This window comes from Lolium rigidum, chromosome 2 (genome assembly GCF_022539505.1).
Source record: "Lolium rigidum isolate FL_2022 chromosome 2, APGP_CSIRO_Lrig_0.1, whole genome shotgun sequence".
NCBI lineage: Eukaryota > Viridiplantae > Streptophyta > Magnoliopsida > Poales > Poaceae > Lolium > Lolium rigidum.
In genome coordinates, this window is record NC_061509.1 from 220652830 (window position 1) to 220713777 (window position 60948).

Consider the following 60948-nt stretch of genomic DNA (forward strand, 5'->3'; position numbering starts at 1 on the left):
AAAATATTAAACCTACAATTTTAGGAATTTCTTTGAATCTGACTGTCCAGAGAACAAGATCTGTAAGCCATAAATCGTAGAAAAATCCTAAAAATATGAGGCCACTTGCATTTGAAAGGTAATTAAACAGAGATTCACACACAACTGGATTGGGGTTCAAATTATTTCTGAAACTCTCATAAATGGATTTACAAGTTTACTGCATGTTTTCACCATTTGCTTTACCTCTGGAGTTATAGAACAGATAAAGTTTTGAAACTTGTTTGAGATGATTAAGAAAACATTTAGTAATCCTACAGAAGTGGAATCACTCAATTAGGTTCAAAAATGGATTTTTGATGAATTAAAAGCTAACAGCCATGCCTGCAGAACATACAGAACAAGTTTAATTCATCACAAATCATACACAAATCATAAAAATATGAGGTCTGCTGCATCTGAAAGGTATTGAATAGGTGGTTCTTACCCAGTTGGTTTCATTCAAAAATTCGTCTCCAAGCTCCTGGTTTAATTCGACAAAGTCAGATCTGACCAGATCTTGATCTGTGAACCATTTCAGTTTCAAGAGGTCAATCGAAGTGAAACCACCGCCAAAATGAAGGTATTGGAGAGGGCTTTCACCCAGAGTTGAGTTTTCTCAAAAAGGTTTTGTAAAACGGGAGAAATCTAACAAACAGTGATTCTGTATGTTTTCAGAACTTTATTTACCACGGACAATCCGTAACGAATTTGAGGATGAGACCAACGCCAAGTTGTAGATCTTTTCCGTATCTATCTGTGGAACTTTGAATCACTCGATTTGGATCTGCACACGAGATTTGACGGATTTTACAAGATTGTACCAGAATCTGAAACAGCAAGATAGCAGAAATTACAGCAAGTTTTTGGACGAACTTTGGTCAAGAGCTTCAGATCTGAGGATTGCTCAACCTTCTCCATGCTTGGACCAACATACACCTGCATCAAGATCTAATCTTGTGAGAGGAGAGAGGAGAAATAGGGCTGGATTCATCAAAGATTAGGGGAGAAGAGAGTGAGAGGGAAGCTCTCATGGTGAGGGGAAGCTTGAGGAAGAAGGGGAGCTTCATCTTGGAGGATTTCCATGGCCATGGCCGGCCATGGAGCTTAGGAGGAGCAGCAGCTCGTGGGGAGAGGTATGAGGAGAGTGTGAGGGAGTGGAGAGAAGAAAAATGAGGCCAAAGGTGGAGGTGGTGGCCGGCCAAGTGATATTTATAGAGGGAGGGAGTGGTGGCAGCTCTTCACTTAATTGGCCAAGGTGGTGGCTGCCCATTTAGTGATTGGGGTAGTTGGGAGGCAAGGCTTGCAAGAGAAGAAAAATAAGAGGAAGGGCTGGCCGAAATTCTTGCCATGGCCGGCTCCTTCATGTGCCACTAAAAAAATGAACAAAGAGAGAGATGCACAACATCCATGTGAATAGATCAAGGCATGATGTTGATGAGGTAATGTCAATGAGTGATTTTGATGATGATAAGATTAGGAGTAAATACATAAAGATAGAAAGGAGTATGAGGGTGGCATGTGCCATGTGCCATGATAATAATCTCCACCACTTTGGTTGAGACCAACTTATGATGAAGATGGTTCCCAAGGTATAGTTGATGAATAAAAGTTTTCATTTGAATTCAAAATTGAAAGATTGAGATTGACCACATGCAACAATGCATGAGAATGCCAAGGTAGATGGGATGGTGATGGTGGCTTAGTCAATGATAGAGCAAGAATAAGAGAGATGGTGAGTGAAGTAACCATATACCCACAATGAAGAATATGGTGACTTAAATCATGAATTCATGAGGTCAAGGTAATGATGGAAAAGAATATAAATTGCTCTACAAATAAGAGGTCAATTGGGATTGATTTGGAAGTATCAGATGATCATCCATTTGATCAAGAATTGGAGGATGGGGGAAAATACAATGTGGTAGATCAGAGATGTGCAAAGGTTGCTATTTGAAATAGAGCTTGTTTGAAAAGTATTTGAAACACCTCAATTGTCTAGGGACAATTGGGAATGAACTCAAGTGGAATGAAATTTGAAAATGTTGAGAGAAAACTAGTTGGAACATAGAGGTTCAACATATTCTACTTACTTTCTCAAGTAAAGTAGAGTTTTTCTCAAATGTAAAATAAGCAAGAGGGAAACAAGAAATGGTGTAGATACCATAAACAAGCTTTCTGTTAAAAAAAGGAAAGCAAAATAGAGAGTAATGTTTTAGAAATCAGTACTTGGTAGAAATGGGATGAGAAACAAAACCCATTTCAGTTTTTTGTCTTGTTTGAAGAAATATCTTGAAAAGATTTAATAAAACTAGAAGTAGTTTTGTGATCAAAGCTAGAGAAGGAAAATCAATAGAACTTTTGAGAGAGAAAACTAATTTAGGGAGAAGTGTTCTCAAGGGTAGATGGTGGCTACAAAATGTATCCATCATTCCCACTCTTGGTTTTGTGAAGATTAAACTTGAATACAAACGAGAGGTAAAAGTGAAGGAAGTGATCTAGAGTTGAATCATTGGATAGGGTATAAGATCAAGTTGAATATATGTGATGCAAGGGTAGAATGAGACATGCAGGATGTGGAAATTGTAGAGGGAGATGCACAGATGAGATCCATGCATTGAGATCACCAAGTTGTGAATTAAGGATGATTTAGCTATCTTGTACCACAAAAAGAAAATCCAGATGACACACTCATGTTGCCATCAGAAGGAGAGTTTGATGTAGTAAGAAGGAAAACAATTCTTCCTAAGCCACACATGTGTTTTATTTGGTGAGTTGCTTGTTTTACCACTAGGGGTGTTGTTCTATGAGGTAGCTCAAGAAAAAACTCAACAAGCAAATCAAGAAAATTCATCTACCAACAGATCAAAGCAATTCATCATAATTAGTCTATAGAAAAAGTTTTTGTTCCCCCTAATTTTTTCATTAAGGACAATTAAACAAGTTTGCAAAAGTTGGGGTGTTACACACCCCTTGTAGTAATTGAAGCAGTCTTCAAGCATGGTGGGCCAATAAAACCCTGAGCGCCTGACTAGCCACTTCATCTTGTGAGCCGACTGATGAGTTCCACAGGCGCCTTCGTGCACTTCATGTAAGAGCCGATTAGACTCGGTTGGTCCCGGGCACTTGAGTAGTAACCCTTCCAACGTCCTGTAGAACATATCGTCTCCTATGAGGACGTACTTCATGGCTTTGTATCTTATCCGTTTAGGTGCCCCCCGAGCCGAATCTTTTAAGTAATTGAAGATCTCGGCTCTCCAATCATCCTGTTCCAGGAATTGCACCTGGACTTCCGACCCTTCAGGTATATCTATGTAGCCGGACGCCATTTGTGCGAGATTGTTGGCCTCGGTGTTTTGGGCTCTTGGGACCCAATTAAAGTTGATGTACCGAAACTGTGTCATCAACTCACGGCATTCCATCCAATATGGGAAAAGCGATTCACTCTCGCACTTGTATTCATCCGTGAGCTGGTTAATCACCAACTTGGAGTCTCCAAAAAGCTCTACCGTTCTCGCTTCGGCTTCTAATAGCAACTCCATCCCCTTACGTATCGCCTCATATTCTGCCACGTTGTTAGTGCAAGGGGTAGATAATCCGATGGAGAAAGAGTACTCTACCCCCGAGGCGACACGAGCGGAATGCCGATGCCACAACCATCGTCGCAAGCCGATCCATCGAAGAACATAGCCCATGCACGTATGGATAGTGCTGCTATATTGGTACTGATTCGCTCAGCTATGAGATCGGCCAACGCTTGCCCTTTGACCGTGAAAGTATAGAGATGGTAAACCTAGAGGGGGGGTGAATAGGTTTCTACAGATTTTAATTCTTTCTTTGCAATATTAGGCTTTGCGGAATATAAAGGTGAGCCTAATGCAAACTAGGTGAAGCAACCTATATGAGGATACAACTAACTCAAGCACGAAGGCTCTCACATGCAGTTAAATCACAAGTAAGGAGTTCGGTTAGAGATAACCGATAGCACGCGGAGACGAGGATGTATTCCCGTGTTCCCTTGCTTTGCAACAAGGTACGTCACGTTTGGAGGAGTGGAGGTCCCGCGAAGGATTCCCCGCGCCACGAAGGCTCACCCTATTCTCCGGAGCCTATCCCACGAAGGAATAGCTCACTCACTTGTGGTAGACTTTGAGGTAGCCTCCAAACCTTCACAATCTTGCCCGGAGCAAATCCACAGCCCGGATGCTTCCGGACTCCTCTTGCCCACCTAGGGTTTCCAAGGAACCCTAGGAAGCAAGCTTCTCAATGAATACAAGGGGGAATGAGATTTGGCTTGGTAGAACGGTAGATCGGGTCCTCCTCTAATGATTCCCCGGAGGGATTTGAGTTTGGGTGGAGGAGGAGGGAGATCTGAGGCTTTTGGTGTTTCTAGCAATGGAGTAAGAGAGAGAGAGAGAGAGAGCTCAAGAACAGCTTATAGTATGTTGCCTAACCCTTCCAAGGTAGAAGAAGGGGTATTTATAGTGTTCTTCAAAATCTGGCCGTTGCCACTTGCCACCTCAGCATTCTTCCCGACAAACCCGATCAGACCGGACCACAGACCGGACAGCCCGGTCGTGAGGCCGGTCAGACCGGACTGGTGACCGGAGCACCTTTGCGTCGTCCTGGCGCTTCTCCGGTTGGTGCCCGGTTGCTGCCCGGTTTCCGACCGGTCGACCGGACGGAGCGCCGGACCCGCCGGTCAGGAGCCCGGTTGACCGGGCCACAGACCGGACCTGCTGGTTCCTCCTTTGGAGCCCGGTTTCCGACCGGTCGACCGGCCAGCACGCCGAACTGGCCGGTTGCTGGCCCGGTTTGACCGGGCTGGTGACCGGATTTCTCCTGTAACCCCTTTTTGTTTGTTGTTGAAATGGGGGGGTCTCCTTTAGCCTTCTTGTTCCTTTGATACACCATTTACGCCTCATTGCCTAATACCTGAGATTATCCTTATAAACATATTAGGCCAAATACTTTAGCACGGTGTCATCGTTACCAAAATAATGGATAAGGGTGAAATACCCTTACAATCTCCCCCTTTTGGTATACGATGACAAACCGAGCTAGAGTCACAAATAGATATTATGATAAGCTCTAAACCTTGATTCCATATAAGATATTACGAAAGCTCCCCCATAATGTGTGCACTTGGAGAATTTGCGTTTGAATGCAAAGTGCACCATTTGTGAAACATGAGAAGCTCCCCCAATATCTTTAGGAAACAAGCATGGTATGGAGATGTGCATATCAAGATATATAAGCATAGCACACATAAACATCCTAACATAGAGTAGCACACATAATAGTCGTCCATACACATCCATACATGAATTATTGGAAATAGCAAATGGTTCTTGAAAAACTCAAAGTAAACAAGCACAAGCCATATAAAATCCAAATAAGGCAACTCCCATGGCTTGTGATACTCAAAGAACCCCGTGGTCCTAGACTCTACTCTCTTCTCCCCCTTTGGCATCGGAACACCAAAAAGGCGAAGAAAAGAGGAGAGATGCTATCGCACCCATCAGTAGTGACCAAACCCAAGCGAGGAGGAGCTCTCGCGTGCATGATCATCATCCGCATCATCATCACCCGCATCATCATCAGCAGTAGGAGTGGGAGCACGAGCAGTCCTAGTAGGAAGAGCACCATGAGCATATACAGAGAAGTCGAAGTTCTGGAGCATCTCATCGGTAAGAAGAGGCATCTCCCACTGAGGAGCTACCACAGGCTCCATCTCAGCTCCAGGAGGAGGAACAGGGTGGTTCCTTGAGGCCATGAATTCATTCTGGCGCCTCCATGTCTCCTGGGTCATATAAAGGGTCTGATGTGCAACATCATTGCTGTTCTTGCACATTTGGAACATGCATGTGAAGAATCGAGCGGCCCCATGCTGGGAACGCCGAGAGTGACTGGAGCTAGCATCATGATCATGGTGTGCCTTGGAACGGCGCTCAGTGGTAGGCATCATGGAGGGAACGTCTGGACGAGTGGACTCCCGAAGGGGGAACCTGAATGGTTCCATGATGACACTTTCACCAACATTGTTCCGAGGAGCGGGAACAATGTAGTTGATGAGCCGCTGAACATACTGGGCATAATTGGGAGTCATGCGGTCCATAATTGCTCTCCTCGGCTCACAGTAGATAAGATCACAGCCATCAATCTTCCTTACCCTGTCAGGATGACAATAGTACATCAAGTTGAGGTGATAGTTCCGGACTTCACTGTGATCGCCAGACTTGCTGATGAGGTTCTCACGGAACAGCTTGGCAAGTACCAGATAGGAGTAGTACATCCCAGAGATAGTGGGAGGTCCAGGCGAAGGGTTCGCAGGATAGAAGAAAGAGATGTCACCCCTAGTAAGCCTGGACCGTGAATGAATCTTGAACCCTGGATTACTGTCATCACCACAACCCATGGCTGCACGGAAATGAGAGTAGGAGCATGAGTACTTCCTCTTGCCGGTCATCCAGGTGAGGGTGCGGTCCTCATCATCATGGAAGAAGACGGTGCAGTGAAACTGGCGGACAAGGAGGGGACAAAAGGTAGGATCATCTTGGGTATCATCAGGCTTGAGGCACACGAGGTCATACAATCCCAGACTCTTCAAGGTTTGAACCACAAAACGGTACTTAGTGGCTTCATGCAAGGCAAGCTCGTCACGATTGATGACCTTGGGTGGTACAATATTACCATGCTTCATATACTCATGAGAATCATAGAAACCCTCCCAGAGGGCTGCCTGAGTGTTGGTCCAGAAGGCCTTGTCCGTACGATTGTAAGTTGGCTTCTCAAAGCGATACGGATTCACCGTCCTCCATTCCCGCCACTCAAGACGGTTTGCAGCCCCAACATTGATGGTTGGCACTACCTCATCATCCTCGTGAGCAACATGCTTATCCTTGTGCTTGGTAGCAACAGACTTGGTTCTACCCCCAACTGAGCTGCCAGTACCCTGCTGAGCTTGAGGGGGAACACGGCTACTAGAACGGCGAGGAGGATCAGTCCTTCCTCTCTTGGAAGCATTTCCACGTGACTCACCACTCCAACTACCTGTGAATGAGAGAAATAGAGCAAGGATAGCAGTGGGGTAAGTGTACATGTCATCAGTAAGAGAGAAGCCAAAAGAGCATAGCATATATTCAAGTGTAGTGATGAAGTTGTGCGAAAACTGGGCAACCCGGCGCACAGGCCGGTCAAACCGGGCAGCAGACCGGACAGGCCGGTTTGCGACCGGTCGACCGGGCCATGCACCGGGCCGGCCGGTCCAGAGGCCGGTCTGACCGGGCGAGTGACCGGGTCTGTCGAGTTGTGATGTTGTGCCCAGATTTTCTACCACAAAACCATGCAAAAGCTCATAAACTTGAATATAGACTATAGCAATATAGTGTAGATGTGCATTGTGGTGTGAGACACTCTAAAGGCATGAGGACTTTACAAACCCTAACCCTAAGTTTTCTCAATTTTCCTCAACATGTGGCAATGGGAGAGGGAAATCAAGAAGGAGAGGGAATAGAAGGGAAATTTACCCGATGACATTGTCCTTGTTGCCCAAGTGAGCAAGAAGAACACGTGAAGAGGGCTTGAGGGCCAAATCCCCAAGATCTTCCAAACGAACTCGAGAAGGACCAAATCCCTCGGTGAAGAAGCTTGAGAGACCCCGATCTACGGTTGGGTGAAGTTTGGGGAGGAACTAGTGGTGGGAAGGACCTAGGTTGTGGTGGAGATGGTCAGGGCGTCGGCCATGGAGGTTGGAGATTGGGGAATAATGGGGAAGAAGACCCCAAGGGGTATCCCTTCCCCAATATATAGGTGGCTGCGCGACCGGTCAAGAGTCCGGTCAGACCGGGCTGGTGACCGGCCGACCCGGCCCAGACTCCGGTTTCCGACCGGTCAACCGGACCATCCGGTCAGGGACCCGGTCCAACCGGACCAGGGACCGGCCAGCCCAGAATTTCCTAATTTTGCCTCGTTTTTGCCCCTATGCTTTGTGTAATGTGTGTGAGTGCTCAAATGATGACATGTACATATAGATAGATAGATGATGATGAGATGAGCATAGACATGGGGTTGGAAACACAAAGTTCTCTAGGCATACCCATTGGAGAGAAAATCCAAACAAGATGTGAATAGCAACAATGGGCATGATTCGAAGTGTATATCAAGAATCATAAGTCATTTTGGAATGATTTTTGCAATAAGATCATTTGGCCTTATATAGTCAAATCAATTTGTAATGAAGGCTCAATGAGGGGCGGGGGATTACTCCCCCTATGTGAAAGCGCAAATGTCATGTGACCGCGAAGAGACATGCTTGGGTCCATATAATGACATTGGGTCTATTTATGTTGCACACATAGGTATGCATCATACCAAGACATGGTAAGATGACTATCCCCATATGTGCTATGCCTCTAAGCTAGATAGCAAGATAAATGCAAGAATATAGTGCAAGAAGTTAATCAATCCAAGTTTTTAGGATCAAGAATACCAAGTTCTCCTCTCAAGTTAACAAAGCGGGCTTCATCCAAAGGCTTAGTGAAAATATCCGCCAATTGGTAGGTTGTTCCCACATGAGTGAGATCAATATCCTTATTGGCAACATGATCACGTAGGAAGTGATGGCGAATGTCGATATGTTTGGTGCGACAATGTTGAACCGGGTTGTTGGCGATCTTTATTGCACTTTCATTGTCACAAAGAAGAGGCACCGTACCAAGAGACACACCATAGTCTTTAAAGGTTTGCTTCATCCATAACAATTGAGTGCAACAAGATGCCGCGGATATGTATTCGGCTTCGGCGGTGGATAGGGCGGTGGAGTTTTGTTTCTTGGATGACCAACTCACCAATGACCGGCCAATAAATTGGCAAGCCCCGGAGGTAGACTTCCGATCAACCTTATCACCGGCCCAATCGGAATCCGAATAGCCAATGAGTTCAAAGGTTGACCCCTTTGGATACCATAGCCCGAGAGTAGGAGTGAGAACAAGGTATCTTAGTATCCGTTTGACCGCCACTAAATGGCTCTCCTTGGGAGCGGATTGAAAACGAGCACACATCCCTACACTTAGCATGATATCCGGCCTAGAGGCACAAAGGTAGAGCAAGGATCCTATCATGGAGCGGTATACCTTTATGTCCACATCCTTCTCACCGTCACATGAACCAAGTTGCCCCTTTACGGGCATGGGTGTCTTCATTGGACTCGCATTGGTCATGTTGAATTTCTTGAGCATGTCCTTCACATATTTTTCTTGAGAGATGAAGGTGCCTTTTGCAAGTTGCCTCACTTGGAAGCCTAGAAAGAACTTCAACTCTCCCATCATGGACATCTCAAATTTCCTAGTCATCAATAGCTCAAAAGCTTTGTTATGATTGGGGTTAGTTCCACCAAAGATAATATCATCAACATATATTTGACATATAAAGAGGCCACCCCCTTTAACCCGCTTGGTGAAAAGGGTGGAATCGACCGTACCCATGCAAAACCCATCATGTAGTAAGAAATCCCTAAGGAACTCATACCAAGCACGTGGAGCTTGCTTGAGACCGTAGAGTGCCTTATGGAGTAAATACACGTGGTTGGGTCGGCATGGCTCTTCGAAACCCGGGGGTTGGGCCACATATGCGGTTTCTTTTAGGGGACCATTAAAAAATGCACTTTTCACATCCATTTGATATAATTTGAAATTGTGGAAAGATGCAAATGCAAGCAAAAGACGAATAGCTTCAAGACGGGCTACCGGCGCAAAGGTATCCTCAAAATCCATACCTTCTATTTGGGCAAACCCTTGCGCCACTAACCTTGCTTTGTTTCGTATAACAATGCCATTCTCATCTTGCTTGTTCTTTAATACCCATTTGGTCCCAATGACATTGATGCGATGATCCTTGGGTCTCTCAACTAGAGACCATACTTCATTGCGAGTGAAACACTCCAATTCTTCTTGCATGGCAATTACCCAATCCGGATCAACCAAGGCTTCATGTACCTTGAGTGGTTCAAAACTAGACACAAAAGCATGATGTTGACAATAAGTGATAAGTAATGCATGGTGTCTACGAGTTACCACTCCTCTTGAGATGCTACCAAGGACTTGATCCACTTTCATGTCGCTTGCCCTTGTAGCGGCCTTGATCTTCCGAATGGTTCCTTCATGATCAATGAATTCATCTCTTGCTAGTACTTGATCATGAGGGACCATTTGAGCTTGATCATGAGTTGAGGATGTTTCTTGATCGTCATCATGATCTTGCTCCATGGAATGAGGATCTTCTTCTTGTTCTTCGGATTGAGACTCATCTTGAGTAGAGGATGGTTCTTGAGTTGCACTTGATGGTTCGGCTTGAGTTGAGCTAGGCTCCACTTGTGGTGTGCTTGAAACATCTACTCCATCATCTTGATCATCATTATGAACCTCCATGGGCCGGATGTGTCCAATGCCCATATGCTTGATGGCACTAGATGGATCATCATCATTACCTGCAACACATGGAACAACTTGCTCCACTTGGGAGCCATTATCCTCCAAGAACACCACGTCACAAGATACTTCAATAGTCCCGGAGGACCGGTTGTAGTATCTATAGGCGTGAGAGTTCTCCGCATATCCAACAAATATACCCTCTATGGTTCTAGTTTCAAATTTACCGAGCTTTCCTTTGTTGTTCTTAACAAGGCATTTGCATCCAAAGACACGAATATACATGACATTAGGCTTGTTACCGGTAAGGAGCTCGTATGGGGTTTTGTTGTGGAGGGGATGGAGGAAGAGCCGGTTGGAGTAGTGGACGGCAGTAGAGATGGCTTCTCCCCAAAAGTTGTGGGGTGAGTTGAATTCACTCAACATGGTTCTTGCCATCTCAATGATAGTCCGGTTCTTCCTTTCAACAACACCGTTTTGTTGAGGGGTGTATGGCGCCGAAAACTCATGCTTGATGCCCTCATCATCAACAAACTCTTGCATAGTGTAGTTCTTGAACTCGGTGCCATTGTCGGTCCTAATTGCCTTGATCTCGGATTCATACATACGTTGAGCTTTCTTGGCGAAGGTGATGAACTCTCTATGGGTCTCGTCCTTAGTCTTGAGGAGAAAGACCCAAGAGTATCTTGAGTAATCATCAACAATGACAAGTCCATACTTGCTCCCACCAAGAGTATCATAATGTGATGGCCCAAAGAGATCCAAATGAAGGAGCTCCAAAGGCCTAGATGTGGAAACAATACTCTTGATGGGATGCTTCTTCTTGAGTTGCTTTCCGGCTACACATGCACTACAAACACGATCTTTCTCAAAAGAAACGCCGGTTAGTCCCACAATATGCTCACCCTTTAGGAGTTGTTTAAGATTCCTCATGTTAACATGACCAAGGCGGCGATGCCACAACCAACCTTCGTCATGCTTGGCCGCCATTAGACATGTGGAGAAGGAGGGGCTCTCTTTCGAGAGGTCAACCACGTAAAGGTTGTTCTCCACATATCCAACAAGGACCAATTTGAGATTGTCGCTCCTAAAGACTTGCACATAATATTTAGTGAAATATGAATTGTAACCGGCATCGGCAAGATGATATATAGAAAGTAAGTTATAGCCAAGGTGTTCAACAAGCATAACCGTCTCAAGACACAAGTCCTTAGAGATTGCTACCTTGTCATACCCAAGTACCTTTCCCTTTGAGTTGTCACCAAAGGTAATGCTTGACTTCTTGTTGATATCTTCAATGAATTGATCAAGCACACCTTTTCCTCCGGTCATATGATTGGTGCATCCACTATCAAACACCCATTTTGGACCACCGGAGGAATACCCCTACAAAATCAAGTAGAGGATTTAGGAACCCATCGATTAATGGGTTCCTTTGCAATGGCAACAATATCTTTTGGTACCCAAATTGAGTACCCTCTATAAGCATAGCCATTAGGAGGGCCAACATAGTTAGCATATACATCACCATAATAATCAACAAATAATGCATAGTGATCGTTTGGCCCCGTGCGGTCACCACTAGTGGCTTTGCCCTTTGAGGCTTTGCCATTGTTAGTGACCTTCTTGTTCTTATCTTGAGCGGGTTTCTCCTTCTTGTAGTTGTTCTTCTTGTGAGACTTGGGAACATATCCAAGTCCATACTTTTGATTGTTTGACCTTTGCTTACTCAAGAGGTCATCCAATCCCATCTTGTTCTTGGCGATGGTGAACTTTGCAAGTTCCTTTGTTAACCTAACATTTTCCTCAAGAATAGATGCATGCTCACAAGAGGATTCATTAGGATGATAGTCGAGACCATATTTCGTCACCAAGGATTCAAGATATGCATTGGTCTCAATATGCAAAGAGAGTTCCTCTTGTAAACGAACATGTTCCTCAACAAGCTTAGCATGCTCACTAGTAAAAGATGTAGGGGGACTAGCATGCTTTTCAACAACAATGGGATCCTTCATTGATTCAAGTGCTCTCATGTAGGTTTCTTGGAGTAGGTCATGGTTCTCTCCAAGTTTCTTGAGCTCATCCTTTACAAGCTTGTTAGCTCTTTCAAGGTGGTCAAGATCCCTAGTGAGAGAAGCATGAGCAACTTCAAGTTCCTCTTTTGAGGTATGGAGCACTTGAGTCAAAGATTGAGCCCTATCAATAGTTTATAGGTCCTTAACTTTATCAAGTTCATAGGTTTCAATTTGTTGCTTAAGGCCTTGAGATATGCACCTTTCGGTTTTTAGCTCTTGTCTTAGGAGATTGAATCTCCGTTCCTTTTCATCCAATTGATATTCTAATTCCTCAATGGACTCATCCTTTTCTTTGAGAGAGTCCATCAAGAAATCAAACTTGACAAGAGCATCACCACGAAGGGTGCATCTAACATTGTAAAGTTTCTTAAGCACAATTAGTTCATCTTGATTTTCATTTTCATCATCAAGAACACTAGATAGGGAAGGTGGAGATTCCATTACCTTGGTTTCCCTTGCCATAAGACAAGAGCCAACGAGTGTAGAGGGGGAAGAGTCATCGGAGTCATCATCTTGAGTGATTCTTGCCATGAAGGAGGAACCAACATCATTCTCCGTGGAGTAGTCCTTGGAGTAGTCATATGTGAAGAGTGACCCGGGCTTGGAGAAAGCCAAACCGGCCACCCCGGCCTCCTTCTCCTCATCTTCATCTTCATCATCGGACAAGTACTCGGCTCCAACAAAAGCTCTTCCCTTGTTCTTCTTGAATCGATCGTTGATTGGGTTTGGCTTCAATCTTGGCTTGACCCCTTTGATGAATCTTGGCTTGTCTACCCTTTTCTCATAAGGGCACTCATTTGCAAAGTGGCTATCTTCATCACAATTGTAGCAAGTTCTCTTCTTCTTCTTGTCATTGAGGAGCATTGGAAACTTTGCCTTGTATTTCTTGGCAAAGAAAGCAAAGTCGGTAGCCATGTCACTAGTTGAAGTCATCTCTTCTTCTTCAATTTCATAGTCTTCTTTGCTTTCATGGTCGGCTCTAGCTTTGAGAGCAAGGTTGTGTGACGCTTCATGGTTGTGTGAGGCTTCATCAACACGGTTCATTGCCTTGAGCCTCTTTCCGGCTTTGGCCATGCTTTCATTGGCGGCCACATAGGAGACTAGATCATCGGAGTTGAGATCGGCACTCTTGGTCATGATTTGCAAGTTGAGTCCAAGGTTGGTGTCTTCTTGTTTGACGGCAATCATAGCAATGACCTTGGATTTTATGAAGGCTTCGTTCATCTCGAATCCGTCATTGTACTTCTCAAGCACCAAGTCCCTTGACCCTTACTTTCGAGCACCAAGCCTAGCATAGGCATCGAATACGGTTTCTCCATCTCGAATCATGAACTCGGTAGGCTTCTTGCTTTGCGGTCTCATAGAGAGCTGATTGGATCAAATCGGTTCCCTCTTGGAGTACTACGATCCGATCCCACAACTCTTTAGCGGAGACAATGTCATCGACTTGATCAAGAAGCTTGCGGTTGATGCCACTTCTAATCTTGTCACGTGCGGATGCATTGAGTTGACGGTTGTAGAACTCGGTGGAGGTCAACCGAGTAGGATCTTGTGGCTCCCGATGTCCATGAACAATGAGCTCCCATAGCTCCACACCTGCAGCCTGCGAATATGAGATTCCATAGCAGATTTCCAATGTGGAAAGTGAGTTCCATCGTAATGGGGAACGGTCCCACTATGGTTTATATGAGGCATGGGTGAAGTGTTTCTGGGATAGTCATGGTTAACATCATGGTAGGATTCCTTAGAGACCGAAGCCCCACTAGGAGCTCCACCCGCAGTTAGGTTCTTAAGCATGGCAGTTCATTTCGTCATTTGGTTTTGTAGCTCATCCTCCTTTTTCTTCTTCTCGGCATCATATGCCAAGAGTCTAGATTTCATCTCTTTAACCGAAAGGTTAGAGTCGTCATCTAGACCCTCGAAGAGTTTATCCATCTCACTCTTAAGGCGGTGAAGCCCTTAATAAGAGTCCAGGCTCGATACCAATTGAAAGTATAGAGATGGTAAACCTAGAGGGGGGTGAATAGGTTTCTACAGATTTTAATTCTTTCTTTGCAATATTAGGCTTTGCGGAATATAAAGGTGAGCCTAATGCAAACTAGGTGAAGCAACCTATATGAGGATACAACTAACTCAAGCACGAAGGCTCTCACAGGCAGTTAAATCACAAGTAAGGAGTTCGGTTAGAGATAACCGATAGCACGCGGAGACGAGGATGTATTCCCGTGTTCCCTTGCTTTGCAACAAGGTACGTCACGTTTGGAGGAGTGGAGGTCCCACGAAGGATTCCCCGCGCCACGAAGGCTCACCCTATTCTCCGGAGCCTATCCCACGAAGGAATAGCTCACTCACTTGTGGTAGACTTTGAGGTAGCCTCCAAACCTTCACAATCTTGCCCGGAGCAAATCCACAGCCCGGATGCTTCCGGACTCCTCTTGCCCACCTAGGGTTTCCAAGGAACCCTAGGAAGCAAGCTTCTCAATGAATACAAGGGGGAATGAGATTTGGCTTGGTAGAACGGTAGATCGGGTCCTCCTCTAATGATTCCCCGGAGGGATTTGAGTTTGGGTGGAGGAGGAGGGAGATCTGAGGCTTTTGGTGTTTCTAGCAATGGAGTAAGAGAGAGAGAGAGCTCAAGAACAGCTTATAGTATGTTGCCTAACCCTTCCAAGGTAGAAGAAGGGGTATTTATAGTGTTCTTCAAAATCTGGCCGTTGCCACTTGCCACCTCAGCATTCTTCCCGACAAACCCGGTCAGACCGGACCACAGACCGGACAGCCCGGTCGTGAGGCCGGTCAGACCGGACTGGTGACCGGAGCACCTTTGCGTCGTCCTGGCGCTTCTCCGGTTGGTGCCCGGTTGCTGCCCGGTTTCCGACCGGTCGACCGGACGGAGCGCCGGACCCGCCGGTCAGGAGCCCGGTTGACCGGGCCACGACCGGACCTGCTGGTTCCTCCTTTGGAGCCCGGTTTCCGACCGGTCGACCGGCCAGCACGCCGGACTGGCCGGTTGCTGGCCCGGTTTGACCGGGCTGGTGACCGGATTTCTCCTGTAACCCCTTTTTGTTTGTTGTTGAAATGGGGGGGTCTCCTTTAGCCTTCTTGTTCCTTTGATACACCATTTACGCCTGATTGCCTAATACCTGAGATTATCCTTATAAACATATTAGGCCAAATACTTTAGCACGGTGTCATCGTTACCAAAATAATGGATAAGGGTGAAATACCCTTACAGACTGCTTTCGCAGGCTGGTACCGGAGATCAAACTCCGACAACGCAAACATCCACTTACCCAGTCGTCCCTTCAACACAGGGGCCGACAGCATGTGCTTGACAACGTCTGACTTGCATATGACGAAGATTTCTGCCGTCAAAAGGATGTGATGCAGCTTGGTGCAGGTAAAGAACAGGCAGAGGCACAGTTTCTCGACCTCGGGATACCTCGTTTCCGCGTCCAACATCCTTCTGCCGAGGTAAAAACGACCTTTTCAACGCCCTCGTAGAGTTGCACCACCACCGAGGCGATGGGCGTGTCGGCCTATCGACAAGTAGATGTAGAACGGCATGTCTTGCTGGGGCGGAACTAGCACAGGCGGCGTCATCAGATACCGTTTAATTTCATCAAACGCCTGCTGCTGTTCTGCCCCCCAGTGAAATTCGTCATCAGACTTAGTCTTCACCAACGCCATGAACGGCTCTATCCGTCCTGACAGGTTAGAGATGAATCGGCGGACGAAGTTGATTTTGCCGATAAGACGTTGGAGTTCCTTCTTCGTGGTGGGCGGCTGCATGGTACGCACTGCCTCCTGACTTTTCAGGCCGATCTCAATTCCTCGCTCATGAACCAGAAATCCTAGGAACTGACCGGCCGTCACACCAAAGGCACACTTCTTTGGGTTCATTCTCAGTCCGAACTTCCGAGTTCGGTCTAGGACGTGTCGCAGATCTCCCAAGTGTCCCACCATGGAGACGGACTTGACTACCACGTCATCGATGTAGATTTCCACTAACTTGCCGATCAGATCGTGAAATATATAATTCATGGCTCTTTGATATGTTGCACCAGCATTCTTCAACCCGAAGGTCATGACCACATATTCAAACAACCCACTGCCCTCGGTACTCTGAATGCGGTCTTGTGTATATCTTCTGGAGCCATGAAGATCTGGTTATAGCCGGCGTTGCCATCCATGAAGCTTAAAACCTTGTGGCCAGCAGCTGCATTGATCAATGTCTCCGCCACAGGCATCGGATACTCGTCTTTTGGAGTGGCTCTGTTAAGATCTCGAAAATCGATAGCCACACGCCACCGGCCGTCCTTCTTTTCTACAGGAACGATACTGGAGATCCATTCAGCATACCTGCATGGCCTGATGAACCCGGCGGCCAACATCTTCTCGATCTCTTTCTTGACCTCTTCCAGGATTTCGGCCTTCATCTGACGAGCTCGTTGTTGGAACGGCCGAAATCCTTTCTTAAGGGGGAGCCGATGTTCAATGATGCTCCTGTCTAACCCGGGCATCTCTCGTATAGTCCCATGCAAAGCGATCCGGGTATTCTTTCAATAGAGCAATCATCCGACTCCTGAGCCGTGGGTCTAACTTCCTGCCGATAAAAGTTGGCCGAGGCTTGTCCCCGGGGCCGATATCGACTTCCTCTAGCTCGTCGGCCGAGGTGAACCCATACCCCAGCTTTCCGTCACCTGTGAGGTCGACGCCAAATCATCGGGAGAGCCGGTGGCGCGGATAATACGGTCCGATCGCTAGAATCGGCCTCCATCTTGATCATCACCAGGACCTTGTGGCAGTGTCGGAGCCGGTTGCGTGGATCGGCTCCCTCTTCATTCTTGCTATGAGAGCAGCTGCCCTCATTGCTACCCCTACCAGGGCGGTACCCAAGTTCTACCATGTTGATGCTGATGTCATGGGAGCGGGTTCCGTGGAAAGAGCCGATGAGTTCGGCTTCGAGGGTTGCCTTGATCTCGTCATGTTTCTTCTTGAGTTCATCGGACGGATCCTCGTACTTGACCGGAGTGCTTTCCGCCATCTCGGATGTAGATGGCGATGTGGTGGATGTCGAAGGTTGTCCCACCGGGCGTGCCGAGAATGTGTTGACGTCGAAACCCACCGGCGGGCAGCGACGGGCAACACAAGTAGAGCCGGGAACAACTAGGGCTGCGGCTGGCCCCGGTCCCTCGGAGCGACGGCCCGCAAAGCCTCCTGGTCACACGTCCGATGCTATCGCAAGGGCGTGCCACCCGACCTATACCCGGTCGGGAAGGTGTTGGATGATGCCTCGCTTAGTTTCCTGCATGGCATACACGCAAACATTAAATACGAGCCTCGATCGGCTCTCGAGTTATCCCGTGAATCGGCTCAAAGAGCCGATCCACCCATGATTCGTACAAGGTGTCCGAATATATGGTGGTCCTGCTTGATCAAGATAAAGCTAATGAGATCTACGACGATTTAGGGTTTTCACCGCATAATCGGATCATCCTACTCACGATTGGGCCTCGCGCTCGCGCACGGTGACCGTAAGCCGATCCTAGACAGGGCCTAAAAACCAACACGAGGTTGATCCCCGGAACATCCTTTCTAGGGCTAGCAAACTTCACCCTACACGCCGCTGGATCCTCCAACCCTTTGTAGGGCCTAACTAATGCGGATATTAAACTAATCCTTGCGGAACAAGGAGCAACCGTAACGGATCAGATCTACTAAACTATGATCAAGCGGGGTGCCGCCCCTACACCCGAGATAGGTGTAAGGGCGGCTAGATGCATAAGGGTCGCACTACGACAAGCATATGATACGAAGAACAATGCTAACCCTAACACATCTAAGATAACTACGTTGCTCGCCATCAAAAAGGCTTCGAGCACGAGCAACGCATGAACAACGTGGGTAGGCTTGTGCTGCCTAGATCGCAAGATGCGATCTAGGCAGCATGGTGCTTACCGGAGAAACCCTCGAGACGAAGGAGTTGGCGATGCGCCGAGATTTGTTTGTGTTGAACGTTGGTTGTTGTTTATTCCATAAACCCTAGATACATATTTATAGTCCAGGGGACTTTCTAATTTAGGCGTGCACCTAACCGTGCACGGGTAAAACTCCGACTCCTAACCGACACGTAACCTAATATGTTACAGATACAAGGGCAAACTAGCCCAAACTTTGCATGTAAGGCCGATTCACGTATTTCTTCTATATATATTCTTCAAGTCCATCTTGATCGCGGCCCACCTCTGACTCGGTCAAATTCCGGTGATAACAGAAGTAAAAAAATGCCCCAAAGAACAGTAAGAATACATGCATTTTTTTTTCTGTAAACGTCCTTGGTTATGCGACTCTACCCATGACCCATCGTCATCCTCGTCTCATCATAGCAAGTACAAAGTGAACAACCACATGAATGCATGCATAGAACTATAGATGACCAAGAGGAGTGTCGTTTGGGGCACCAAAACACGGTCCAACTCTTCCACAACACGACCAAACCGAAGAAACTATGAATTTCATTAACACATGGCTTCTGTTATGCTTGGCGTACATGCCATGATGAACTAAACATCTTGATGAAAATGATCAATAAAAATTAATCAATTCATTGAAGTAAGTTAGCTCCGAAAATATCAAAAGCGTACAAAAAATTGAATTATTCATATTCCTCAGCCACCTAGGTTAACCCTCAAGTCTTGTTCTCTTGAGAGAACACAGTTTACCACGTGTCGAAGAATTGACAAGGGCATATTTGGTTGATAACATAGTTCAGTCTTAACTTTTTTTTGGCCATGACCTAATTTTGAACCATGCTTGGATGGTTGTCAAAATTCTGCATGTCTACGACCCTTGATTAACTGCGATTTTTTTTTAAAAAATAAGACATTTTTCAGCAATTTAACAAGTAATACACGATTTTAAATTTTTGCAAATCTGTGACTCGGTTGGCTGGACAGCCGCTGATCGACAGAGTGGTGGCTGATCGACAGACTGGTGGCTGATCGACACACTGGCTGCTGAAGTACATGCTTTTGTGGTGGCTGCCCATACTCAAAACTTGGTCGGTTACAAGTCGGTCGATCGGCCACCAGCCGGCCGACCGAGTCCTAGATTTTAATTTTTTTGAAATCGTGTATTATTTATAAAATTAATCGAAAAATGTATTATTTAAATAAAAATAGCTGATTAACTTAAGTTCATTTTACTTTTTTTTTTGACCTGAAGTTCATTTTACTTGACAACGTTCGCCAAAACATGAGGATCCAAACCTTAATCAAAAGTACTGGCTAGCAATTTATTTTTGTGGAGTTCGCTTGGGCCGTTTTACCAAACACATTCATAGTTTCATCACTTGCACCAAAGGACGAAGGCCTTACCAAACGGGCCGTCATGTAACTGCTGGGAAAGGCCCAGTTAGCGGGCAAGCCCTAATTTCCGCCGCTATAAAGCCACGGCCCCTCGCGGCATCCGCTCTCCATTAGGGTTTATCTCCTCTCGCCGCAGCCGCCACCGAACGCAAGCGAGGAGAAGGGCGAAAGGCGGCGGTCGGAGATGTCGGAGAAGAAGCGCGCCCCCGGCCCTCGCAAGGACGAGGTGGTCACCCGCGAGTACACCGTCAACCTCCACAAGCGCCTCCACGGATGGTATCGTCCTCCCTCCTCTCCCATCCCCTCCATTCCCAAGCTCTGCGCTACCACTATAGATCCGCAAGCTAGATGTTACCTTGGTGCGTAACGGTGCGTCTCCATGGCGCTAGAGGCTCGCGTAGTTCAGATGCTGGCCGCGAAAGGTTGCCGCCCACGAGCACTTTGTGGGCTTGCGAATGGCTGTTGCACCTGTTTGGATTGATGTCCTTTGTCCAGCTAGATCATAGAAGGGATCGCATGACCGAGCGGGATTTCTATCCTGTAGATCCTGCTCTTGTATCTGATCTCACATTTTCACATACTAGATCTTCGTTTATTACAATGAGGTTGTTGGCATTTCATGGTTGTACTTTGGTAGGTGTAAATCGGGTATAGTCATGTGTCTGCCTTATAAATTATGTGGCTGATCACGGTTACATGCCCGAGAGATCAACTCTGCTCATCGTTACACGTATTGCTTATCTCAATGCTACTATGTGTTCCATTTGGGCCGTATATTTCACAGTTGCAGTGTCTTATATATCTGTTGTATGGTCTCATTGTTTGTAAACTTGTAAGCAACTGATTGTTTGCCCGGACATAGTCAGGTATCTGTCTTGAAATTGTGGTTGATACAGTTACTTGTCCGGTACATTGATGTTGCTCATCGTTACACTTGCTGCCTTCATATGCTGTCATGTGTTCCATTTGGGCTCTATATTATAAGTAAAATTTGTCATTTGCTGTAATTTTTGTCTTGCCCGGTCATAGTCAGGTATCTGTCTTATATAATGTGGTTGATACAGTTACATGCCCGGTATATAGATGTTGCTCATCGTTACATATGTCGCCTTCAAATGCTATCATGTGTTCCATTTGGGCTCTACATTTAAACTAGCGTTAGGTATCTCATCCTATAGTTTGTCCATTATGCCCGGTCATAGTCAGGTATCTGTCTTGAAATGTTGTGGTTGGTACAGTTACATGCCCGGTACATAGATGTTACCCATCGTTACACTTGCTGCTTTCATATGCTGTCATGTGTTCCATTTGGGCACTACACTTAATGAGATTTGTTTTGATTTTATTATGTGTGATTGTCTAACTTCTTTCTTATGCAGCAGTATATATAGTAACCTGTACATTGAACTGTGTTCTATTCCCGTATTTCTCATGCTTATTTTTCTCAATCCCTGATGGTTGTTTCATGTTCTCTTGAACAGCACTTTCAAGAAGAAGGCGCCTAATGCAATCAAGGAGATCCGCAAGTTTGCACAGAAGGCCATGGGAACCACAGATGTCCGCATCGATGTGAAACTCAACAAGCACATCTGGAGCAGCGGTATCAGGAGTGTCCCAAGGAGAATCCGTGTCAGAATTGCCCGCAAGAGGAATGACGAGGAGGATGCCAAGGAGGAGCTCTACTCGCTGGTCACAGTCGCTGAAGTCCCCCAGGAAGGTCTTAAAGGTTTGGGCACCAAGGTTGTTGAGGATGAGGACTAAACCCTCTGTCGTTTCTATCAGTTAGAACTTAATACATATGCCCGCTGAGAGCAAATTTGGAAGTCTTGCTTTAAGCTTATTGTTATCTACTGTTCATGACTTCTTGATAGAAGATTTGAGATGCTGGATGTTTTGTTCAAGTTTTGACTTGGTTGATGACTTGTGATGTTCTCTTATGTATCACATTTGAGCTGAATTCCTTGTTAGGAATGCTAGGATCTTTGTAGCTTTAGTACTTCAGGAGGTATCCAAGGTTGATCACCTGGTTTGTTGCAACTTGCAACCCTTGCTGCATCAGATTTTTTTCTTGGAAATCGATAAGGCCCGTTGTTGCTTTGCATCATCCAACATAAAACATTGTAAGCACCAACCCCTCGTCATTTGGCGCCCACATAAGTGGGAAAAACATCTGAGAAGCCATTGTTTGGTAATGTCATTTCCTAGAGCCATATGTCTGTTAATGTCAAATCATCGGTGTAGCCATTGTGTAGTAATGTCTTCCTAGGAACCATTGTTTGGTAATGTCATTTCATAGTGTGAAACGTCTGTGGTTGCACAGAAGTGAATGTTCCCTCGAGCATTGTTGATAGATCCGTTTCCATGGCTATAACATCTAACCTAAGCATGTCAGGGCCTTCCATTGGCAGAAAGTTTTTCTCAGAATGTATAACATAAGTCAGCTTTGATTGGGAATGGTGTTTTGACACATGGGAGCATATGCTCCTTTTATTTTGAAATACATGTTAAATACATTTTAAAATTTTAAAAATTGAAACGAAAAATTTGCACGAACATCTTCACGTGCTACACGCTCACAAAGTCGTTTCATAAAAATCCGACTTGTCGTGTGACGTGCGTAAAAAAGACAAAATTCAATGCTGAAAATAAGGCTTTTTAGGAGATAAATTTTCTCTTTTTTATACAGACCTTAAAACATATTGATTCTTTGTGAAACTTGACGAACATACGCATTTTGTGGAAACGTACATGTAGAATTTTTTGTCAAATTTTTTTGACATTTCGAAATATAACTTTTTGATAGAGGGAGCATATGCACCCGGGAGCCGAATTGAATTTCCGGCTTTGATGGATCAACTATCAGCCATGAATTACAAGCAAATGGACTTATGTATATAAGATCTCATAGGTATTTGAGTATGTGCAAGTAAGCACCCAATAAGCAAGTATACTCCATTAAATGCAAGTAGTTCATTACATGTTCATTGAGCTCAGCTCAAAACGCAGTGAAAAGTGTATCATCTGAAAGAAAGAAAAGACACCAGGAAGGAGAACAGGATCGGCTACATCAAAGATAGAACGAGCATTTTTCATTAATCGTTGGGATTGCATGACGGAAAACTGGAGTGAGCTTTGTCAGGCTCCGGACCAACCCCACCCCACAGCAGTGTGTTTATGTTCTGTCAATCCGCAGCGATTCCTCACACCGATGATCCAACATCATCAGATTGTTGTCCAACGGGCTCGAATTACATTTCTTGCACAGCGGTTATGGTCGACAAAAGCTTGCTTGACAGCACTTCAACACGTGGCCATTTTAATCCCTGAAAGCACATTTCATTACGAACAGTCCAGATAGGCCACATGACAGCAGAAGTAAAAATATTCATAACTGAATTCTTATTCCCACTAATCCACCATCTAGCTACTGATTCAAAAAAAGTGCCCACATCTTTGTTAAAAACAAGAAGAAACCATCTCCCAGATAAATAGACACTACTCGAAAACAAATGGTTAATAGACTCTTGGTTCATTGCAAAATAAACAAGTCAAGTCATCCACCTGTCTTTGTTTACTCAAATTATTCCCTAGTGAGAAGTTTATTATTTGAAAGCAGCCACATGGAAGTTTGAATTCTGAGGGGATATGTGGAGCTTCCAAACAGCTGGAGTGTGAACTAGAACTACATCACCATTATTCACAACACCATAAACCAGCTCAAGCTATCTAGAGAATAAAGCCAGGCTAACCGTTCTTCGGAAAGTAAATCTCAAATTTGTACCATCCCAAGCATCAGCAAGCGTACAACATATAAATTCCAAAAGAGAATAGTGAGTGAGCAGTTGCCAAGCCAAGTATCTTCCCAAAAAAGGACCCTCTTACCATTTCCCACTTGCCACCTGTGCCCAACTGAAGTAGCAGCTGCCGCCCACATTATTTCTTTCCAAAAAAGGAGAGCAATGCAACAGCCTAGCTCTGAAAATATTCGGCGACAACTTATACTTACAATCAATTACTATCATCTCCCCGATTTTGTTGTTACCAATATGATATCTTCTAATCCAGGAAGAAAGCAAACGGAGATTAAGACCCCTAAGGTTTTGAATACCCAAACCACCATATTCTTTGATTCTTTTTTTGAATAATAAAGTCTCAGTAACCCAAATGGTGTCTATGGTAGTTGCCAATATTATTCAAGAAAAAATAGGCCATCTGGGAATTAATTGGCTTAATGGCCCACTTAGGGAATTTCAGAAAAGAGAGCAAAAACATAGGGATAGATGCAATACAAGACTGAAGCAAGATCAGTCTTGCCTTATATGAAAGAAGCTTCCCTTTCCATCCAGAAATTCTTTTGATAATTTTATCAAGAATATACTGCAGATCCTCCTTTTTATGTTTGGAAAAATGGAGGGAAACACCAAGGTACATGAAAGGAAAATCACTCAACTTGCAGCCATATATTATTTGCATCTTGATCAACATTAATTGCATACAAACTTAATTAACATATATTATTTATAGTAGGACCAAAGAACTTGATTTAAAGCATTAGTATAGAAGGCTATAGTGCAGTATGTATATTTATATTTGTACACAACTTATAGAGCAGCAAAACATAGCAAATACGACGATACAAACTAGCTTCGAGTAACCTTGTGAATATAATAGTTACTATTCATGCGTTGCTGCAAGATTCCGATAAAAAATTTACATATTAAGAAAGTCAGTCGCGCCATAATAGGACGTGTGCCGCATGCTGAAGGTGTCAAAATGACTTGTAACAGTTGGCGCCAAACTAGCAAAGTTAACCATCTCCATAGCAATATCAAGCTTTAGTCAAAGATTTATGTGTGCCCAATCATAAGTCCTGGAACGAATAACAAATTGATAAACTGTTCCAACAGCCTACTACAGCAATTATAAAGCAAACTCTTCTCGTTATGTCACAAAAAAATGATATCCTTTGGTGGAAACTGACACCACAGGGAAATGCAGCTCCAAGAGTGCCAACAGTGCTTGTTTGCAACGGATTCAAGAGTTGGGAGAACCTACACCGACTCAGGTACACCCTTCTACTGTCTAGCTACTCAATCAGGGGCGGCGAAACAAAATGATCACCCTCTGAGTTCACTTTAATGGTGGTGTCTTTGAAAATCAAGAAATGGTCATTGCTCTGAAAGAAAACACGGAGCTCCCCTACCAGATCAACATAGCAGTGAAAGCAAGTATTTCTAGACTTGAAATGCGTGATGTTACTCACAATCATGCACATGATACTGATCATGGTCAGGTGAAATGACAGCCTCTCTCCCACCGCGGAGAAACAATGAAGATAGATCTCACAATTATAGGGCCCAATATGTTTTTGGACATGGCGTGGAAAACTCGCAAAGCTCCAGGGGCGGCTGGAAGAACATCTACAGGCATATGGCTTTTCTGTCAATTCCAGCACAACCAACACAGCACGATCACAGGCAGAAGCTTGGCTCTTCTTCTTGCGGCAAGGGTGGCAAACCTCTGCAACTTCAACATGTCGCATTTCTCATGGACAACCTGTCCCTTGCAAGAACAACATCAACAAAATCGGCTACAGATCCTCAGGTTCTTAGGGAGATCAGACAACAAATTGTCCAATTCAAACATGCCTCACCAGAACTTACGCCTAAGGTGCATCACATCGCCAGGGATCTTAATGGTGTAGCGGACAACTGTGCGTCTGTGTGCAGCAGGCAATCAGACAGACTCAGTCCGAGCCAAACTCTAGTTGTACCAATTCAGCTCATGTAAACGGCAAGTGCGCTGCTCCTTCTGCTCTTCACAATTGAAAGATCCAGGACATTGAATTGCATGCTGTAATGCGCTCGTGAGATGAATGAACTTTAGCGCCTCTGGCGCCTCTCTATTAAAAAAAAGAACCCTATAGCAATATCACCAGCTGCATAGAACTATAATTGCATCTACTTCAGTCAATGTCTCAAATCTTAGGCTGATGGATGTTGAATATTTACACAGAGCATCAGTTGGTCAATCTCTAAAAGCGAAACCTCAAGAGGCTCAGTACTAAAAGCTTATCTTTCAGCAACAATCACTGCACACTGTTAGACGTTGTTACCTATGATACAGAATGTTATGCAATAGGCATGATTTGGTAAATGCCCCAAATGGCTTAATTCACTATACCAGCTCTTACCATAATTATGGTGTTATTGTTATCTACTATGCAGAGAACTTCACCCGGTTCTAACATAGACTGAGAAAATCCCCCATACACTTCTCCATGGTTGACAATGCTTAACCAACAGCTTCTTGACTGAAGGAGCTAGTAGCAAGTTTCGAGATATATATTATCCGGGTTAATCAGACAATATAGCAACCTAATGTTCTATCACGAATGTAGCAGGTTACCGGCTAAATCTTATTAAAGTGCAGCATAAACAGGCCAAATCCAGATAGACACATGACATTGTTTGGATTCCATAGATAACATTCTCAGCCACGAACGCACAAGTTCAGCGAAATGATATGGTACCAGCTTACTACAGCCAAAGGAAGAATATGCGAAGAGACGAAGAAATGCGGCCTCTATTGCGTTATTACTTATTACCCATGGATCAGAAGTACACGGCCATCTGAACCCCCTTCTCCACGAAGCCGCATTTGGCGTAGTACGCGCGCAGGTCGGGGGTGCAGTCCAGGATGACCTTGTAGCAGCCGGCCTCCTTGGCGATCTCCACGAGGCGGCGCACGACGCGGAGCCCGAGCCCGCGGCCGCGCGCGGCGGCGTCGACCACGACGTCCTCCACGTGCCCCACCTTGCCGCCGCCGCGGAGGAACTTGCGCTCCACGAAGAGGCACCCCGTGGAGAGGATCCTCCGCTCCGGGGCCGCGGCGGGGTCCTCGGCCACGAGGATGACGTGGTCGTCGCCGAGGGCCGCGAGGTCGGCGAAGCACGCGGCGAACTCTGACGCGGTGAGGTCCGGGCAGGAGGAGAGCTGGGCGAGGAGGGGCAGGAACCCCCTCTCGCGGTCGGCGATCTCTAGGCGGCGGATCAGGACGGCGCCGTCGGCCTCGGCGGGGCCGGCGGCTGGTTCCGGCGAGGTGGATGTCATCTGGATCTGTGTTCGAGGACTCTGGACTGAAGCGTCTAGCTTAGTCAGGTGACAGTTCTTTTTTTTTCTTGTGAACGTTGAGCCGTTGGATGGCGCGTCAACGCCGTCGGTCGACCATGGCCATTTTGTTCGCCGTACAAGTGGAAATGAGGAACACGGTGAGGGATTGGCGGTGCTCCAGTGAGATCAGTGGAGGGGAGAAGGCCAGAAGTTATCGCCGGCAAGAAGATAACAGAAGCGGGGTGAAACGAAGATGAATGGAAACAGTGGCGCCACACAAACGGCACTGAAAAGCAAAAACTCAGACTGGGTAAACATCTGGTGGGGGGTGAGCCTATTTCCCTTTTTCTGTTGCACTAGGTAAACCTCGAAAAACTGAAACTGATTTATCTAAATTTCACAAAAGCTACAGAACACTACATGTTTTCCATACGATCTTATGAAAGTCTGGCTTCCACTATCAGAAGATAACTTAACGTAAATTCAAACCATAAATTCACGTGGAACAAAAATAAAGGAAGTTCAACAATGCAGCCCTGACACAAAAGTTAAGAAGGAAATCATCCGCGTAAAGTTTTAACGACATTACAACAACGCAAAGGGCTATCAAATGATATAAACGAGATATTCAAAAGGAAACAACCTATTGTCTGCAATCTCCAACTCTCGTCGTATATAGAACAAAGAACAGACATAATTTCTCCTTCCAAGCTTCATTTGCTTCCTGATGTTCATCATCTTGATTTGAAGGTTTCAATAGATCAAAAGTGTTTGCGCCAGCATGTGATTCTAGGGCCATTCTTTGAAGATTGTTCTTCCCTTTCAGCATCAACTCCCTATCTTCTACTCCCTATGTTCCTAAATTTAAGCCAAGTAGTTTTTGGTACAGAAATTAAAGAAACGCATATTGAGATAAAATTACACCAGTTTTGGGCGGGATTACCCCTATAAATTTTACATGAGAAAATAGAGGACTTTGCATAAGATAAAAAAATATAATCAAATCTCTATAAAAAAAATCCATATAAATGGTGTGTCCCACTAAAGCTTATATTCTGATTTTTTTCTGGAAAAACTATATAGCTTATATTCAAGAACAGAGAGAGTATTACTTTATCAAAATAAAGGTCAAGAAAGAAAAGCCGAGCTTAGCTAAGAGGACAACTAGATTAAAGCAACCTGAACATTTCAATCTAAACAACTCAAGAGGAAGTATAATTATGTTTTCTTATTGATTTTTGTACTATACTCTTTTTTCATTTACGAGTGACCATAGTTACTGCCCTTGGAGTCCTTCTTGCTTAGTTGCTTCAAACTGAATCTCGGTGAACGCGAGGCACGAGCAAAAAAACAAATCACATAATGTTGATAAGTTTTGCAAATAGGATGGTCCCCTACGACTAGGTCTTGGATACTTTCCTATTACACATGCATGCTTGGGCTTTTTTTTTTTGAACAGGAAGGGTCCCGAAGGACCTAGGGCTTCATTTCTTGAGCGGTGGAGTTACATTTTACAGATAAGGCCATAAGGAAATAGAAAATTACAAGCCAGCCCTTACAAATTGCATTGAGGACCTCCAGATAAAAATGAAAAAAGCGATCAGGTCCAGCTCCATCTTCACCGCAACGAAGCTCGCCGGAGTCAACCTCTGTGCCGCCGGGGACGAGACCACTTGGGGTGCAGAAGTGGGATCCAACTCCAACGAGCCTGTAGATCCTCCGAGTCGGCAAGAAAGCTTGACGGAGGTAGTTGTTGACCTGAGGACGGCTTGTGGCCGTCACACGAGGGTGGAGGGGCCGCCCTTCGGCCATGAGATACGGCGACAGTGGCGCCGTGGAGATCCTCTAGAAGATCTGCGGGCGGCCATGATTTGTCGCCGCCACGCAAAGATGGAGGGGCTGCCTTTCAGCCATGGTGTACGGCGATAGTAGCGCCGTGGAGATCCTCTGAGAAGAAGCCACCGAGCTTCGCTGCTGCAGATACGGCGACCATCTGGAGGCAGCAAGCAGCACCTTCTCCCTCTCGTCACCGCGACGAGGAAGAAGAAAGAGCCTGCCGCTGCACCTCTGGCCATCAGATCCGCCAAGAACGGCCTTATTTATGGAGATCTTCGCCTCCCTCCACCACCACATCTCCGGCTCCGACCACCGAAGCTCGACGAGGCAGAAAACGGGAGCAAGGCAGTGCCAGATCTGGCCGATGAGATCTGCCACTTCCCTCCCGGCATGAGCGCCATACGCCATAGAGGACCAAATACTAAACCTAACACTACACCTAGCTACTCCGGCGCCATCTCCCCTCCAACTCCGGCCGGCTACTCCGGCGGAGAGGAGAAGGGAGAGGCCCGGTGAGAGAGAAGCGGGGTTCAGGTACTCAGAGCAGAGCGAGGTGGGGGGGGGGGAATGAGTGCTTGCATGCTTGGGCTTGAGTGAGATTTCGGAACTTATGCATGATAATGTAACATAATTAATTTTGCGTATGTGAATTGTATGCATAATTAATTATGCTCATATTTCACAGTCAAATGATCTATCCACATAGATATGTTCGTGTAACAGGCTACGTGTAGGACAAAAACATCTTTTTTACAGTTGCATGTACCTACATCAGTGATGTCAACAAAGACATCAGCAATGTGCTGATTTAATTCTCTTATAAAATTATGAAATAAAACTAAAATATAACTTAAACACGATTATTTTGTGAAACATATGGTAGTGATATCGGTAGTTTCACTTTTTTACGAAAATGTTTCACAGTGTGGCCCATGCATTAGTTTAGTTTTACACAAGTTTCACTTACGTTTCAATTAGTAGTTTTATATTAGACAAAATATCAAAAAACTCACCATTCTCAAAGCAGACTGGACAGTGGATGTGACGTTGGTATGTACGGGCGCCCGTAAAATCATGTGTAGGAGAACTGGGAATCGAAACAATGGTCCATTTAAATACATTAGGTAAAAATTTAGAAAAATTCGCACATCCAAGTGATGTCTACGGGTGCTTCTATTCTTGTAGACAGTGTTGGGCCTCCAAGAGCAGAGGTTTGTAGAACAGCAGCAAGTTTCCCTTAAGTGGATCACCCAAGGTTTATCGAACTCAGGGAGGAAGAGGTTAAAGATATCCCTCTCAAGCAACCCTGCAATCACGATACAAGAAGTCTCTTGTGTCCCCAACACACGTAATACACTTGTCAGATGTATAGGTGCACTAGTTCGGCAAACAGATAGTGAAATACAAGTAGTATGGATGTATATGAGTGGTAATAACAATCTGAATAAAATATGGCAGCGAGTAAACATGCAACGTAACGAGTAAATAAACGGAGTTTCGATGCTTAGAAGCAAGGCCTAGGGATCATACTTTCACTAGTGGACACTCTCAACATTGATCACATAATAAAACCACTCTACACTCTCTTGTTGGATGATGAACACCACTAATTGTGTAGGGCTACAAGAGCACCTCAATGCCGGAGTTAACAAGCTCCACAACATTCGATATTCATATTTAAATAACCTTAGAGTGCATGACAGACCAACGCAATTACACCGAGTACTAACATAGCATGCACACTGTCACCATCACAGTACGAAAGGGGGAATAAATCACATCAATACTATCATAGTAATAGTTAACTTCATAATCTACAAGAAATCACAATCATAACCTACGCCAAGTACTACATGATGCACACACTGTCACCATTACACCATGGAGGAGGAATAGACTACTTTAATAACATCACCAGAGTAACACATAGATGAATAGTGATACAAAACTCATATGAATCTCAATCATGTAAGGCAGCTCATGAGATCATTGTATTGAAGTACATAGGAGAGAGATTAACCACATAGCTACCGGTACAGCCCCGAGCCTCGATGGAGAACTACTCCCTCCTCATGGGAGACATCAGCGTTGATGGAGATGGCGGTGGTGTCGATGGAGATGCCTTCCGGGGGCACTTCCCCGTCCCGGTGGCGTGCCGGACTCCTGCCCCCCAGATCTTGGCTTCGCGATGGCGGCGGCTCTGGAAGGTTTCTCGTACCGTGGCTTTTCCGTATCGAGGTTTTAGGTCAGGGACCTTTAAATAGGCGAAGAGGCGGAGTCGGAGGGCTGACGAGGCGGTGACACAATAGGGGCGCGGCCCAGGCCCCGGCCGCGCCACCCTGTCATCCGGTGGCCCTGTGGCCCCCTCCGGTGGCTCTCGGGTGTTCCGGAAGCTTCGTGGAAAAATAGGATGCTGGGCATTGATTTCGTCCGATTCCGAGAATATTTCCTTACTAGGATTTCTGGAACCAAAAACAGCAGAAAACAACAACCGGCCCTTCGGCATCTCGTCAATAGGTTAGTTCCGGAAAACGCATAAATATGACATATAATGTGTATAAAACATGTGAGTATCATCATAAAGTAGCATGGAACATAAGAAATTATAGATACGTTTGGGACGTATCAAGCATCCCCAAGCTTAGTTCCTACTCACCCTCGAGTAGGTAAACGATAACAAGAATAATTTCTTAAGTGACATGCAATCATAATCTTGATCAATACTATTGTAAAGCATATGAGATGAATGCAGCGATTCGAAGCAACGGTGAAGACAATGAGTAAACAAATGAATCATATAGCAAAGACTTTTCATGAATAGTACTTTCAAGACAAGCATCAATAAGTCTTGCATAAGAGTTAACTCATAAAGAAATAAATTCAAAGTAAAGGCATTGAAGCAACACAAAGGAAGATATAAGTTTCAGCGGTTGCTTTCAACTTCAACATATATATCTCATGGATAATTGTCAACACAAAGCAATATAACAAGTGCAATAAGTAAACATGTAAGAATCAATGCACACAGTTGATACAAGTGTTTGCTTCTGGGATAGAAAGAATAGGCAAACTGACTCAACAATAAAGTAAAAGATAGGCCCTTCGCAGAGGGAAGCATGGATTACTATATTTGTGCTAGAGCTTTTATTTTGAAAACAAGAAACAATTTTGTCAACGGTAGTAATAAAGCATATGTGTTATGTATAAGACATCCTATAAGTTGCAAGCCTCGTGCATAGTATACCAATAGTGTTCGCACCTTGTCCTAATTAGCTTGGATTAACATGGATTATCATTGCATAGCATATGTTTCAACCAAGTGTCACAAAGGGGTACCTCTATGCCGCCTGTACAAAGGTCTAAGGAGAAAGCTCGCATTGGATTTCTCGCTTTTGATTATTCTCAACTTAGACATCCATACCGGGACAACATAGACAACGAGATAATGGACTCCTCTTTAATGCATAAGCATTCAACAACAATTAATATTCTCATAAGAGATTGAGGATTAGTTGTCCACATTGAAACTTACACCATGAATCATGGCTTTAGTTAGCGGCCCAATGTTCTTCTCTAACAGTATGCATACTCAAACCATTTGATCATGAAAATCGCCCTTACTTCAGACAAGACGAACATGCATAGCAACTCACATGATATTCAACAAAGGTGTAATAGTTGATGGCGTCCCCAGAGACATGGTTACCTCTCAACAAGCAACTTATTAAGAAATAAGATACATAGCTACATATTCTTCACCACAATAGTTTTTAAGGCTATTTGTCCCATGAGTTATGTATTGCAAAGGCAAAGAATAGAAATTTTAAAGGTAGCACCCAAGTAATTTACTTTGGAATGGCGGAGAAATACCATGTGGTAGGTAGGTATGGTGGACACAAATGGCATGGTTATTGGCTCAAGGATTTGGATGCACGAGAAGAATTCCCTCTCAATACAAGGCTAGGCTAGCAAGGTTGTTTGAAGCAAACTCAAGTGTAAAACGGTGCAGCAAGACTCACATATGAACATATTGTAAGCATTATAAGACTTTACATCGTCTTCCTTGTTGTTCAAACACCTCACTAGAAAATATCTGACCCTTAGAGAGACCAATCATGCAAACCAAATTTTAGCAAGCTCTATGTATTTATTCACTAATAGGTGCAAAGTATATGATGCAAGAGCTTAAACATGATCCATATGAGCACAACAATTGCCAAGTATCAAATTATTCAAGGCATTATACCAATTACCACATGCGGCATTTCCCGTTTCCAACCATATAACAATTAACGGAGCAGTTTCAACCTTTGCCATGAACATTAAAAGCTAAGAACACATGTGTTCATATGAACCAGCGGAGCGTGTCTCTCTCCCACACAAGCATTTATTCAGAGAATAAAAATAACAAAACAAAAATAAAAGCACAAAGACGCTCCAAGTAAAGCACATAAGATGTGACGAAATAAAAATATAGTTTCACTAGAGGTGACCTGATAATTTGTCGATGAAGAAGGGGATGCCTTGGGCATCCCCAAGCTTAGATGCTTGAGTCTTCTTCAAATATGCAGGGATGAACCACAGGGGCATCCCCAAGCTTAGACTTTTCACTCTTCTTGATCATATTGTATCATCCTCCTCTCTTGACCCTTGAAAACTTCCTCCACACCAAACTCAAAACAAACTCATTAGAGGGTTAGTGACAAGGGATTAACTTATCAATGCCTACGGGTTGTAGACTAGGGTTTAGTTGGAAGTAGAGGGCAAGTAGATCTCGAAGGTTTCAGCCGAAAAGTACTCAACGATTATGAAAACTAGGGTTTGAGAAACAATGATTCGATGCTTTCTTTGTCCCTCGACTCCCCCTTATATAGGAGGTGGAGCTGAGGGATTCGTATTGTACAAGTTACAAAGTTCGGGAGGGTTTCCAACTCATCCCGTAAGATTACAAACATCATCTCCTAATACAACTCTAACTTTCCTTAATATCAACTTGGGCTTCCGATTCTTCTTATTCTTCGAGTCGTGGGCCTTCAGTAAACCCCGGGTACTATCTTCGGCAGGCCCATTGGGGATGCCTATGTCAGTTAGTGCATAATCAAAAATTCACATGTTCAGAGGTGACACAATCATTGTTAACACTTCTGGACATTGCCCAAAGCTACTGGAAGGTAATGGAACAAAGAAATCCATACAACACAGCAAAAGAGGCAATGCGAAATAAAAGGCAGAATCTGTCAAAACAGAACAGTCCGTAAAGACGAATTTTAAAGAGGTACCAGACTTGCTCAGATGAAAATGCCCAAATTGAATGAAAGTTGCGTACATATCTGAGGATCACGCACGTAAATTGGCAGATTTTTCTGAATTACCTACAGAGAATCATACCCAAATTCGTGACAGCAAGAAATCTGTTTCACGCGAGTAATCCAAATCTAGTATTGACTTTACTATCAAAGACTTTACTTGGCACAACAATGCAATAAAATAAAGATAAGGAGAGGTTGCTACAGTAGTAACAACTTCCAAGACACAAATATAAAACAAAATTGCTGTAGTAAAATAAACACATGGGTTATCTCCCAAGAAGTGCTTTCTTTATAGCCATTAAGATGGGCTCAGCAGTTTAATTGATGCACTCCCAAGAAATAAGAGTTGAAGCAAAAGAGAGCATCAAGAGGCAAATTCAAAACAAATTTAAGCCTAACATGCTTCCTATGCATAGGAATCTTGTAAATAAACAAATTCATGAAGCATGATGCAACAAGCATAGAAAGATAAAACAAGTGTAACTTCAAAAATTTCAGCATATGGAGAGGTGTTTTAGTAACATGAAAATTTCTACAACCATATTTTCCTCTCTCATAATAACTTTCAGTAGCATCATGAGCAAACTCAACAATATAACTATCACATAAAGCATTCTTATCATGAGTCTCATGCATAAAATTATTACTACTCCCAACATAAGCATAATCAATTTTATTAGTTGTAGTGGGAGCAAATTCAACAAAGTAGTTATCATTATTATTCTCATCAAGTGTAGGAGGCATATTGTAATCATAATTAAACTTATCCTCCATAGTAGGCGGCACCAAAAGACCACTATCATTATAATCATCATATATGGGAGGCATATCATAATCAACATAAACTTTCTCCTCAATACCCGGAGGGCTAAAGAGATCATTCTCATCAAAACCGACCTCCCCAAGCTTAGAATTTTATATATCATTATCAACAATGGTGTTCAAAGCGTTCATACTAATATTACTACTAGCATGCCAATAAGATTCCACAGGTTTTTTTAATTTTCGCATTAAACCATTCATGTCTTGACTCAGGAAATAGTACAAAAAGCTCACAGATGTTTTCCATTATGCCTTACTAGTGTAAAACAAGAAACAAAAAGATGCAATTGCAGGATCTAAAGGAAATAGCTTCGAACACTCACACAATGGCGCCAGAAAAGTACTTTGTTACCTGGGACCGGAGTATGAGTGCCTTTTACCTTTCCTCCCCGGCAACGGCGCCAGAAAAGTGCTTGATGTCTACGGGTGCTTCTATTCTTGTAGACAGTGTTGGGCCTCCAAGAGCAGAGGTTTGTAGAACAGCAGCAAGTTTCCCTTAAGTGGATCACCCAAGGTTTATCGAACTCAGGGAGGAAGAGGTCAAAGATATCCCTCTCAAGCAACCCTGCAATCACGATACAAGAAGTCTCTTGTGTCCCCAACATACCTAATACACTTGTCAGATGTATAGGTGCACTAGTTCGGCAAAGAGATAGTGAAATACAAGTAGTATGGATGTATATGAGTGGTAATAACAATCTGAATAAAATATGGCAGCGAGTAAACATGCAACAGAACAGTAAATAAACGGAGTTTCGATGCTTAGAAGCAAGGCCTAGGGATCATACTTTCACTAGTGGACACTCTCAACATTGATCACATAATAAAACCACTCTACACTCTCTTGTTGGATGATGAACACCACTAATTGCGTAGGGCTACAAGAGCACCTCAATGCCGGAGTTAACAAGCTCCACAACATTCGATATTCATATTTAAATAACCTTAGAGTGCATGACAGACCAACGCAATTACACCGAGTACTAACATAGCATGCACACTGTCACCATCACACTACGAAAGGGGGAATAAATCACATCAATACTATCATAGTAATAGTTAACTTCATAATCTACAAGAGATCACAATCATAACCTATGCCAAGTACTACATGATGCACACACTGTCACCATTACACCATGGAGGAGGAATAGACTACTTTAATAACATCACCAGAGTAACACATAGATGAATAGTGATACAAAACTCATATGAATCTCAATCATGTAAGGCAGCTCATGAGATCATTGTATTGAAGTACATAGGAGAGAGATTAACCACATAGCTACCGGTACAGCCCCGAGCCTCGATGGAGAACTACTCCCTCCTCATGGGAGACAGCAGCGTTGATGGAGATGGCGGTGGTGTCGATGGAGATGCCTTCCGGGGCACTTCCCCGTCCCGGCGGCGTGCCGGAACAGAGACTCCTGTCCCCCAGATCTTGGCTTCGCGATGGCGGCGGCTCTAGAAGGTTTCTCGTACCGTGGCTTTTCCGTATCGAGGTTTTAGGTCAGGGACCTTTAAATAGGCGAAGAGGCGGAGTCGGAGGGCTGACGAGGCGGTGACACAATAGGGGGCCACGGCCCAGGCCCTGGCCGCGCCACCCCGTCATCCGGTGGCCCCGTGGCCCCCCTCTGGTGGCTCTCAGGTGTTCTGGAAGCTTCGTGGAAAAATAGGATGCTGGGCATTGATTTCGTCCGATTCCGAGAATATTTCCTTACTAGAATTCTGGAACCAAAAACAGCAGAAAACAGCAACTGGCCCTTCGGCATCTCGTCAATAGGTTAGTTCCAGAAAACGCATAAATATGACATATAATGTGTATAAAACATGTGAGTATCATCATAAAGTAGCATGGAACATAAGAAATTATAGATACGTTTGGGACGTATCACCAAGTTTCAAAAAATTATGAAAAAAACAGGTATACAAGCGACGAGTATAATGTTTCTAATTGTATAAGAACTAAATTTGTGATGTATCTCCAGCTCAGCAAAAGAAGTTATATTTTTTTAATCATAATTCGCACTTGAGTGTCTTACTAGTCCTGTAAATGTTTCAGTTTTCTCACACTTTTTCGAAACTTGTACCAATGTTTTTGACCTTTTCATTATTAGGTTTATACTAGATGGATCCAGCATGCTCTGCCACGCGTCGTCTGGATGTTCTTTTGCCTGCATGCACATGAGGCGCGTTTGGTAGTCTGTAGATGAGTTTTTTGTGTGCATGGGATGGGTATTGGAATGGGCCATTTGGTTGCCTGCAGGCCGCCGCGTTCTTGCAGAAACCAGGTTTTAAAGCACCCGCGGGACAGGCTTGGAGGAACGCCCGAAATGGCAGTTTCTCCGGGGCCAGGCCTGTTGCGGCCAGAAGGCCGCACGCGTGGGGAAGGGAGGTGGAAACGCCGCGTCCATTCGGTAACACGCGCCATAATTAGCCTGACCGCTCCCCTCTTCTTCCTCTCACTCGCGACCACACTCTCAACTCCCCAAACTGTCACATCACCCGACGGTTCCCCTTCCGCCGACCAATCCGCCGGACCGCCGCACGAAGGAGCACCGGTACCGGAGGAGGAGACGTCGACGAGCAGCACCGGGACATCGGCCGCAACCTGCTCCGCAGTCTTCATCGGCATCTCGAGTTCACCCGCGACCTCGAGCTCGTCCTCGGCCGAAACAATGGCGGTAACGACCTCTCCTTCTCACCTTCTTACTCGTTGTTCCAGAACATGCCATTCTCGGGCATTTGCGACGACATGCATATTAGATCTGCTAGGGTTTCCATTAGAATAGGGTTCGGATTGATGTTTGCAAGGTGTTCGTCCCCATTGGTTGTTGTTCTTGTCGAGGTCTTGGTGTTCACGGCTCGATTTTCTTAGATCTATTACTCTAATCTCCAATCGTGGTAGATCCTTCCTAAATCGAACTGTGGATTGCTGAAACTGCCAGATTTTACTGTGCATGCAGAGAGGGGAGGGGTTTTTTGTGCTGGGGTTTAGCATGTTCTGATTGCTGTGCGGAATGAGTCGCGCTTGTTTATTCTAGATTGTGTTGTTTCTGATTAAACTAGGCCGATGATTGTAACCGGGAATCATAGTGTGAGGAGATGATTGATCAGAACATATGGCATGATTTAACATGACCATGCCATTGGTTCTGATCAAACATCTCCATATGTCCTCATTGTATGAGGCCTATGCTACCTTGCTTTTCATGTTTGTACTTATTCAGTTCTGCAATGGCCAATGATTTAACTATGACACAACGGAAGGCAAGGTGCTGCCCTCAAACTTAGTAATGTGTGCCATATTACTTGCACACTAGACTTAGTTTGCGGACAGTCCCTTTGCCTGCCGTGTGATCCAATATATGAGGTCTCATTTTTTTTGTCTAGTGCATTGGCCAATGATTGAATGATGGCACATTGGAAGGCAAGGTGCTGCCCTCAAACTTAGTCGTGTGCGTGTGATTACTTGCACACTAGACTTAGTTTGTGGGCTGTCCCTTGAGCTGCCGTGTGAGCCAATGTATGAGGCATCACATATTTTCAATGTTCGTTTTCATCTATATACTTGTGAGCAGGCACACCTCTAATGCCATGTGTTCTTGTGGCAGACTGAGAAGCTCAAGCTTGGGTCACCTACTAAGAACCCCGAGGAGGGACCGTCCAAGAAGCGAAGAGCGGCTAACGTCGGCCACTTCCAGCCGGACGTAGGGCCGGACCAGTTCCTGCGCATCGTCTTTAGGCCCACATTCAGCCGGTTCCGGATCCCTCAAGATTTCGTCAGGTGGTTCGGAGAAATCCCTTCGAACATCATCGTCACCACCAACACTGGCTGCAACTGGAGGATGACTCGGTGAGAGAAGGCGATGACGCATACATCGACCAGGGGTGGGCAGGCTTCGTCGTCGCTCATCAGCTGCAGGTAGGCCAGTTCCTCATCTTCAAGAAGGTGTCCTCCTTCGAGTATAGTGTGGTCATATTCGACCACACCCGCACTGGGATGACCAGGTGCCGTTACCATGGCGATGCCACCAGGTGTGTCATCTTCCAAATTCATGTCTAAAGCTTACCTGGTTCTATGTCGCTGCTACCATGTTTGTGTCTAATTTTTATTCCTGTCGTGTGTTGAACTATGATCATCTCTGATGTGTCGTGAACTATGATCGTCTTGTGTCATCAACTATGATCGTGTTTGAACTATGATCAATGCTAAGTTTGCCTAAACTGTGATTGTGTTCTTCCTTCTGCTATTGATCGCTGGTAACCTCACCACTGAAGGGAAGAGGTTAGCAGAAGCAGATTATGGATTGCAACCAAACAACAGAGCCGTTGTTTTGGGCTGCTAGTAGGCCTGAAAACCGACATACCAAACGGGCAGAACCCAAATCTCGACGGGGCCGAAAAAACTTTGTGCAGGCCACTAAAGAACGTGGTTTTCATGGTCCATGGCCCATCTACGATGCGCAGGGGACTTCTTCCCACTGCGCCAGTGATACAGTAAACTGTTGCAGGCTACCAAACGCGCCCATGGTTTCATTTTTGGCTTGCTGGGTTTTGGCCTTGGGTGCATGTGTCAGCTTGATTTTTTTATGGTTTCATTTTTGGCTTGCTGGGTTTTGGCCTTGGGTGCATGTGTCAGCTTGATTTTTTTATGTGCTAAGTTTGACAGGGTGCATGGATGAGCTGATATGTGATAGGTCTTGTGACTTGCTAAGATAGTCCTGAAGTGTCAATTGACGGTAAACAAAATAGGAAAAGTAAGACAAGCTATATCATTCCACTAATTTATCCATAGCTTATGTTTCTTTTTTTTTCTCCTTTCTCCCGCCACATATGTGATCTAATCTGTTTTTCATTAATAATGTTTAATTAAAAGGCTACAACTAATGAGTTGGCATAAAATGTTGATTGGACTTTTTTACAATGTAAACTGAAGAGTATATGTGATGGTTTAAGTAATGTGACTTATTTATTTTTCTACATCATAGTTGTTGTTTTTTGCAAGCTAATGTTCTAGAGCAACGTCCAGGGTATCATTGCATTCATGAGATTTTTATGGCAAATTGCATGCAACCCCATGCTTGCTACTTTTTCTATATAGGAAAACCATCTATAGAGCATCTCCAGCCGCTTCACCCAAAGTATCCTCAAACGGCGTCGGATCGAGTGTTTGGGGGACGTGTTTCGTTCGTGCCGGGTTTGGGGGACGTCGCTCCCCATCCGCGTCCCCCCAAACGCCGCCTCCAAACATTAAAATACTCTCTTAATTTTTTTTTGCATTTTTATTTCAATAGATAGAAGTAATATTTCACAAACTTATACATAATTCGGAACATGGTTTAGACAAACTAAGACATAGTTTGAAACATGGTTTTCACAAACTAACACATAGTTTGAACCATGGTTGACACAAATTAAAACATTGGAAAATGAAAAAAACCTAACTAGTGTTGGCATCGCAGATTTCGTGTGTTCCCTGCCAAGAAAGAACACTCTCAGGCACTCTTAGTCACCCAAACTGAAAAATCCAGCTGGTGATGATAGCCATGTTGGTCCTTTCGAGGAAGAACATCCAGAAACCTCCGTACCTATTTTCGCTGCGAAGAAACAACACTCAGTCATCCTCCTCATCGGTGTCGCCATGGTAGTGCCGGCGGTAGCGCGTCTCGTCGAACACCTTGACGCTCATATCGACATCGCCAAGGTAGGAGAATGTGAGCACGCAGCCGGGTTCGAGGTCGTGGTAGCGCGCGAACTTCTCTCAGTCGGTGTGGACGTACACCTTGCCGCGCCCATCGAAGAGCACGTCCACCGGCCACAGGCAGCAGTCGCAGCCAGCCTCCTGCAGATGCAGCGCGGCCAACTCGTTGCCGGCGACGAAGTCGGCGAACTTGTCCGGCAGCCTCTGGATGCCGAGTGGGTTGCCCTTGAGGACGACGACGAACTCGGACAACACTTCCTGCTCCTCCTCCTGCAGGTCCGACGACGAAGACGATGACATCGCATGTGATGGCAAGCGTGCAACTCTGCCACGGCCGCGACCACGACCACGACCACGGCCGCGACCTCGGCCTCGGCCTCTGCCTCTACCAGCCATGGCGTCGACTCTTGAGATGGTGGCGGCTAGGGTTGGGGAGAGAGGCGCTAGGATTTGTGTGTGAGAGTCGATGAGAGGCCACCCCTTTTATAGGCTGGAGGGAGGCGGGGTAGCGGTGACGATCATTAACGCCTGCACGCAGAGCTAGGCGCGACGAGACGCTTCGCTGCGCCTCTGCGGGAACTGCACCGTCGCTGCGCGCGAATAACTTCCGTCGCGAGGTAGGCGACGGTTAGGTTAAACTTCAATGTGCCGCTGACGTGTCGGTCCCGCCACTCCTCGCATCGGTTTTTGTTGTGTTCGACGTGCCCGGAGCGTCCCCTGTGTAGCGGGGACGGGCTCGGGGCGCCGGACACCGTATTGGACCGCGCCGGACAAAAGGAGGCTTTGGGGTACGCGGCTGGGAATGTTTTTTTGTCCGGCGCGCCCCAAATCCCTTTGGGGGACGCAGCTGGAGATGCTCTTAGTTCCAGCCGGAACAAGCGGGTGTTCCAACTAGTTTGTATTAGGGGGGGGGGGGGGGTGGGGGGGTGGGGGGTGGGGGTGGGGAGATGGCTTGATGCTTGGATGATGACAGTATCTTAAAGTAGCTTAGTGCCACAGGCCCCCGGTCATCGAATATTAGCAAGAATTCCCACTATTCCGAATTATGAAATTGCCAAGCCTGAATTTTGATATATTATCCTTTCTGTACCCAGTCGTTCCGAAATATGCCATCGTTTCTTTTACAGTTTGTGGATGCGAAAATCTCCGTATGAACTAAAATTCAGAAGTCATGTTGTGTAGCAAACAAAGCATGTAAACAAAGTCAAAGCTGAATTTCTCTATTATTTGCATGAAAGAATACACCACACGGTTCTCATTGGCTATTTTGAAATATGAGTCTGTGCTGTATAATTTCGTGTGTAAGTTATATTTTAGTTCAGATCAAGCTTTGCCCAATTCTTGACTGCACGCAGAAGTATTTTCTCCATTATTGGCAGCTGGGTTCACAAGCTTCACAACTTAGAACCAGCGAGCCAACGGCTGTAGAAAGCCAATGCTTCTTGCGGTTTGTATTCAGGAACGGTGTGTCCAGCTCCCTGTGAAAAAAAGAAAGCAAAATGCAGGGAGTATAGTTAAAAAGGAATTTTAACCTCGAAGTTTTGAATCTTTGATTTTTTAAGTTAATAACGCGCTCAAATAAATAATTCAATAGAAACCATTTTACTAACAGCAGAGACCAAGTAAGAAAATGTATGCTTACCTTAATTGTAGCAAAAGTGAGACCATGTTCATATCCTTGTGTGTACCTGAAAAGTTTAACAAACAGGGATTGTAGATCATATTTATTTATTTCATTTCCTTGGCATTTCACATCATACGTTCTTAGTTTGAACAACACCAAGTAAAAAGTAACATAGCAAGGTTTTTATGGTTTGGAGTTTTCTCCCGAAAGTAATGGTGAATTCGTATCAAAGATACTTCAACTTATAGGATAATAAAATGTGGTAAGCAGCTAACTAATTGTTCAGTACCCGGATACTTGTCCGTTCAGGAACCATGGCCGCCATGAGTCAACAACTCCATACCCCACAGATTTAGTCCATGCTTCACTCCCGGTGAAAGGCACACACATATCATGGTCACCACTGACAGAAATGGAAAAAATAATTATTACTAAAATAAGCTTATATATAATATTAAAGCGACAAGTATTATGGGTCGGAGGGAGTAGCAGAGGATGAATAATTCAGGATCTTTTTTCAGTACAAGCAAGTGAACAAGTCAAATGTCTCCATGAAATTAACGATGCCAAATTTTGTTTAATATGGACATTAGGCAACAACACAAATAAGCTAAGACTCATCCTATAGGTTAATGGTGTACCTGAATATGAAAGCACGATAACCCTGGCTTGTAAGGTTCTTGTGATAACTGATCATACTCCCAGCATCATGAGTGAAATCAAGTACATCTGTGCATAAAAGCCATGGGCCAATGGAACTTACCTAATATGATCATGAAAAACAAGAGTTAGAAAATGGAATTGACTTCAGTTCCTTCTAATGCTGACTGATGGTCGTACTGATTGTGCATGAATTGCAGATCTGACGCTATCGTTATCCAGCCATGCTGTCGCAACTTCATCACTCTGCAAATTAAGCAAACTAAAGGTTGTCAGATATTGGATATCAAGTAGTTATCTCTTGCATTTAAGGAAATTTTCTCCGAATTATGTTTAATTCGACATTGAAAGCAATTTAAAACGTGTAGTATAGCACATTTGGTGTAGCCAAGAACAATGAACAGTCAATCAGCAAGCCAATTTTCTGATATCACTAACTTGAAACAGGAGACAGGATACTGCACTTGCGCTAGCTTACCATACATGGAACCCCACTGGCAACTTCCTGCCATGATGGAACATGCCCGTCTCTTACAGGAGCTCTCAAAGGCCAAGCACGCCCAAGCATTCTCGTTCTTACAGGAAAGGTCTTGTTAGTTACACCAAGATCTTTGAAACTTTTAGGCAATTTACTGTTAAGCGGGATCACTTCTTTGATAATCTTGCTGTGGTAGCATGGCTCAAGAATGTCATAGATATTTAGTCCGCTGATTAACTGCACATAAAATAGTACATGGTCTCAAAAAAATAGAATAGTACATACACAACACGGCATTTTCACTTATAAAGGTGACACGCTAGTTTACCGAATCAATTTTTGATAGCGCTGTATCACATTTATTATTGCCACTGGCATTCCAATAATTTCCTTGGCACGATATACTAGCTTCCTGCATTGTGAATAGATATGGTGATTACAGATATGTTTTGAAGCCAATATCAGTAGGATATTGAATTGAAAACCTGATCAAATACGGACACTCAAACTGGGGATTTCTAATTAACTACCTGGTATATATCATCTGATATTAGACCCATTCCATGTGCAAATGGAACAAGAGCATTACCATCAAAAACGGTGTCACAGACGCCATTCCCGACCATGTAGCCCTGACATAGCAGAGCATTCTAAAATGTTAGACCTCAGATTTCGTAGACAGTAATTTCAATAGAGCTTGCAATCAGCAAAACAAAAAAAATCATGAGTATAATAACCTTGAAGTTTATAGTTGGCTTAGCTCCTCTTTGTATTCCTGTGGAATAATTAGTCAGTAAACAAGATACAAAATACTTCCCCTGCCCCATAATATAAGATGTTATTACAACCACAACCAATATACGGAGGGAGAAATTAGTTGTTGCTGAAGGTGAGTAAAAGGAAAAAAAGCCATACCTTTGACAACTTCGTGTGAAAGGGTAGGAACATAGACCCCAGCATACGACTCCCCAGCTATGTAGAATGTGTTGCTCAGGAACTCTGGGTACATTTGAAACCACTGCATACAAGTCACAGAACTTAGCTATCGTGCATAAATATTAGTAATATACCATGCTAACATGAATGCATATACCTTGAGAAGAAAAGTATGTGAATCCGCAGCGGTCTTGAGGTCACCCGTCTGATAATCTGAAACATTCTTTGAGTATGACAGCCCCACACCAGCAGGGGAGTCCAAGTATATCATAGTAGATACCTAAGCCACAAGAGAGAAAAAAAAGGTACTTTAATTTAGACATAATATAACATAAAATAGTTAGTTACTAATCACATTGGGTCAATAGAAGTAGCAAACCTTGGACCAGCTATATGGGTTAAGATGAAGCTTTGGCAAGCTGCTAACTGATGCGCCTGACTCAAAGTTGAATGGTCCTGAAAGTAAACCCAAATGAATTGTGTGAGCTTGACAGTCACATAGAATTTCAAGTTGATCAGTGAAAGCTTTCATTCATGTCTGAACAAGAAATTCCTTGGATATGTTCAACATAAGTGAAAGGTAAGCATTAAATGGTTTCTGGTCTCTGCAATATATAAGGGGACGGCAGCGTGTGGCAGGGCTAGGGTGACATCAAATGCACCAGCGATTCTAAGAATGGGTGAACCAGCCTAGGCAAGAATCAAGTTTTGTGTCTTTGCCATCACTGTCACAAGGCATCAAACACTATGTTGGCGTCACCAACTATATGTCATCATCTAACCCCGCTGCAACATCAGCTATGGCAGAACCTTTACGATTGTGCTAACTCAATTTCAACTTTTAAGTTCCTGTCAACAGCCGTCATAGTTCATAGATAATAAGATCCTTACACGTGACAATCTAGCAAAACGTAGATATGTGGAGGATAAATCTTGTCTTTTTTGTTCTGATCCTGAATCTGTCAACCATTTGTTCTTTGATTGCTTTGTAGCCAAATTAGTTTGGCCAGTGATCTCTAAGTTACTCAATATTTAGGTTGGGCAAGATTTTGAATCAATTGCCCGTTGGTGGGTCAGTAATAACAAAAACTCAGTAGTTAACATAGTTTGCACTGCTGCTCTATGGGTTATTTGGAAGTTGCGTAACGAACTATGTTTTCAGGGAAAAACTCAAAAACATAGACAGGTGTTCAGGACTTGTGGAGACGGATTGCAACGGATCTGGATCAATGGAAGATCCTCGCACCAGATGCTCAGTCCGCGCTTCTGGCCAAGCCCAAGAACGCCATGTTGCTCAACAAGATGCGGGGAGAGCTTCTTCGGATTGCCTGGAGGTAATCCCATCCGAGCTCAACAACTGTGGTTCTCCACTCCCTGATGGCTACCAGACACTACGGGGGCAGCAAATGGAGGCGTACAAGCTTCTCATTTTGGAAACAATCTGAAGATTTAATGCCAAAAGCCAGTTCTATTTTGTAGTTTGTTTTTGGTCCTATCGTTTAAAGTTGGCAGTTGTTATTGCTTTGGTTACTTTCTAGTTTATTTTCCTTTCCTAGACCACATCTGTGTGTGTGGCTCGGGTGTGAAAACTTAATGATGTAGCAGTTGTGGGGTTTCAGTGAAACCGGGGGTGAGCCCTTTTGATCTAAAAAAAAAGTAGTACCATGCAAGGGTCCTCAAGATCCTTCGATCTGCCTGGTGCTGCAAAACAAAGGCCTCAACACTACGACCTCTCAAACACATGCATCTTATTCACAGCACCTTAAGGACCATACACCGGTCCCGCAAAATCCCCCAAAGCCCGTAGGAACCATGACATTAGCTGTCCTTGACATTCTAATTCGCAAAAAAAAAAAAAAAAACTGTCTTTCAAATACTCCAGGCTGTGACCTTGGGATGCGATCTGGTGTTGCTCAAGCTGAAACCCCTACTTAGGCCTTGTGTCGAACAGGTGGTGGGCGACACTTTCGCCTGCTCCACCTTTGCACTGATTAGGTCGCTGATTACGCGTGCTGCCAACCCAAGCCATTTTTTCGGGGATATGTCCTGAAGGACAAATCTATGGCATAGAAAAAGAGGCCGGCGGCCGATAAATCCAAGGAACCGATTGTCATGATACGACCCTCCGTTACTAGCTAACAGCTGCAGTGGAGTGCATAGGGACAACAACTGAGAGAATATAGGTTTTGCAAACCTTTGTCTTCACGCCTCGAACTTCCTTTTCATGACGTACGTGTTCTTTATGGTATTTGAAGACGACGTTAAATTCTTGCATTTAGCTAGCGCCACAGCCACACGATTAAGAACATTTTATCTTTACTTCAAAAAATATATAAAAAAGCACAGTTTGGATGCTTGATCTGAGCCGTCCAAACATTCAATCCAATTCAAAAATCACTTTTTTTTGCGGTAATTTCAAAAATCACTTGAAGTAGTAGTTGTGAACAAATGTTGTATGTATCCTCCAATATTCGGTCCTATACTTAATTCTTTCGATTGTTCAATTTTGCACGGCGCTGCCTGCTTTACGCCTCGGCCGTGGAAAACCAGCGAACCGGCAGGGCCCGCCAGTCACCTCCGTCTCTCCTGCAGTCGTTCTTTCTCTATCTATCAGCGACTGGGCAACAGCAAGCCAACCCCACCTACTGGTAGTAGTGGCAACGGACGAGACAAACGCCACGTTTTGCGCACACCGGCCGGACAAAAGTCGAGATACCGGCCGGAGGCGCGCGGAGGGGAGGATCATGGATGGGTGGACGCACCGTGTTCGTAGACGAAGCCGTCGAAGCTGGAGCACCCAGGGCCGCCGTTGAGCCAGAGCACGACGGGGTCCTTGCGCGGGTCGCCCTGCGACTCCACCAGGTAGTAGAACAGGTTCCTCCCGTGCTGCTCGTCCACCGTCACATACCCGGCGTAGTGCTTGGACGGGAGCGCGCCGTCGAAGCCGGGGACGCGCGTGACCTGCGCGCCCTGCGGCGCGGCGCCGCAGCGTGGCGAGCCTGCGGCGAGGACCAGGGCGACGATGAGGAGCAGCGCCGTGGCTGCCATCGCCATCGTCGCTACTGGATGATTGGTAGCTAGCCTAGCCTAGTCAGGGGCGTGATGATTGACGAGCTTTGAGCACCGGCCGGGCGCGCGTGGGGGGATATATAGGAAGGGAATCGCGGAATTGACGTCCACGCCACCGATGGGTGGCGACGATGGCGCACCCGGGACGCCGGGAACGCCTGCGCTGTGATGACGCCTGTGGCCGGTTTGTTTGTCCGTTGTGGTCTGCGCCTACCCTGCCCTAGTGCTGCATAGTTAGTGCCGTATCCCTTGGATTGCGTGGTGGAACGAGCGCCCGCATGCTGCCGTAGTGCTGGTGCCGCAATATTCGCTGTCTTCGATTTATCTCATATCTATCTTCGAGAAATCTATCTATAAGCTGATCTGACTGTGTCTTAACGTCAGTTCGCGCTCCTGGCCGCGCGATTCGCATCCGATGGTCCAGAGCTTCCCGCATCGCGGACCTGGTGGGGACCCACGTGCAGTCTCTGGCGTCGCGTGCGCGTAGCATTAAAATTTTTTTTTCGAAATTAATTGGGGCTGTCGGTGAGCGGCTTCATTTCGTCTCCCTTCGTCCTCGGATGCGGTCCTCCTGGTGCTCCGCCTCGTCGCCAAATCCGTCGATTGCGGTCGCCGGCGACGGATCTTACTCGCCGGAGACGATTTTTCGCATCAGGTTCGGTTCGCCCACTTCGATTGCTCTTCCGCACCGTCGCGCACCTTCTCCTTGCTTCTAATTTCCCTCCTCGGGGTTCTCGGGGGGTGCCATCCTTCGCCGTGGTTCTCGTTTCTGGTCGATAGGAGTGGTCGCCGGAGTCGCCGTGGACGGTCTACTACTCGCCGTAGTCTGATTTCGTCCTAGGTTGGTTTTGCGCTTCACTCAATGTTTCTCATCCCGCATCAGTGCATCTCCGTTGTTTTTGTTACTCGCCGGAGTCGCCGTGGACGGTTTTTCACTTCTGGTTTTGTCAGGTGACATCCTTCTCCGGGGGATCTACTCTTCGTGCTTCCGCCGGTGGTCCGGTCTGCGACAACACGCTCGACACGATTTCCTCTGTCTCCGTCACAGTAAGGTACTTTTGATTTTCTGGGCAACATCCTAATGCATTTGATTTTTTAGGATGTTTCTGTGTGGGGCAGTTAGGATTTGTGTGATGTTTTCATGTGTTTTTTTGTGCATCATATGATATCAATTTTCGTGATATGACACCCCAATGCACTAGACTAGGTGGTCACTGAGGTATGAGCAATGATGTGCAGGGGATTTGTTGAGGATGTTATTTTTTGTAGACTTTTCCTAAGGATTTCGTGCATCGTATGGCAGTAATTTTAGTGCTATGACATCATTTTTTGCGCATGTAATTTTTGAGGATGTTACTGTGTGGTCACCTATGATTTTTTTTTGTGATTTCGTCCTAGGTTGGTTTTTGAGGATGTATTTATTTTTTGAGGATGTTACTCGTGTGGTAGATTTTTAGGATTTTTATTTTGATGGCTTTTTAATGAGGTTTGTGTGCAGCATATTGTAGCAATTTTAGTGATATGACATCGTAGTCCAGGGAATTTTTGAGGATGTTACTGTGTGGTCACTTAGGATTTTTTTTTGATGTCCTCTAGTGGTTTCTGTGCAACATATGGTAGCAATTGGCGTGCTATGATATCCTAGTGCAGGAAATTTTTTGAGGATGTCTGTGGCTAAGGTATGAGCAATGATGTACAGGGTTTTTATGGTACTACAACATCCTAGTGCAAGTTTGTTTGTGTGTGTGCAACATCTGGTACAATAATGTGATATATAACATCCTTGTGCATTGAAGTTTTTAGGATGTTTTTGCTACCTGGTCACTTGGTTTTTTTGTGATCATCATGTGGTTGGTGTGCAGCATCTGATAGAATTTTTGATATTATAACATGTAGTAGCAATTTTATCTCGGTTAGTTAGTTTTTTTGTCCGATACCATAATGTGTTGTTTTTGCAACGCTTTGTAGCAAATGTTTGTGTCCCAGTAACATCTGAATCAGAAACATGTTTTTCGAACCTTTTCTGCCATATATGTGACATCAGTGCACCATTTGTCTTAGTAACATTTCTTTGCTAAATGACATCTACACCCGTGTGGACATTTTTGTTTATTTGTCTTTCCATAATAACTCCCACCTTGCTTATTTTACAACAGGCATCAATGACAAAGTCAAGTAGTCATAGGAAAAACAAGTCCGGCAGAAAACACAGTAAGCTAAGCCTTATGCGCAAGAAGCTTACATTGAAGCACAAGGTTTCAGCAATTCATTGTGAGCTACCACGTGAAGTAGATGTATCTCGTTGAACCTGGCTGCGATGAAGGAAATGTTGTTCAAGAAACTGAAAAACAAAATGAAGCAAATGTTGTTGAGGAAGAAGTAGAACCCGTGAAGGTGAGTTAAAGAATCTACAACTTCGTAGTACATCTTCATTTTTTTTGCTAGATGTTTTTTTCCTCTCGTGTATGTTTATCGGTAAGAATCTACAACATTCATACCGAAGACAAGTGGGCTTTTACCGCGGTAGTTGGCATTTTCTCGCAAATTCAGAAACAAGTTGTCTCTTGAAACAAAATCATGAAAATAAATATATCATTAAATTTACCAATTGAAACATATACGAGTATATAATCTTCTTTTCCCAGCTTTTACTTATAGGTTTTTTTTTTGCAATTGGTCTAGGTGAAGAGGAAGAAATTACTACAGCAGTGCATCCCCAATGAAGCTAGTGAGGTTATATCCTAGCATTACAGATGATCAGATGACAATGATTAGGAATGCAGATTATGGTGGATTATTGGATATAAAATGTTCGAAACTGCAACCTGGTCTGTGCAAGTTTCTGATGGAGAGCTTTGATTCAGCATCATGCAGTTTGGTCTTCCCTGGGAGAGGTTCAATCCCTATCACTGAAGATTCCGTACAAAAGGTTATAGGTGTCCCGCGTGGCAAGTTACAAGTGTCGTACGATCTGAATTCAGATGCAATAAAATTTATGCGGGAAGAAATTGGAGTTGTAGGAAAGCAGCAACCAACTATCAAAGCTTTGGAAAAGAAACTTCTCACAATGAAGAATGCCGACAGCCGGTACCTCGGATTGTTCATAATTTATGGGATGTGCTCCGTGCTAGCTCCTACTACAGGTGTACGCATTAGTCCGAGGATATACTCTTCGTTTATTCACATCAAACAAGCAAAAAATCTCAATGTGTGCAAGTTTGTGATAACTATGATCCGTAAAGCAACTAAGTCAAGTTCGAAAAGGCCATCCTAAAGTCATGCATGCTGTACATCATGGTAACTTTTTTTTCTACTCCTAATTTGATTTTCATTGATCATATTTTTTTCATGCGAAACAATGTCCTATTGTCCTTACAGATTTCCCTTTTACATCTTTACAGGTTAAATACTTAGATTCATTGCAACTAAATGATATGGATATCAGTGATGAAGGGACACGTGTTTCAGTTTGGACAAATGCAATGGTCAGGAAAGCTATTATGCAGGACACACGACCCGATGGCTCGTTCGGCAATGCACCGGTAAAAACTTACGTAAATAGCATATGTAGTTTAACCGTAGTTCTTTTTGCCTTTTCAACCAAACCATATGATTTGTTCTCTCGATATATGTTCCTCTCTCGTCTATGAATCTGTAGTTGAAACCTGAATATGCGTACACAAGTGCATCTGAATCAACTGAAAGAGATGTATCTGTCGAAAATTCAGCAGCTCATGGGCAAGATAAACTCAACAACCTAAGCAATAGGTCCACTGATATGGATGAATCTATGGAGCAGTCACATACACTCGGACATGATGAAGACAACACAAACCATCAAGAGCAAAGCGATAACACACATTTTGAAGAACGTGTCGATGATGAATGGAAGTATGGTGACATGAATGAAGAAGAGTCTGAAGATGTCAAACCAGAAGCGTATACAGGGGGGCAGACCATACTTTTTGCAGACCCGGATGTTATTGATAGGTTCATCAGACATAATGTGCCATCTACATGCACAGCGCAAGTAAGCATGAAACAATAAATTTCTTACTCTTTTTACATCTCACCCGAAGGATGTCACCCTGATTATAGTGGAATACAACTTCCATCTGAAAAATAACATTTACTCATTGATAATCGAATGTTACCATCATAGGATTAATTTCTGTAATTATTTTTTACCATAGCTTTCTTCTGCTTTTTCCAATGTTCCGTGTTTTCAAACACCACTAGTAGAATAAGACATACATTTTTTTCCCTATTATACAAGAGTGACACCAATTTGAACCAACTTTTCATGATAAAAAACATCTGAACTAATTTTAACAAATTTATTTTTGCAAACATTGGTTCAAAATTCTTATAGGATGTAGCATTACCTCGCAAATTTATTTACTTCTGTACAAAATTTATTTGCTGACAAAGCTACTTACAAACTTACTGTCATTTGTAGGAAACCTATAAATTCAAAGAAGCAATTGAGTACGCTTGTCATGGTTTTGAAGCAAGCTTGCAGATGCTAGTTCGAAATTTAGTTCACACTGTAGAAAGTAAAAACAATCCAGAATTCACAGGTCACCAAATCAGCTCGCAAGAAACACTGACAAAAAATAAAGATTCAAAAGCCAACACACAGTTCAAGCAGACAACCACAAGGGGTTTTCCCAAGAACCAACCATCAACAACACATGATGACAAGACCTTCGAGACTCATTCAGATATCAATCAGAACAACAATTCTGTTTCTATGGGTACAGACAAGGGTTGTGCCAGCAAGTCAGTACCAGATGGACACATAGAAGGATTTGAAGAAGAGTTGAAACAACATATGGATCATGCTGATGGCATTACCAAACTAGCCAGTCCACAACCAGTAATCGTGCTGAAAGATGATGCCATTCCAACTATGAATCCTGCTGTAGATGATGCAGTTATTGAGGAGAAAGAACATCCTGATGCCATTTCAGTGAAAGATGTTGAACAAGAAATCAACGAAGACCAAGGCATTCCACCCACGAGCTATCGCTCAAGATGATGCAGCATTCTGCTGGAAGTTGAAATACCAAACAGTGTGTACAAGAGCAAAGTGGATCATGTCAACCATGTAGGATGCAGCAATGAAGATAAAGGAAATGTATATTCTCTGGATGCACTTGTGGCAGAACATAAGCAGAAAAAGGGGGATAATCAAGAAGATGTTAGTAAGACCGGGACACCAACCGTGAAGAATAACGACAGTGCCACCAATTCAGAGAAGCTGACATCAAATCAAGCTGTGGATACTGGAATCTTGGAGCACAAAAATGTAACTTACAATCAACTATCCGGTGTGATTTTTGATGATGAAGATAGCTCAGTAAGCAGTGAAGAGAAAAAAGGATGGACTTCATGCACTATGTGGGGTTCTCACACATTCACAAGTTAAGCATACCAATCCCGCAAGTTCCGGAGATATCCGACGATGGGATTCAAGAAAATACATCTCAACTAAGGAGCCGGATGTTGCAGAAGAATCGACAAACAAGCCAGCTCCGAAGTAACTTCGGATTGGAATCACTAATTGATGGAAGCAAAAAAGATGAGATGGAAAAATTATTGTTAGACATGGTGCCAAAAGTAGAAGCAAACAAACGGAAAAAGGTCTCGTTCGCAGATGGACCAAGCAAGAAAATGAAGGAGGAATCAGCTTCGTAGTTCCATCTCCATCAAGATATAGAACAAGATCTCGCTTCTCGCGAAGAAATGGCTTCAAGCCCACAGAGAAAGCAGGATATAGGTGAAGCCCAAGTAAAAACAAGCAAGCAAAAGGAAAAACATTGACGCCAAGAAAGACAACTCATCGCCAAGTATCAAGTCCAAGTGACAGCAATTCTCGGAGACAAACAAGACTTTCAACACTGAGCACTATGGCAACAGCAAAAACTGAAAACAAGAAAGATGTAAGTCCAAGTTCATCTGGAATCAAAACTACAACCAGTAGCATCCCAAGTTCAAGCAAATTTCGACCCAATGGGTAGGAAACTAAACTTCGACAAAGACAGAATCCGAAAGGAGAATGCACGCAATAAGGATGGCTCCGGACCCACCACCTTTTGATCCGAGCACACCACCGTAAACCACCGGTCAAGATGAATTAGTCGTCAACGAAGCTAACAAAGAAGTGGAGATACAAGAAGCGAAGCTATTGTTGCAAGCACCAACCACCAAGAAAAAACAGATGCATCAAGGAGCACTACACCCGTGGTTCATGAATATCAAAAGAGAAATGTCAAGATAGGACACTTAGCAAAATCTCCATTCGTCAACCTAGAATCCAAGAAAAACTACAAGTGTTTCCAAGTCGATGGAAACTTTGTACAAGCATGGTGTGTGAGCATGGATGGAAGACTAGTTCAACGTCGAATAAAGAAATAGTCATTGATACAACAAATTACTATTGCAACCTCGGGCAGTTGGCAGATTCAGTTGCACCAGGGAAGATGTTGATAAATACAGTAGCTGAGATTGGAATTCACATAATGACATTGGAGAACAAAAATCCTAAGAAATACATAATGCCACTACGTGTTGCCGTAAGTAAACAATCATCGGTTCTTTTTGTACTTTTACATTTGTTCATGCACTTCTTTTTGTCCACATTAATCAAGCAAGCATGTAATTCCCGCATCTCTTCTACGTAAATATCTCATTGATTCCCGATATGATTTAAAAGATGTTACAAGGTGTTTCGAGAACAGCCCAACGAACGTACTTGATCACAAAGATATTGTAAGTTTGCCAACTTTCTAAACTTATTTTTGTTAACTGAATTTTTTATACACCAGATGTGCCTCCACAATAAACTGATTTTTTTAAACAAACATACAGACAATAACATCCTTCATCTAACAGGTTTGTTTCCCGACACTCGAGAAGTGGGCACGAACACCTACAAATGGTTCTGGACACTATTGGTTGGTTGTTCTTAATGTAAGTGCAGAAAGATTTGAGATAATTGACTCGTTATCATCAAGGAAAAAGGGGGAAGCTCTTATGATGGAAGCATGTCACATGCTCATAGCGGGAATCAAGGTTATGTGGAAAAGAGAGTATGCAACATCAAAAGTGCAAATCGCGAATTGGCCAATAGAAGTTATTGACAGTCCTCGTCAAACAAACACGTAAGATTTTCTTTTGTTTTTTTGGTACTTGAGAAAGACAAAAAGTACACTGCTACATCAGTTTTTTTGGATATCTCAATATATGTTAACTATGTTTGCTGATACATATGATCTCCTAGGTACGATTGCGGGTTCTTTATGTTGAAGAACCTTGAGGAAAAACATGGAAGGATGGTTTCATCATTCACACAGAAGGACTTGCCAAACATCAGGAAACTATACACTGACAAATGGCTACGCACGGAGAACAAAGCACCTTGGGGCTTATATATCTAGCTATTTCTTCTTGATGTTAAGGTAATGAAGCTGCTTCTCATCATTTTTTCTAACAGAGAAATTTTACTGATAAAGGATAATTGAGTCAAGCAATTACATCTGTAGTTTCTCTGGAATTTTTGTTCTCATTTTTTACACAAATTAACATGCAACTTAACACTTCAATTCAAAGAAGATAAAATCTTACATAAACTCAGAACGTAAATTGCAACATTGATAAATAATATATTCAAATGGACTCTGAAACCATGTATCCATGTTAACATATGAAACAAACTCTGAATCCATGTCTACATGTCTAAAACTTAATCACCACCAAGCCACTTTCTGTTTCCTATCACTGGAAAAATTGATGAAAAGGGAATTTTTCTGGATTTGCCAATCTTACTGGACAATTCCTTGCATCATGATCTATTTCACCACAAACACTACAAGTAGTTGGGTTAGGCTTCTTTAGTCGGAGTCCACTTTTCTTCCTTTTACCGCATGGTCTTCCTTTAGCTGCAGAATGTGGGGTCCTTTGCTTTCTTGTTTCTGTTTCTAGATTGAGAAACATCTTCATCCGTTCTTCCCTCAAAGGGAGAAGAATCTGAAATATCTTCAGTTGCAACTGATTTGTTTTTCCTCCTCTTCAGTGCATCTGCATTAGCTTTCTTCAAAGCAGCTAGTTCTTTGCTCATTGCAATCATGTGCTTGTCTGCTATTTCCTTTGTTTTCTCAGAAACTGCCAATTCAACAATGAGTTTTGAAAAGTCATTGCAAAGATTTCCATACCGCAGTAACCTCATGTCTTTTCTAGACATTTTCTCGTTTTTTTCTCGTACCGGCTCGACAATGGATGGAACAATATCGGGAGGGGGTAGGGACCACCTAGGTAGAATGTAGTGCTCGTGTATCTCTCGCACTTCACCAATGTAAGACATTACTTTCATAATGTGGCAACAAAGAATTCCATCCTTGTAAAACTTGCAGCACTGGCAGTTGTACATGGGATTTTCAAGATCAACGTCAACCACATAGGTTCTTCTGCCATAACCATAGACAGTGCCTTGCACTCGGGAAAACCTCAAACACACCACCACCACGAGTCCCTAGCATTGTAGGATGTTATCTTCCGCAACTCCAACTGGAAAATGTTGTAGATGGGTAGAGTGTAGGTCCGCAATATTTGATCCTCCATTGGAAAATCTCCCCACAACCCGACAACTTTGTCCATTCCCATGAAATCATGCCCATCCTCAAGACAATCAATCTTCTCTTGTAATTTCATATACCGCTTGAAGAAATTAAGTAGGCTTTCACGTGGGCTTATGTACCGCTTCAAAACAAGCATTAAACCCTTCACTCGCGAGCCGTTGTTTGCAAGAATGGGAAAAAGCGCTTCATGAAATAAGCAGGAACAAAACATTTCCTTAGCCCATAGATGTCCTTGAAATGATCATTATCAACAACATCATGTTTTTGGATCATCTCAGCCCACCTAGTTTCAAATTCTTCTTCAGTAACACTATAGTCAATAACATCATTGAAATCTCTTCTCAAGTCTTCTCTTTTGGCTGCCATAGGACCAATTTTTTCCTGAACCTTCTGCATGATATGCCATCTGCAGTTCCGGTGAATGGTGTCAGGGAAAACCATTTCAATTGCAGATCCTCATAGCTACATCCCGGTCGGTAATAATGTTCGGAGGGTGCGGACCATCCATTGCTACTAAGAATGTCCGAATAGCCACTCAAAGTTCGCAACCCTCTCATTCCTCGAGAAACCACAACCAAGTCTGTATGGACTGACCATATCTATTGATCCCAATGAATGGTGCGCAAGGCATGTTGTACTCGATTAGTCATGAAGGTTGTGTCAAACGATATGCAATCATTGTACAGCTTTGTACACATCTCTCGGCTGCACCATCAACCCAAAAGATGTTCTCAACCCTATTGTCATCGTCTAGCTTGTAGTCATAATAAAACCTAGGATCATCCTCTTTTAGCTTCTCAAAGTATTTCAACAACTCGGGGATGTCTTTGATTTTCCGTTCTTCACTATGTTGGGCTCTGTAATTGCTAATTGTTTTAGTACCTGTAAGGTACATTCCGCTTGCTCCCATATAATTCCGCCATGATTTGCATAATCCTTCCCGAACCGAGATTTACATTACTTAGCAAATCAATGAACTTCTTCTCTTCTTTTGGAATTTTGTTGTGTGACCTCAAGAATTTTTTCAGAGCAAATTTCTCAACAAATTCATGCGTATGCTCCTCGACAAACTGAGTAACTTCCCATCTGGCACCAGATCTTTTAATCCTCATTTTCGCCTTGCAATCTGCCAATTTTGTGATAGCTCGGTTTCTAATCTTGACAGGAGTAGGTGGTAATGAATTGTTCCCCGTTTTGTTGCAAACAAACAAGCATTTGTCTTTCTCTCCATCTCTTGTAGACTTCCTAGATGATTCAATCCTAACGGAGAAGCCAACATGATGCGCATACCTATTGTAATGTGACAGAGCAGCTTCCCGTGTGTCAAATTTCATGCCAAGAAATGGTGTCTTGGGGGAAAACCCTTCTGGTGTTGACTGAACTTCACCTTCCTCACCACTGTCCTCACTTGGCAAAGTCACACCTGTCTGGAAACCTAATCCGGCGTTAGTGCCTCTGTCCGAAGAGTCCTTCGGGTCGACTTGTGCATCGCTACTCTGACGAGCCGAATAAGGTCCAAATGGCCCAGTTGCATCAACATTTTCCCAATTAGGACCACCATGAGATGTTCCTGCAGCATTGCTATTATTACCAGTAACAAAACCTTGGTCAGGAGTGCCTTCCCAAACCGGAGGAGCATGAGATGATCCAGCTTCATTGTCATTGCTTCCAGGAACAAAATCTTGGTCACCGGCTCATTCGGATCAATTCCGAACCAGAAATCGAAACCTCTCGGCATCCGCAATGGCTTGCACGAGTTATAAGAAGAAAATTATACAGTTGAATAACTAAATGAAGAAGATTTTCTTGTTTCACATCGCAATTTATTTGCTGTTTTTATGGATGTTGTTCAACATAATTTCACTGCATGTACTAACTAACTACATTTTTTTTTTGGCCTAGGGTACTGAAGTGATTTGGTTCAAGATCTTGAAAAGACAATTTTTTATGGCTGAAGATCATGAAAACATCCAGGTGCAGGTACTGAGAATAGTTAACACCAAAAACAAGGATCAAGTAGGACCTGAACAATGCGTCTCAGATGTTATTACTGCTGTACCCGCAGCTTTTGTGCACTATATGTGGAACATGGTGATGTAAGTAGTAAGGCATGCATGCTACTACCTAGTATCTTAAGTAGTATCGTCCGGTATCATCCGAAAACTGTTGCAAATGCCATTACTTTTGGATCGAAATACATCCATCAGCTGTTACTATCTAGATGATGTTCCTGTTTGATACATCTTCACCAAATTACTTTTTGAACCTAATGCATGAACCGAATCAGCCGATGAGTTTTCTCCATATGCATAACTGAATTTCTTTTGTTGCTTCTAGATTTTCTCCATATGCAACATCATAACTGAAATATAACTGGATGTTTGTCATGTTTTAAGATTGGCATGATGCTTTAAAGAGAAAAATGATGTTACTTCTACTGTTTTTTGATGTATCTACTGAATATTACCAATTCTTATGAACACCAACTAATACAGAAAACTTCAGTGTCAATTATATTGCTATTTTTTTTCATCATGCTCGCTCGAGATAGGAAACTATCTTTTTTGAGCAAACTACCGGATACTTTTCCCGAGATGTGTGTTATTTCATCATTGTCAAGAAAACATAGAAAAGATTTGCGAGAAAAGTAATTTTCCCGAGATGTTTAGCATATGTAGTGAAGATGTCTTTTTAATACTCATTTTCCCCTGATACTTTCTTTTTGACATATGCACAAAATCATGTGCATAACTGGATTATACTGCCTGAACCTTTTCATAGATGTAAACAGTGCGAGTATATGTAATGGTTCAGTGCATGTAAGCAGGATGTAAACAATTCCATTAGATGTAGCAAGTGTTTAGTACATGAAAGCAGGATGGATCAGGAAAGGTAAGCAAAATTTCTCGGGGGGTAGATGTTATTCCTTTCTCATGTAGAGGTTAGCTGGTACCTGATTTTCTAGCTGGCTGACGGGATGTTGTTGAAATCCCTGAAAGAGTAGCCAGATCAAGATTGCTGGACAGTGTTCTGGTGAGTTCTGCTGTGAAGTTTCTGGTTCAAATGCTTGAAACAGTCGCCAGATCGAGATCCCTGACGGGATGTTTGTTCTAATCCTGGAGGATGTTGATTTTACTCTTCAGATTTGGATCTGGGTGGTAGATGTAACTGGATCTGGTTTCATGGAGCAGGAGGAAGAAGAACGTACGGCAGAGAGGGGAAAGTTTCACGTTTTTGGTGCTGTGGTTGTTTTCGGGACGAGTTGGTCCCCCTTTTTTGACGATTGGCTGGTGCCAACCTGTGTTCACACGGGACAGCACGTGGTGGTCCACGTTTTTCTTTTTCAGGAAGTCCTTACCATTCAAAAAAGGAAAGTTTTGGTTGACCTGGCTGTAACTTAAAACTAGGTCGACCTGAACGTAGTCGCGGCCATCTATCTTACATTTGTATCTCAGTATCTGTATCTACTGGTGCAATATTAGTTAGCCTGGAATTTTCGCTGTCTTCGATTTATTTCCATATCTATATATATATATACATACATCAATATCTTATATCTTATATTTGTATCCGTATCTACAGGCGCAATATTAGTTAGCCCGGAATTTTCTCTGTCTTCGATTTATTTCCATATCTATATCAATATCAATATCTTATATCTTATATTTGTATCTGTATCTATTGGTGCAATATTAGTTAGTCCAGGATCTTCGTAAACATAGGAAGGGCAAAACCCTAAATACTAGTATTTGGGGAGACAAAAGACCAAAAATATATCTTCTGAAAATATCCTTCAGAGTTTTGTGCAAAGCTGGGGAGCATTGCCCTATGTACTACCTAAAAAGGAGTGTTTCGTAGTTTTTTTTAGGGGCAAAAGAGTGTTTCGTAGTGGTTCGTGTGTACTCCTTCGTTGATCGTCCCTGCACTCGATTGTTTCACCACACCTGTGAGCCCAAAAACCTAGTCCCAATAAAAAATCAAATTAAAACTCATAAATAGAGATTGAAATTTGAATATAGGTCTCGAATACAAATCCAAATAGTAGTTTGGCTAACACATCCAGCCACCGAATTGCCACCATACTCCGGCTACCAAAACAACTTGGGCTTCATGGCCAAATACTAGATCAAATGAATGGTGTGAATGGTGCGGACACCTCCATCACATCCGGCTCATCGATCACCGCCAGCTCCACGGTCACCGGTGGCTCCATGGTCCCATCGTTGTCGACGAACTCGGGGTGAAGCGTATCTGCGATAGCAGCGGCTCGGTGAAGAAGCCCATCAACGACGACGATGTCCTCCTTCTAAAGCCGCCGGTTTGTACCCCGCGATTACGCCCGCTGACGGAGAAGTTGCCACTCACGCCTTCGGATTGCGGGCCTCCAATGCTGAGGCACTGCGTCGCCGACTCCGCAGCCGCCTCCGCGGCAGGATGGCCATGTCGGCCAGACGACGCCTCCTTTTTTCCACCGTGATGACGTTGCCCCGATCTGGTCGGTGTGGGCATGCAACTCTTCCTCTGACATGGTTGTCGGCTTCTCCTTGAGAGGGGTCTTGCACGGCAAAATCCAACAAGGCACGGAGCGTCGACGCGCCATTTCCCGCGCCATTTCCCACCCCAAGCGTTGGGGCATTCTATTGGGATCCAAAATCGGCCGACCACTTTTGGGACGCGCCGGTGAGGTCCAGAAACAACGTCGTACGCCCATAGGGATATTGGGGTCATCGATGGGGATGCTCCAAAACGAGAAAACCGCATGATTAAAAATCGTGTCCAGTTAAATTATACAAGTTTTGGAATCTAAAGGAACTTGTTTCAAGTGGCTTTTGATTCGCATGAAAAGCAAAGTAGCATAAGGTTTGAGTA

The 60948-nt window shown here is 44.0% G+C and overlaps 3 protein-coding genes across 3 annotated transcripts; 1 reads left to right on the top strand and 2 right to left on the bottom strand.

Moving 5' to 3' along the window:
- The first annotated feature begins 20012 nt into the window (after positions 1–20012).
- Positions 20013–21791, top strand: LOC124692999 (60S ribosomal protein L31-like). The gene is made up of 2 exons (XM_047226437.1): positions 20013–20166; positions 21372–21791. Exons 1-2 carry the CDS (start codon positions 20075–20077, stop codon positions 21649–21651), a joined length of 372 nt encoding a protein of 123 aa, XP_047082393.1. The 5' UTR covers positions 20013–20074; the 3' UTR covers positions 21652–21791.
- Positions 21792–26490: 4699 nt separating this feature from the next.
- Positions 26491–27002, bottom strand: LOC124688175 (probable glucosamine 6-phosphate N-acetyltransferase 2). Its single transcript, XM_047221892.1, has one exon. It carries the CDS (start codon positions 27000–27002, stop codon positions 26505–26507), a length of 498 nt encoding a protein of 165 aa, XP_047077848.1. The 3' UTR covers positions 26491–26504.
- Positions 27003–41810: 14808 nt separating this feature from the next.
- Positions 41811–47440, bottom strand: LOC124693000 (serine carboxypeptidase 1). Its single transcript, XM_047226438.1, has 13 exons — positions 47134–47440; positions 44751–44827; positions 44529–44651; positions 44351–44453; positions 44173–44210; positions 43966–44067; positions 43764–43847; positions 43436–43672; positions 43138–43203; positions 42939–43060; positions 42587–42700; positions 42316–42361; positions 41811–42151 (listed from the first exon to the last, which is right to left on the bottom strand). The coding sequence occupies exons 1-13, from the start codon at positions 47423–47425 to the stop codon at positions 42068–42070; spliced, it is 1488 nt and encodes a 495-aa protein (XP_047082394.1). The 5' UTR covers positions 47426–47440; the 3' UTR covers positions 41811–42067.
- Positions 47441–60948: the final 13508 nt, after the last annotated feature.

Coding starts and splice junctions, on each gene's coding strand:
- LOC124692999 (XM_047226437.1), top strand. CDS start 20,075: ATGTCGGAGAAGAAGCGCGCCCCCGGCCCTCGCAAGGACGAGGTGGTC. Junction 20,167..21,371: donor CACAAGCGCCTCCACGGATG/GTATCGTCCTCC, acceptor TCTCTTGAACAG/CACTTTCAAGAAGAAGGCGC.
- LOC124688175 (XM_047221892.1), bottom strand. CDS start 27,002: ATGACATCCACCTCGCCGGAACCAGCCGCCGGCCCCGCCGAGGCCGAC.
- LOC124693000 (XM_047226438.1), bottom strand. CDS start 47,425: ATGGCGATGGCAGCCACGGCGCTGCTCCTCATCGTCGCCCTGGTCCTC. Junction 44,828..47,133: donor CGGCTTCGTCTACGAACACG/GTGCGTCCACCC, acceptor GTTTACTTTCAG/GACCATTCAACTTTGAGTCA. Junction 43,061..43,137: donor CTGCAATTCATGCACAATCA/GTACGACCATCA, acceptor TGATCATATTAG/GTAAGTTCCATTGGCCCATG.